Source organism: Sciurus vulgaris (genome assembly GCF_902686455.1).
Source record: "Sciurus vulgaris genome assembly, chromosome: 1".
NCBI classification, from domain to species: Eukaryota; Metazoa; Chordata; class Mammalia; order Rodentia; family Sciuridae; genus Sciurus; species Sciurus vulgaris.
Window position 1 is genome coordinate 98,497,663 of NC_136461.1, and position 54,245 is coordinate 98,551,907.

The window sequence follows — 54,245 nt, forward strand, 5'->3', positions numbered from 1 at the left end:
AAACTGTGTAGGCAAATGACAAACCTCAAAAAGGCAGAGATTTTTATAGAGATGAAGGGAGCAATGAAGAGGAACAACCTAAATTTCCTCCTTAAGTAGGTTTTCTCTTTCAGATAATGAGCATCTTCAAAAATATCATTGGGTCTTACAGGTTAAATAGACTCAATGAAATTCCACTCTGTATTTTTCAGACTAGCCTAGGCTCTTAGGGCTTTGTAAGGCAGCAAAAGGGTAGAACGAATCCAAATCATGAAAGCCTGGCATGGATAAGAGAGAGAAAGAAGAAGAAATGAAGGATGGACTAAAGCAGAGGAGAGGGGACAAAGGAAAGAGAGCATGAGGAAATATCTCTGACATAGCCGGAGACTGAGTTCTGTCACATAACTAATGATTCAATCAATCATTCCAACATAATTGAAATCCCAATAAAAACTCTTAATAGGGCTGGGGTTGTGGTTCAGTGGTAGAGCACTCACCTAACATGCGTGAGGCCCTGAGTTTGATCCTCAACACCACATAAAAATAAATAAAGGTATTGTGTCCACCTACAACTAAAACAAAATATTAAAAACAAACAAACAAAAAGCTCTTTTAACACTGAGATTGAGAGGAGCTTCCTGGCTGGTGAACAAATGAGTGTGCGGGGAAAGTGCTGCATTTTGACACCACAGGGAGAGGGCATGAGCACTCTGCAGGACCCTCCAGACCTCACCTTATATGTCTCTTTTATTTCACTGGTTCTAATTTGTACCCTTTATAATAAAACTAATCATAAATGTACAGCAACTGAGTACAGTGGCATACACTTGTAATTAATCCTAGTGACCTGGGAGGCTGAGCAAGAGGATCACAAGTTCCAGGCCAGCCTCAGCAACTTAGCAAGACCCTGTCTCAAAATAAAAAATAAAAAGAACAGGAAAAATAATAGCCCAGGGATTAAATCACCCTTGGGTTCAATTCCCAATACCAAAAAAAAAAAAAAAATTAATAATAAATATAAATATAAGCCTGTCTTTCTTGTGGACTGTGTCTTTAAACTTGTGGAGTCCGACACATCAGAATAGTATTGCAGTTGGGGCTGGTGTCAGAATAACAGGTAGCATAGAATCCTACTCAAACTGATGTAATAGTAAAGAATTTATTGGCACACATTACTGAAAAGTTAAAAAATACATGACTTCAGGCATTGTTTTAGTCAGCCTTTTGTTGCTGTGACTAAATGACCCGATCAGCACAACTATAGAGAAGGAAGAGTTTATTAGAGGGCTTATGGTTTCAGAGTTCTCAATCCATAACTTTCCTTGGAACTTGAGGTGAGGCCAGAAATTATGGCAGAAGAGTGTGGCAGGGGGAAGCAGAGAGAGAAAGAGAGTCTCCACTCTCCAGATACAAAATATATACCCCAAAGCCACGCCCCAATTCCAATCTCCTCCCGCCACACCCTACCACTTTAGTTACCACTCAGTTAATCCCTATCAGGGTATTAAATTACTGATTGGGTTAAAACTCTTACAATTGTTTCTCTGAACCTTCTTGCATTGTCTCACAGTGAGCTTTTGGGGGACACCTCACGTACAAACTGTAACAGTCATAGTAGCTCACACAATGTTACCAAGACTTGGTTTTTCCATGTCAGTTTATCTATTCTTCCTTGAGACTGGCTTCATTCCTAGCAAACTCTCCATCCAGGGTGCAGATTGCTGCTGAGAGTTCTCATGCTTGTAGATTTACATTCAGTTGAGGTGAGCAGGAGGAAAAGCTCTTGTTCACTTAATATGTCCAAGAATTGAATATAATTGACCTAAATTGGTTCCTGTGATCATCCTTGAACAAATCATAATAAGCATTGCCATAGGCCATTCAGAGTCTACCTGTAAAAACAGATGTAGGTCAATCTTACCCAAACCTTTTTGTAAAAGATGACTTGCCTATTCAAAATCTGGGTACTATTGTTGGAGAAATGGGGAAATTAATATCGTGGAAACAATCAGTACACCCACTACCATGTTCTATTGATATTTATTGAATTGACTCCCCATTTTGAAAACTAACTGCATTTTAGAAAGCAACCCCAAACACCTTTAATTCTTAATACTACACTTAGTTTTCTATCTGAACTCTGGTTGGCTCACATGAGATGTTCTTTACAATCTAGTGATTTACTAGTTCAACTCAAAAAGAGAGAAATACTTCTTGTTAGATTATGGTACTACCCTCCCTCTCTGGAGATCATTTATGTGGGAATTAAATTATTTAGAGAATAAAACCCTAAAGAAATAACAATACAAAGGACATACAGAAGAAGATGATTCTGCCAAAAGACATCTCTATGCCTTTTGGAACTACCAAAATAGATATCACAAAGTATATACACCAAGTTTTATGAATTTTATTTATAAGAAATAATCTGATCCTCATTGGAGTACATTTACCATGACTCTGATGCAGCGTTGAGAGATCTAGTTGTCTAGCACAGTGAACTCACATAATTTTTGTTTATTCACGATCTATTCTTTCTCTTTTAGGTTAGAACCCAATTCTGATATTATAATCTAAGCCCCTGGAGCCAGGGGAGCCAGCCACGACTAAAATTCAGGATTTCTTAGTTATGGAAGGCAATAAATCACCATTTTGCTAACGGCTACTTTAGTCAGTTGTCTGTACTGAAACAGTCCTAACTGATTCATCTGGTTTTCTGGTTCAAGCACATTAGAAAGGCTAGAAGAAGGATTTTGCTTGGAAGCATGTGAAATAGCAGCAGTTTCACTGATTCTGAACACTTAATGAAATAAAATGAAATGTTTTGGCATTTGGTGCTAATGCCAAAAGAAAGTTCCCCCCCAAAAACCCTACAAAATCAACCTCTATTTTTTTAAAAAACTTGATATGTTAGTACATGATATATCTTATAGTGTACAGATGTTTGATCACACTAATAACATTCCCCGTTCTTTTAACTTTCCCAATGTTATTTCACACTGAAAATCATCTTTGATTCCTTCCTCAGTGAATAGTCACATATCACTAATGTTTCTGTTTTGATTTTCTGCAAAACCAAACTACTGGATTTTATTTATTATTTTATTTTTTTACACATTCAGAGTTTATAAAGCTTGTTGGATTAATAAAATATTAAAATATTTTAAAAAACATTATATGTACATTACAAAATGTCCTTGTGACCACTCCTGGTTCTGCTACGTTCTATAACTTCACTGTTTCCCAGAAAACCCCCCTACCAAACACACATACTCAAAACAGTCATCTCTGACATAGCTGGCCCACAAGAGCCTTAAGACCTTATGTTTTAGTCAGCTTTTTCACCTCAGTGACTAAAAGATCTGACAAGACAATTTTAGAGTAGGAAAAGTTTATTTGGGGGGTTCACAGTTTCAGAGGTCCCAGTGCATAGATAGCCAGCTCCATTCCTCAGGGCTCGAGATGAGGCAGAACATCATGGCAGAAGAGTGCAGTAGAGGGAAGTGGCTCAAGACATCACATCAAGAAGAAGAGACTCCACTGGCTGGATACAAAATATATGCCAAAAGTACACCTCCAATGCCCACCTCCTTCAGCCACGCCCTATGAGCCTTCAGTTACCATTCAGTTAATCCCTATGGGGAATCAATTCACTGATTGAATTAAGACTCTCATAACCCAATCATTTCTCCTCTAAATCTTCTTACATAAGGCAGAAACACACACACACACACACACACACACACACACACACACATACGTGCAAAAGTCTTCAACAGATATTGGAAAATTGAATTCAGTAATGTAGCATAATAATACAACTATATATAAATTATATGTTATAGAACACATATAAAGAAAAACATATAGGATCTAGGGGATGTAGCTTGGTCATAGAGTAAGTGTTTAGCATGCACAAAGACCTGGGTTTAATCCCTATCATGCACACACACACACACACACACACACACACAGACAAAAGAAAAAAAGGAAAAGAAAAATATATTAAGAGCAACAGACCATGACCAAATATTAAAGACAGGCTCCATATTAAAAAATCAATCACTATACCTACAAAAATATAGTTAACTGAACTTTGGCAAAGGAGCAAAGGATAAGATTTTCAGAGTATTGGAATAACTGGACATTTACATGCAAACCAAAGAAATCTAGAAACAGACCATATACCCTTCAGAAAAAATAACTCTAAATTATAGGGGCTGGGGTTTTAGCTCAGTGGTAGAGCACTTGCCTAGCATGTGAGGCACTGGGTTTAATTCTCAGTCCCACATATAAATAAAATAAAGGTCCACTGACAAATAAAAATATTTAAAAATAAATAAATTGTAGACCTAAATGTAAAATACAAAACTATAAATCTCCTAAAAGAAAACTAGGAGAAAATCTAGAAAATGTAGGGTTTGGTGATGACATTTCAGATACAACTCCAAAGGCATGATGCACAATAGAAAAAATTGGTAAGTTAGATTTTATTAAAATTAAAAACTTCTGCTATGAAAAAGTCACTGTTAAGAGAATATTACAACCCACAGACTAGGCAAAAATATTTGTAAAAGGCATATCTGATAAAGGAGTGTTATCTAAAATATACAAGGAACTGTGAAAATCCAACAATAAAAAAACAACTAACCTGACTTTAAAATGGGAAAAATATCTAGACAGATACTTTACCAAAGATGACAAATAAGCATATGAACAAACATTTAACATATGTCATTAGGGAATTGCAAATTAAAACGATGTGGTACCACTATATACCTTTTACAATGATTAAAATCCAAAACATTGATAATGCCAAATGCTGATAGAGATGTGGAGCAATGGAAACTCTCATCCATTGTGAGTGGAAAAGTAAGATAGTATAACCTTTTTTGGAAGACAATTTGGCAGTTTCTTGCAAAACTAAGTATGTTCTTACCAGATTACCCAGCAATATCATACCTTGGTAATTACCCAAATGTGTTGAAAGCTTATGGCTATGCAAAAACCTGCATATGGATAGTTATAAAAGTTTCATTCATAACCACCAAAATTTGGAATTAACCAATATATCCTTAAGAAGATAAATGGATGCATAAACTCTTGCATCCATACCATGGAATATTACTCAGCAAAAAGAAATGTATGATGAAGCCAGGAAAAGATAGGGAGCAACTTTGAAAGCTTATTACTAAGAGAAAGAAGTCATTATTCCAACTCTATGATATTTTGGATTAGGCAAGACTATGGAGGCAATCAAAAGAAAATGGTCTGCCAGGGATTGAAGGAAATGAGATATGAACAAATACATCTTTAAGGCAGAGAAATTATCTGGAATGATACTATAAGGGTGGATACATGTTATTATACATTTGTGAAAACACATAGAATATACAACACAGAGTGAATCCTAAAGTAAACTATGGATTTTAGTTAATAATGATGTGTCAATGTGTTGTAACAAATAAATGTATCATACTGCTGTGAGATGTTGATGCAGGAAAGCCTGTGTGGAGATGGGATGGGGAAGAGGTATACTTTCTGTGCTTTCCACCCCATTTTGCTGTAAACTTAAAAGTGCTCTAAAAAGTAACATCTATTAATTTAAATACTATGTATATACATATACATAATATTTAATACATATACATAATATTTAAATTCTTTTAAAATCAAGGTACACTACCATATTAATATCCCAAAGAAGAAAGGACTCATGATCATTATCAACTGATACAGAAAAGGCATTTGACAAAATTTAACACCCATCCATGATTTAAAAAAATCTCTCAGCAAACAAGAAATACAGAGTAGCTTTTTCAACCTGATAAAGAACATCCAGGAAAAAAAAAGTAGAACTAATTCCATACTAAATGGTGAAATTCTAGTGTGCAAAAAAAAATTTTTTTTTCAGTGCTAGGGTTTGAACCCACAGCCTTGTGCTTGCAAGGTAAGCACTCTACCAACTGAGCTATATCCCCTAAGTGGTAAAATTCTAAATATTTTCCCCTAAGATCAGAAACAAGACAAGTGTGTTGTCACCATTCTATTCAACATTGTATTAGAAATCCTAGCCAGCAAACAAGGCAAGGAAAATAAAGGCATACAGGGTTGTATAGGAAGAAATAAATCTGTTTTTTTATTTGCAAATGATATAATTAAAGGCTGGGGATATAGCTCAGTTGGTAGAGTGTTTGCCTCACAAGCACCAGGCCCTGGGTTCAATCCCCAGTACCGCAAAAAAGAAAAAAAAAAAAAAAAAAAAAAAAAAGAAGAAGGTATAATTATCTACATAGAAAATCACAAGAAAATACTTCATAGCCTCATAGGACTAATACATGAGTTTATAAAGATCACAGCAATGTCAATATAAAAATCATGTTTCTATATACTAGAAATTGTGCATTGGAAATGTAAGTTAAAAATACCATTTATAATGGCTTTCAGAAAATTAAGCACTAAGGTATAAATCTACTAAAACATAATGCATGATCTTTATGCTTAAAACTAAAAATGTTGGGCTGGGATATAGCTCAGTAGTAGAGCACTTACTTACCATCCTAAATTTGATTCTCCAGCATTGGAGAATTGGAGGGGGGGGGGCGGACAACAAAATGTTGATGAAAGAAATAAAAGAAAACATAAAAAAATGGAGAAGCATATGTTCATGGATTGGAAGACTGACCATAGTAAATGATGTAAGTTTTCCCTAACTGATCTACAGATTTAATGCAGTTTAAGGCAATTCCAGTAAAATTCCAAGAAAAAATTTTTATATAAACAGGTAAATATTGTCTTATTTTGAAAGGTAAAGGAACTAGCATAGGTAGAACAATTTTGAAGAACAAAGTTGGAGAAATCATATTACTTTAAGATTTACTATACATTACTGTATCCAGTACAGTGCTGTTTTGGTAAAGGTAGAGACAGTAAAGTTAATGAAATAGGATAAAGAGTCCAGAACTAGACTCACACAAATATGGACAATTGGTTTAAAAAAAAAAAAAAAAAAAAAAAAAAGGTGTAAGAGCATTCAATGTCAAAATATAGTCTTTTAAAAAAAATGGTCTTGGAGTTTGGGGTGTCTGCCTACAACTAAATATATATATATATATATATATATATATATATATATATATATGTTTTAAATGGTCTTGGACGGTCACATTAAAAAAAAAACCTGACCTAAATCCCATACCTTATAAAAATAACAAAGTATCTAAATGTAAAGCATAAAATTATAAACATTCAGAAGAAAGTGTATGCAAAGAGATTGCCAAGAGTATACATCATTAAACATTAATAAATTAGACTTCACCAAAATTTAAAACATTATTCTCCAAAGACAATATTAGGAGAATGAGAAGACAAACTACAGGCTGGAAGGAAATATATGTAAAGCACATTTAAAGCAAAGGACTTGCATCCAGGGCTAAGGAAGTGGTACAGTGATTGCCTAGCATGTGCAAGGCCCTTGGTTCCATCCCCAGCACCACCACTAAAAAAAAAAAAAAAAAAAAAAAAAGAAGAAGAAGAAGAAGAAAGAAAAGAAAAGAAAAAGACTTTTACTTTTTTGAGAATTTTCAAAATTCAATAGTAAGAAACACACAACCCAATTTTTAAAAGGGCAAAATCTGGGACTGGGGAGATAGCTCAGTTGGTAAAGTGCTTGCCTTGTAAGCACTAGGCCCCTGGGTTTGATCCCCAGCACCCAAAAAAAAAAAAAAAAAAAAAACATTACAAGGCCCCTGGGTTCGATCCCCAGCACCCCCCCCCCCAAAAAAAAGGGCGAAAGCCTTGAACAGAAGACTTCACAAAAGATATTCAAATGGCAAAATAAATGTATTAATAGAGTTTTATTATTGTTAGCCACTGGGAAAATGCAAATTAAAGCCACCATGAGTTGCCACTAACTACATTTTAGAATTGCTAAAAACTAATCTAAACTATTAACACCACAATGTTCTGGAGAAGATGCAAAGCAACTGGAATACTTTATTGGTGGGAGTGAAAAATGGTAGAGCCACTCTGAAGAACAGTAGTTTCATACAAAGTTAAACATACATCTAGAAATCCCATTTCTGGGTATTTACTTAAGAATAAAATGTACATCCACACAAAAACCTGTGCAAGAATGTTTATGGTGGCTCTGCTCATATGAGCAAAAGAAATGGAAATGATCCAAATGTATTTTGGCAGGTGAATAGATAAAAAAACTATGAAGGGTCATATTTCATATTATGGAATACTACTCAGCAAGGGATTAAACTAGTGATATGTGCAACAATACTGTCAAATATCAAAAACATGCTGAGTGCAAGCCAGATGCAAAATAGTATATAGTACATTATTTCATTTGGAATTCATTTCAATGAATTATTTATTTCAATAAGAGTACCTACTATAATATTTATTTGAAATTCTAGAAAAAGTAAAACTCATTTATAATGACAAAAAGCAGATCAGTGGTTGGGTGGATATTGATCGGAAAATGGCAGGAGGGAGCTCTTTGGAACCATGCAGATGTTACATATCTTGATTGTGGTTGTGGTTATTTGTGGATATACATTTGTTAAAACTCAAAGTTGAAAATGTTTACATCTTATGACCTAGCCAGCTGACTTTTAGGTATGGTACAATCTCATCAAACCACTGGTAGAGACCCATTATAAGAGAATTAACAAATCAATTCAGTGTGTCTGAACTACAATCTTTACAATCTTTGCACCCACAGTTCCTCAGATTTTCCTTTCACTCATTTAAAGGGTATAAGCTATTTTAAAGGAGATTGAATTTATATTTTTAAATATTAACTACTTTTAAATCACTATCATACAGATGCATTTTGTTAAAAATAAGAAAACAATACCAACTGAGAATAAAATATCCAGAGGGCTATTGAGTCTGAAAGTAGTGAGATTCAAGCTTCATGCCCCTCACTTCTGAGTCATGGTTACTAATTTTGTATTAAGAATTTTGTATACTTTTTATGATAGAGGTCCTCAAATGGTATTAACTTTAGGCTAGAATTTTTAATGAATGGAACAGAAAATATGTTTTTCAAAACTTTTGTTTCAGTTTTTATAATGGGTCAGTATAAGAAAATATTTCCTATTAGGGTTTTTATTTAAAGACCCCAAACCCCTCCATACACACATTAGAAATTCAGTGCTGGGTAGAAACTCATTGACATGTGCCCAAGAAGATGTGTACATATTGAATGCAATACTGTTTATCAGAGTGGATATTTGGAAATGATTCAAATGGCCATCAATATGATAGTAAGTAAATACACTGCAGTATATGTGTAGTTACTTTGTACCAGGGATTAAACCCAGGGGCTCTTAACCACTGAGCCGAAACCCCGGCCCTTTTGTTTGTTTGTTTGTTTGTTTTATTTTTAAATAGAGTTTTGCTAAGTTGCTTAGTGCCTTGCTGAATTGCTTAAGGCTTTGAACTTGTGATCCTCCTGCCTCAGCCCCCTGAGTCTCTGTGGTTACATGCTCTGGCCACCATCCCTAGCGTATGTAGTTGAATTTATATAGCTGAAACAAATGAACTAAAGCTACAAGTGTCAGGCTAGATGACTCTCAACACAATATGAAGTAAACAGTTGAAGAACATTACCTAAAGCATGATATTATTTAGATAAAGTTTAAAACAATTATAAAAACTTTACTATGTCTGAAAACTCTGTGTAGTCTCTAGGTAGTCATATGCAGCAAGAAAAAGCATTAAAACATGCAAGGAACTGACAAAAAAACAAATTAAGGATAGAATAGTGGTTGTTTCTGGGGAGGAAGAAGGAAAGGAGGGAATGATGTGAGGGTACACACAGGACTTTGATTTTGTATGTAATATTTATTTCTTTTTTAAGAATGAATTTGAGGCAATGGAAAGGTAACTTTAACATACCCACCTACTAATTTTATTAAGCTTTAATAAGGTTGCTTAATATAAAGCTTAATAAGGTTGGTAGGTGGGTATGTTGATTTTTGCTGCATTATTATGATTCTTTTCTGATTGTGCTGTATTGTATATGCATATTTTGCAGACCTCGGCAATACATATTTATATTTGTGTAGTGTGGGTATTTACATACATCACTTAATCTTCAAGATAGTCTTATGAAGTAAACGAGACATCCCGTTTACTAGGGATACTAGGAAGTATCCCTAGTCCACAGAACAGAAACATAAGACAACAGAAAAATTTATTAAGAACTTGACAGGGGGTTCAGCCATTTGTTTTTTATCGTAGATTTGCAAGGAAATCCACAGAAGTTTCCTTTAAGCCCAGGTGGTGTGATCCCATTCTGAGCTGCCTGCTTCTCCTACTCATTCCCAACTTTGGTAAAGCACTTACTCAATGGGGAATGATTTGTACAAATGATAGACAAAAAGTTCAAAAAGCATTCATTCTAAAGCGATGGAGGTGGGCGTGGGGGTCCTCCAAGAATGGATACATATTTACAAGTCAGTTACTAAGAAGCGCAGGCAAGTTCTAGTCTCTGGCCACCGCCCACTGACCCGCGTCCTCAGACGAACCACTTAATCTTTTACTACTTACATTTACACTCCCGTAAACTGAACGTGTAATATTCACAACTGCTCGCACAGGGCTCCTGTTGAACGCTTTCCGAAAATGAGACCTATTTAAAAACAATCAAAATGCAACTCTATTAACTTTTCAATAAAACTGCAATCTTTAAGCCCACCTCAAAGACTCTCTTTTCACTCTCATTTAAGTAGTGTTTACATTTTTAAGGTAAATGGCTTTTAAATCACTAACATACAAATGCTTTTTGTTGTTAAAAATAATAAAACAACGTCAACCTAGAATAAAAAGTTAACAGTTTAAATTCTAGTGCTTTTTTTTTTTTTTTTTTTTTTTTTTTTTTTTTTTGTCTGCACTGACTCGTGAAAATTTTGGAAGCATGTTAACAATAAGCACTGAAAATGCCTACTGAGAATCCTACAAGTTCTAGATAGTAGGAGAAAAACCAGGGCAAAGCAATTCTCAAACCAGGAAAACCCGGAAAGATAAACTAGGAGCCCGCTCGTCCCAGCGGGATCCAGATTTTCATAGTGGTGTTGCATTTGACCGTAGTGTTTCGGTGGGGACCTGCCCTGGAGGCTTCTGGCAAAGAACCCCAGCCCTTTCGAGGTCGAACTATCCACAGAGGCCACAGGTCCCTTTAAGGAGTCTGGTCAACCGAGAAAGGGGATCGAAGTGGGCGGGAGCAGGGCTCGGGAGTGCACGCCACGTGACTCCGCTGCCAAGTTCGCCAGCAAGTTTGACAGAAGTTTGAATCGGACTCGGGGGCTTTCTGCACCGGCCGGGCAGAGCAGCGGCCACAGTCTAGACCAGCGCGAGAAGCAGCGCCCCCGCGACCCACCCCGCCAGCCTGGATCCCGGTCCGCCGACGGCCGCAAGTCAGCAGCCCCCAACTCCACCGCTGTCCCCGCAGCCTCCCTGCGAGGGAGCCGAGCTCCCGCTCTGCGCTCCGGTCCTGCTGCGCCAGCATGTCCTCGGCGGAGAGCCCCGGCCGCACAGCGGACAAGTCGCCGCGCCAGCAGGTATTCCCCGGGTGGCTCTGCCACCGATGCCCTCCACCTAAATGTCGGTCCCGACTCTGATCCCACCCTTTGCCCCTGTGTAAATAGGAGGAGCGGGACTGGGGCCTTCCCAAGTCCCCGCACCGCCTTGACAGATAGCTGGCTCTGTTTTCGCAGGTGGACCGCCTGCTGGTGGGGTTGCGCTGGCGACGACTGGAGGAGCCGCTGGGCTTCATCAAAGTTCTGCAGTGGGTGAGTCTCTGCCCCAGCCCTGGGCTATTTCGGGAGCCTGGGCTGTGACGACGACCCAGAGCAATGTGGCCCGGGTGGGGGCGGGGGAGGTGAGGCAGCCGGGCCACTGCGGAAGGGTGGGGGGCGGTGACAGGTGGGCGGGGGAGGGGCGGACTAGGGATGCTTGTCCAGCATTCAGTGGTAGGAGGGTGAGGAGCGAGGTATGCGCAGTCCCGGATTCGGTCCTTCTATGTGCAAGGAACCTTTGCCCAGGGCGCTCACATTTCACTCGGGCGACAGGACCCGGGTGTAACCTTTCCAGAACTCTGATCCTGCACATACCACTCCTTGGTGGTGGGCGGGAGGAGGAGGACAAGGGGGATGAGATCCGCTCTTCACCACCACGGAAACTGCAGAGGGCAAAGGAGGGAAAGAGAGGCGCTGTGGAAACCTGCCCCAAACCCACCAGGACCTGGAGGATCCTTGGAGTGGACTCAAGGACAGGCTCCCAGCTCGGGATTCCCTGTTGAGGTCACAAGAGTAATCTGGGTTTTTGTAATAGAGTGAGGAAGTGAATGAATGAATGAATGGACGATGGAACTCACCAGCCCTGAGAATAAACAAATGTACAAAATTAAGACAGAATAAAAATGACAACATAACCAAAATGTAGTGTGTACAATAAGAACACGGATCTGAACTGGAACCCTGGAATCTGGGTTCCAGGCCTGGTCCTGTGTTTCCAGCTGCACAACCTTAGGCAAGTCATTTCTCTGGACTTCAGAACCCAAGGTTGGTCAAATGTCGATCAGACCATTCTCAGGATCATCTTAAGCTTTAAATTGTTTGGCGTGCTGTGTTAGATTTACCCTGTGACCTTGAAAAACTCATTTGCCCAGGTCCTCAATTTCCTCTGGTTTGATCTAGTGGAAATACCATCTCACTTCTTCACTGGTACTTAAAGATATTGGTAGGCTCTCTGTTCTTCCCAGTGCCCCATGCCTCCTGGATGTAAATTAGGAATGTGGACAGGTGCAGACACTTTTTCAAATCATAAAGACTTGTTGGGGGGCATTTAGTGCACTACTGCAGAAGAAGTTTAAGTTAAACAATCCATACATCAAATGGTATATGAATAACTTAGTTAATGTGCTCTCAGCACAGCATTTAGCTAGGGAATAAGTTACCATTAATACTCAGGATTGTGTTCTAAAGGGCTTTAAATTCTCTGGAGGCAGGAGTTAGCACTGTATCACCAGCTACTAAATCATGGTTTGGATGCGAATAATCAAATATGAAATTTAGAGGCAATAGTGAATTTGGGATTATCTCTGGATATCTGAGACCCTGATTTGGGGAGTTCCCAAGGGCAGACTCTGGAACTTGGTGGGGACTTCCCACTTTCCTTACTGCCTCAAGAGCAGTGAGACCAACTGCTGATTGAGTTCTTCCACCTCCTGCCACTTGGACCCACCACTTGAACACTAGAGGGGCCCATATAAGAATATTAAGGCTCTGAGTGACTGGCATTCAGAAGTCAGAGAGCCATTAGAAGCCATCCAGAGGAGCAGAATGTAAGAGTGCAATTTTATCATTAAACTTGACAAAATGGAGCTAATGGAAATTCGAAGACAGACTATCAAGGGATGAAGGAATAATGAAGTTACTGAACTATGGACTTGCCTTCCCTGGGAGCATTCTGAAAAGTATCCTCTTCACTCCTGCCTGCCCCTAAGTACTTACCACATTTCTATAAAGGCTGCACAAAGCAATTCCTAAGGAAAGAATCCAGTTTCCTCCCAGAGTCAGTGCTGATTCCCTACTAAGTAATACCTGTTTGACTTTTATAATGTTCAATTTCAAAGAGAGTGAGTTCTACAAAACAGAGACCCCTTTCTCTCACATTGCTAAACCCAAGGCCCTGGGTGAGTAACAAACTCTAAACTAGTCTTTGTTCATAAGTGTAGCCTCATAAGGAGACATGATTTGGTCTTAATGTCATCCAGGATAGCATAAATTCAGGGCACAAGTTTCACTTGCTTTGAATTTTTGCAGATGAGCTAACATTAGAGTACACAGGAACCAGCACCAGAAAGGTCAGTGAAAATGTCATTTAGTTTTTTTCACCCATTTTTTTGCTTGGTGGGATAAAGTAGTCCTGACTAGAGGAGGAAAAAAATAAAACACAAATCTTGTCATTATGGTAAGGGTAATTGAAAACTTTTATAGTCATTATTATCAAAAAGCAAAGGTTTTACTGGAATCCTTGAGAGGAAAAAGTGATGTAATTTTTTTATGAGTCAGGAGCTTATGCTGGAGTGTCTTTAAAATTCAGAAATTAATCTCATCTCGATTCTAATTCTAGAATATCACTAAATCTACCTGGGCATAGACCAATTTTTGGAGAAGTAGGGTTTTTTTGTTTGTTTGTTTGTTTATTTGTTTGTTTTTAAGGCAGACTTAAAGGTCAGTTGGGTTTTGGTTTAAATCTAGTGTCCTGTGCTTTGTAGTCCTAGAAACTTGGGTAAGAGATGAAATCTTTATGGGCCTCATTTTTCTTATCTGTAAATGAGGTCAGACCTGTCTTATAGGATCATTGGGAGGATTATAAAAGGCAATTTCTGTAATGCATAGTAAACCCAGGAGGACCACAGTCAGCCTGGCACTCCAGGAGATATTTTATTCTCAAACCTCCCCTTTAGGGAATTAGGGAATTTTCTCCCCTTGTGTGGACTGTCCAACTAGTCTTGGCCTTTAGAGAGATTATTCAGATGTCACTGCCAAATCCTCAGTTTGATGGCAAGGTACAAAAGATCTCCGATGACTCAGTCATTATTCTCATTTGCTTACAAATAAGTTATATTACTTTTAAGTGTTTCCTCCTAATGAAAATTTCACCTTTGGGGTGCCAAAGTCATTTACTTGACCGCAAGTTCTCTGTAATGGAGTTATTTCAGTTACTGTGGAGGATTTGAAAGGACACCATCAGAGTTCATCAAACCAATAGGATGATTGTAGAAGAGGATCTGGGGAAAGAACTTGCCTTTAGTGCCCTGATCTAACTGATGATGTTGGTGTTCTCTGGACTGTTGGTGTTCTCTGACCAGTAAGGAAGTCAGCACCGAAGTGGAAACTCATCCTTTAACTGAGAAGGCTGGCTGGATGCAATGGTGCACACCTGCAATCCCAGTGACTCAGGAGGCTGAGGCAAGGGGATCACAAGTTCAAGGCCAGCTGGGTAACTCAGGGGGACCCTGTATCAAAATAAAAAATAAAAAAGGGCTGGGGATGTAGCATGGTGTTAAAGCACCTCTGGATCAAATCCCCAGTACAAAACAAACAAACAAAACACACACACACACACACACACACACACACACACACCTGGGAAAAGTTATTCCAACATCTTTATAAAGGAGACACGGAGGCAGGCAAGCACTCTACCACTGAGCCACAACCCCAGCCCTTGGCTGCTGTTCTTTGTGATCAGGCTGCTTTCAGAGCCTTGTGCTTGGTGACAGGGTCATTTCAGTTGTTACCCTTTCCTTCCTTGGGCCTAGTCCCCTGCACAATTAGGGAAGGAAGCAAATCTGAGGCAGAAAGATGGAGTATTAGTAGCCATGGAGAGCTGGGTGAAGGTGTTTTTCCATGCATCTGCAGCCCACGGCATAGAGCTCCTCTCTCACTCCTTGTAATCCTCACCACACACAGTAGAGACCTCTCTTTTAGCCTTCTTTTCTTTCCTTCTTTCTTTCTTTTCCTTTCCTTCCTCCCTCCCTCCCTCCCTCCCTCCCTCCCTCCCTTCCTTCCTTCCTTCCTTCCTTCCTTCCTTCCTTCCTTCCTTCCTTCCTTCCTTCCTACTAGGATTTAACCCAGGGGTACTTTTCCACTGAGCTATATCCTCAGCCTTTTTAATTTTTTATTTTGAGATAGGATCTCACTAAGTTGCTTAGGGTCCTGCTGATTTGCTGAATCCGGCCTCAAATTCATAATCCTCCTGCCTCAGTCTCCCTGAGATTACAGTCACTGGGGTTACAGTCATGCACCACTGTACCTGGCTTCTCCTTTAGCCTTAATAACTACAATGCTGGGTTTTGTTTGTTATAACATGACATTCCCTTCTAAGCGTGAATTATTTTTTTACATTTTTTTTATTGTAAACAAATGGGATACATGTTGTTTCTCTGTTTGTACATGGCGTAAAGCTAAGCATGAATTCTTGAGAACAGAAGCCAAGTCTTACTCATCTTTGTATCTCTAGAACCTGGCACAAGGTAGATAGATGCTCAATAAGTATTGAATGAATAAATGAATGAAGTACAAAGAGTACTGGAGAGGGAATCAGGAGATGTAAATTCATAACCTGGCTCTTAAATTAGCTAAATGTGACTCTGGGAAAATCATTTAATCTTTTGGGACTTCAGTATCCATCTTTGTGAAATGGAACTGTTGAGCTTCATGATCTCTGAGACCCTTTTTTGTTCTTCTGCTCTTTGAACCTATATGATCTATGATCATTCTTCTTAGATTTTCCCATTATTCACTCATATAGGAAAGTGTATCTATCATCATCTGACTGTATGTTCATATTTAAACATGTTCTTGGGGCTAGGGATATAGCTCTATAGCTAGCATGCACAAGGCCCTGGGGTAGGTCCCTTGCACCAAAAAACAAACAAATATTCTGGTAAGTAAAAATGTCATCATAGAAGGTGTTTACAGATTCCTGAATTTCAAAGAATCAGAAGAGCATAGCATTAATGGTAAAGTTCTTAGGGGCATATTTTGTCCTTTGAGGAATCAGAGATCAGGGCTTGGAATTTTCAGAACCTTGAGGTTATCATTTGGACATAGCAGAATTTTCAGTGATGATGGAAAAGTTCTATAATCTGTGCTGGTGACTACAGTGCCTGCTAGCCACATGTGGCTATTGAGTACTTGAAATATGACTGGTATGACCAAACAACTGAATTTAAAGTTTTGTTTTATGTTAATTAATGTAAATAGCCATACTTTGCTAGTGGCTACCATTTTGGATAGTACAATTCTAAGGCATGTACTCCAATGAGGACAGATTCTTTTCTTTTTTTCTTTTTTATCTTTTTTTTTTTTTCCTCCTCTCTTCTATTTACTAGTAGTATCTAAAACTGAGCCTGCCTGGTACATAGTAGATGCTCAAGAAATGTCATCTTCCTGTTGATGTTCAGCAGTGCCTGTCAAGAGAGGGCTGGTGAAGAGAAGGTTCCATAACTGACCACTCGCTCTCTCAAGTTAGGAATACCTGCACACTTTCTATGAGGAGCCATTCACTGACTAACTGCCAATGGGTAAAATTACAACCACTATGCTGCCCTTCCTAGAATATGACACCCTAATTGTGTCCATTTCTGGGCACCAGCAGCTAAGAGAGAGAAAACAAACAAACAAACAAACAAACAAACAAACAAAAAAACTTCCACAAGGAATCAGAAAGCCACAAAGTCCACAAAGATGTGCAAATTCCTCTGAGGAAGAACTAGGGACATTCCCTTGTTATGCTTGTGAAGCAACTCTGAGTATGTGAAGGACAATGGTACAGAGGGTTCCAGTGACTTCTCTCCTGCTCTGTCAGGGAGGTGAGCAAGTAGGGTTCTACTGAAGCCTGCATAGTTTAATTCAGAGGTGGGGTTATAGAGGCACTGCAGAGAGATTACACTATCTTCTTTCTTGGTTATCTTTACCGATGGAGACAATTCTCATTTGTCTGGAGCAGGTCTCCTGAAAACAGAGTTGCATGTTATGACCTTTAGAGAGAAGTCAATGGCTCCAGCATGGAGTTCTGCTGGGCTAGGCCATGCAAGGAGGGGCAGTGGCACCTGACACCACCCAGGGGCAGAGCACAGCTGTTGGCAAGTCCAGCCAAGAGCACACTGATAGCATTACCCTCAGAGAGTAAGAGAATTTCAGAGCTGGGAAGAGCTTCTATATTACCTTTAAATCCCTCATTTTACAGATGAAGAAACTGAGACTCAGACAGTGGAGTCGCTTGGCTAATTAGCAACAGAGCTACAACTAGAACCCAGATTTCCAGACTCCTAGTCCAGGAATCTTCTCATTTCACAAAATCGATAGGCATTAGCAAAGTAATGTGCAATTCTACTCTGGATGCAGGACTGAAGTGTAGATTAGCTGTCTTCTAGGGACTTTAATTACCAAGACACTGAGTCATAGAGAAACATACAGAAAATGAACAATTCACAGAATAAGTTCATTGCTTAATAAGAATGATTACACTGAACAAATCAAAGATAGAGGCATAGGAAACTGGGACTGAGCTGACGATGTGGGAGAATAAGAAATTCCACTCCTTTTCTAATCAAAGGGTGTTTCCTGGAAAGAAATTTGAGAATCACAGAATGGAAAAATTTCATTTTGCTCAATATAAGAGGTAGTTAAATGTGATGAAAGGTAGAGAAGAAAAGAGTTCAAGTGGTCTGGAACGCCTCTACTTTTTAACACCGAGAAATAATAGCATCAACAGGTTACAAAGAGAAACACCAGTGGGAAAATAGCAGAGGCTGATAAGGCAAGTGGAGGGTACTTTTCTCTGGTCTCTAGCCAAGACTGTCAGCACTGGCCCAGCCAGCACTGTTGCTGGAAGGAAATGTGCTTTCGGGGAAGAGAAGGTAGGCTGGCAGTACCAAGGGAAGGCTTGGTAGACGTTGTCGCCTCCAGCTACATGGTATCTCCTCTGGAGTAGGAAACCACTGGAAGTTAGCAACAAGGTGAGGGAAAGATTCTTTGGTTCAAAGGAGAAATGAAAAGCATTGCAGGCTTGCCTGATCTGGGTTGTGCAGAGGAATTCATTTCTGAGGGTGCCTCTCCCTTGGGAGAAAAATTAAATCTGGTTTTGAGATGAAGTTTCCAAAAGCTGGAATTACAGAGGTTTTGTGTTACTTGTCATCTTAAAGAGGCTGCTTATGGTCCCCAATGTCATGCCCAATGAGGAGACCTGGAGACCATCCATTTCCTCTCTCTTTATCTTCCCCTGAGTCACCACTCAAAGTCTACCTTATTTTTGGTCCAGCACCCTGTATGGTGAATATAATGCCCTGAACTGAAAAACAAATAGTAGCCATGAGTCCCTGCTCAAGAGGAACAAGATTAAAGGGACTCTCACTCCCAGTTCCCTCAGTATCTACAGCTACTGGAGACAGAGGGTGGTTCTTTACCTTGGTCAAATGAGGCCTTCCGTTCTCAAAGGGGCTTCACTCTCTCTCAGCTCTTTGCTATTTTCGCCTTCGGGTCCTGCGGCTCCTACAGCGGGGAGACAGGAGCAACAGTTCGCTGCAACAACGAAGCCAAGGATGTGAGCTCCATCATTGTTTTGTTCGGCTATCCCTTCAGGTAAGCACAGTCTCTCACTAGATTAGCAGGACCTGGTTGTTCTCTTCCTCCTCCAGAAATCTAAAGACCATTTGGTTGTGTGCTGCTCCAGATTCCAAAAGAATTATAAGACTTAGGTCCTTTCTGCCCTTCAATGATTTCAGACACACTGATCGGAGAAGAACATAAGGGAAACGCAAATAGGTCATCCTTACAATGTTCTAGTCCATAGCCAACCAATAGCAGGTCATATAGCTCAGGCAGAAAACCCCCAGGCATTTGGAATGGAGGCTTATAGGAGTCTGAGCAAGTTGAACAGCTTTCTTTGAGCCTCAGTAGCCCCCTCTCTTCTTTGAAGTAAGGAAGCTTGTTAGTACTTAGATCCTGAAGAGCTAATGTGAGATACTCACCTGGTACCCCACTACCCCCAGAAAACAAGGAGGCACACCTTAACCAGGAGGTAGAAGAGAGTATTCTTTCCTGGGTTATTTTTTTTATTTATTTTTTATTTATTTATTTTTTTTTTAATTTTTTTTTTTTTTTTGCGGTGCTGGGGATCGAACCCAGGGCCTTGTGCTCGCAAGGCAAGCACTCTACCGACTGAGCTATCTCCCCAGCCCTTTCCTGGGTTATTTGAGAGCTTAGACAAGGGAAGCCTGAGTGTTCAGAGGAGAATGGAGACAGGACTCACCTTTTCAGAAATGTCTCATTATCAGCACCTAACTTAAATTGTCTCTTGTATATAAAAGGCTGTGTTTTTCTCTTTGTTTTGTCTAAGATAGTAAAATTGGGAAACATAAGTAAGGCCTGAGAATGAGTGATTCAAATCTGAACTTTGTTGCCATGGTCCTGTGCTTTCCCAGGAGCAGAATGAAGCTGACTTGCCTAGTGGTTTGGCTACCAGAAATAGATGGGCTATATATTGTGGTTGTGACCTTAAAGTCCCTGACTGCATGAAATCATATGTTCAACATATATGGGCAGGTTGATGAGTGTAGGGTGGCAGCCTGTGGGGGTTTCTGTCACATCACGCGTGGACAAGAAAAGGGTTAACTGCCAGAGGACATTGTTGGCTATAAATCAATCAATTACCCATAAACTTATCTAATCAATAAACACAAAAGAGCCAAAATTCTTTTTAAATGAGAGGGGGCATGATGGGATCAGGCCGTACCAGATCTGCCCTCTAACAACATGGAATACAGACAATCTTTTCTTTATACACACACAGGTAAAGGGGCTGGAACGGGAGGGGCTTCTGTGATGAACAGGATGGGTGGAGTTAGAGCCATTTTCTCAGGGAAACTATCATAGAACCAGACAGGGAACCACTCCCACACAGTGCCACATACTTCCCAGCAATCTAGGATAGACTTCCATGGCTGCTAGTTCCTAGAAGTCAGGCCTCTGTGTCCCATGGCTCAACCTCGTCTGATTCTGCTAGATAAGGATGGCTCCCCATAGCAGCCCAGGGAGACTTGAATGAAACCATAGGGAAGTTCCTGCCTTGACTGTAAGTTCTCCTCCAGAAGCACTACTCCATACCTTTCTTCACTCTGTAATAGTCCCTGGGTGAGAACTAGTCCAGGATGAGTTCAGGATGCCTGCTGGGGCAGGGAAATATGGGGTTGCCTGAGCTCAGAATGGCCTCCCCTGCCACCTGCAGGTTGCACCGGGTCCAGTATGAGATGCCTCTTTGTGATGATGACTCCACCTCCAAGACAATGCACCTCATGGGTGACTTCTCTGCCCCTGCTGAGTTCTTTGTGACCCTTGGCATTTTTTCCTTCTTCTATACCATGGCTGCCCTAGTCCTCTATCTGCGCTTCCACAACCTCTACACAGAGAACAGGCGCTTTCCGCTGGTGGTGAGTGAGCATGGGCCAGAGGGATGGAGGTGAGGGGAGGACAAACATAGTAGCTTCTTTGGGCCCAAATGTGGAACCTCTGCTTCTACCAACCTCTCATTGCATCCTTCCACTGACAGGAAGCACAAGAGCAGTATAAATAAGCAGGCTTTGGAGTTAGGCCACCTAGGGTCAAATCCCAGCACTGTTTTTTAGTGGCTTCAGTCACTGTGTGGCCTTAGATAAGTTACTCGGCCTCTCAAAATCTCAGTTTCCTCATCTATAAATGGGGATGAAATAATATCTGCCTTTTAGTGGGTTTTTTTCTGGGGGTGGGGGAATGAGAATGTATGTAAAGTATCTGGTACATAGTTTGCCACAGTAAGTGTTAGCTGTTATTAGTGTTAATTATTCCCTTTACTTTCTCCTTATTTAAGTTATGAAAGTAGAAGGCATACCTTAGATAACCCCATTTGTTTCCCAAGTCTGCCTTCTGCCACTACTTTTTAATGAATAAGGGTAATCAAAGGAAAAGTTGGGGATAAAGAATAGGGAGCTTAGATCACTTGGGCTTTGGGGTGAGACTGGTCAGCAGGTGCCTTGGCATCTTGTTACCTGACCTTAGTTTTGAGGACGTGGGTAAGGCAGCCTGAGAGGAATGATTACTTTGGTGGCAGTGAACAGCTTTCTTAGGACTATCTGGGTCCCCTGGGGATCTAGGTGTCAGGTAGGAGAGGAAGAGGTAGATGTCCCGAGATCCCAGGATTCTAGAGTATCATAGCAAGAGGAAAAAAAAAAAAAAAAACTAGGGAATCATGGGGACTTTCTGAGTATATTCCCCATCCCTCTGCTCCTCCCAGGACTTCTGTGTGACCGTCTCCTTCACCTTCTTCTGGCTGGTAGCTGCAGCTGCCTGGGGCAAGGGCCTGACTGATGTCAAAGGTGCCACACGGCCATCCAGCCTGACTGCAGCTATGTCCGTGTGCCATGGAGAGGAAGCAGTGTGCAGTGCTGGGGCCACACCCTCCATGGGACTGGCCAACATCTCTGTGGTGAGACCTGTGGTCACTGAAGGGGCCTAAGGGAAGCAGCACTATCCCAGCTGCCCAGGCCTGTTCCGGCTATCATATTCTAAAAGGAACAGAGAGGGTTTCTTCAGGGCTGGTATCCCCTGCACCTAGAATTAGTGCCCACCTGCACCTGATGCTGATCCTGAGAAGGCATGTTGGGATGGGGGAAACCCAAGAGCCACTCCCACTCCCCAGCTCCAGGCATATCCTCATGACTGCCTCCCATCCCTTTCTGCCTGTTTCATGCTGTGTATGGGAACACATGTGAAGAGGGAGCTTCAGGCTGTGGCTGGGCTCAGAGCTTGCAAGGAGACCCAGAGTGAGTGAGAAAGGGCTCTTGGTTGCTTGGACCCCCACATAGAAAAGGGCTTTGTGACAGGGATACATTCAGCCAATAGGCATGCATTTGGTCATCCTACTTGTTAAAACATTGAAATATCCTCACGTCAGCGGGCAAGTGCCTAAGCCATCATCTCAGCTATCTCAGACCCTCTCTGAAAATGCCTCTGACCTCCCGAGGTCCATAACTGAAATGTTTCATGTCTGGAACATCAGGGAGCTTCTGGAACATACTGGAACTCCACTCACAGGTCCCCCCAACACTTTATTGCAAAATACATATACAGCAAAGTTGAAGGAATTTTATGGTGAACACCCACATGCTCACCCTCTAAGCTCTACCATTAACGTTTTATTAGACTTGCTTTATTACTTATCTATCCACCTCTTTCACCCACCAATCCATTTTTAATGCATTTCAAAGTCAATTGCAAACATCAGTACACTTTCTCCTAAATATTTCCTGCTGTTAGGTTTTTTAAACATTTTAAATAAATATTTGAATATAGCCCTGGCTCAGTCCCTGGTCCTAGGGAAGGAGCACCTTGGACAGCTCCAGTCAAACCCACCCAACAGATGTTCCAAGCAGGTCCCTCCTATTGCTGTGGGATGCTCTGCTGGACCCTGACTCCTGTATCCTTGCTATGCTTTGCATGATAACCATTTCAGCAGTGAGACTGGGCTAGTGATCAAGCTACATCTTGGGTGCATGCTGTGGACAGAGTTAGACACTTTTGCCAGGGAACTCCTTAATGTGAGATGACCTTGAATTCTACCTCTATATCCAGCTTTCTTAGTCTTTCTAGTCTTCTGTGCTTCTTCCCCCAACACAGGAACTCCCCACCCCCTGTTCTCATAGTGTCCCTCCCCTACTATTCTCACATACTCCCCTAATGTCCTTTGCAGCTCTTCGGCTTTATCAACTTCTTCCTGTGGGCCGGGAACTGTTGGTTTGTGTTCAAGGAGACCCCGTGGCACGGGCAGGGCCAGGACCAGGGCCAGGGCCCCAGCCAGGAGAGTGCAGCTGAGCAGGGAGCAGTGGAGAAGCAGTAAACAGCTCCTGCCTGGTTACTCCTGAACTGGACAGCACCTCTTCAACACCTACGGCTCCCAGGACCTCCCTCTTCCTTCTCCAACTCCCTTCTCCCATCATTCTGGGCTTTGAACTTTGGGACTACAGATGGGCAGGTGTCAGTTATCGGAAACTTGGGCAGCCCACCCAGTGGCTTCCTATCCCTTCTCTTGCTGGAGCCCCAGATGGCAGGAGTTCAGTGCTTCTTGTGTACTGCCTGGACCCAGGCATCTTGCTTGGGGTCTCATTTGTACTCTCCACATCTCTGAGAACCAGACTGTGCTACAGAGAAGGGCTGAGAGCAAGAGATCAGAGTCCCGAGACTGGTCTCTAGCAGCCACCTTTCTAGCCTCAATATAGTATGTGTGGGGGGAAGATGGCTGGCAGCCTTGCCCCTGGTCCCTGAATGGAGGACTCAGCAGTGGTTTGGTGACACCTCTCAATGGCTGTCATTTAGACCCTGTGACTAATCTCCAGACTTCCCAGAGCCCAATGTGCTTCCCACTCTTCTCTGGCTTCTGTTTGCCCACAGAGCTCCCTGCGTGTGAACCAGGGAGGCCCACTAGCCTTTAAAAGGGCCCTTAGAAGGTCTAGATGAAGCCTGGACTCAATGGGAGCAGATAAACTGCAACTGAGTTGCAACTTGAGGAAAAAACTTGCCAGGAAACTTGCTGTCAGAATCAGTTTCTTTTATCCCCTTGGTCCTCACACCCCCAGGGTGGGGCACTATCCACCAGCACCCTAAACTATACTTACCTTAGAAAATACTTACCTTCCTCCCTGTGCTTCTTGGGCTTGGTCTCATCTCACACGTGGGACACAAGATGAGGGGCTTAGGAGCATCTCCATTTCAGGCCCCCTCACCTACCCACCTCCCCCAGCTCACCTCCCTTCCCCAGCCTCTTGGGTCTGAGGCATTCGAGATTCTTTTTCAAGTATGTCCAGGCCTTCCTTTCATTCCTGTGGGGCCAGATAGGGGCTTTGGAAGGGCCTGAAGGACCATCATGAGGCTGAGTTGCCCCAGAACCCCAGGACATGGATGGATGGGCCCATTTTCCCCTTACTCTTTGCTTGTTTTCCCCATGCTCCTTATATAGTCCTTCTTTCATACTTTCCCTTCTTATCTTTACAAAAGGATGTACCCTCTCCTTTGTCTTCCCATTCTCCCCTGCTTCCTCATTTTTGCCAGGGTCTATCCCCTCCCCAGTCCAGGGCAGCCTGATGCTATTGGTGCTTCTTCACTTTGGGACCCAGTTCCATATTTGTCTTTGGTGTGTCTCCTCTTCCTGACACTTCCTCAGTCCCTCTCTGGACTCCAAGGCCAGAGAGTGCTAACTGGGCAAGGGCCATCTGCCTCCTACCAACTCAAAACACTTCAGTCTGCCCTAGTCATAGGACTGCTCAGGGAAGGATGAAGAGGGAAGAATCCAACCATTTTCCAATCCAGTGCCAACTGGCCCACTTAGCATCCCAAAGGTGAATGTGTCCTGTGCCAATCTGTCCCCAGGACTGAGCTTACCCCCTTCAACCTTCTCACCTTCCTTAATGCCACCCATAGTGGCATGTGCATTACTGCAGTACCTGGGGGTCAGTACCTTTGACTTAGGGCCAATTATTTCCTCTTGGAGTCAGAGTTTCCCCACTTGACAGGGAAAGTGTGAGATTTACATCCCTCAAAGCTCCTGAGTCCTTCAGTAATTTATTTTCTTTTTTAGATTTTGGGAAAGGGATTTGAGGAGAAAGAAAGAAGATGGTGATGAGAATGTTCCTAAATATGAAATTCTCTGTCCTGAGTTGTGCCCATAGTTACTTAAGGACAAGGGGGTGGGGGGATAACAGTTTTGCCTACATGGTCAGAGACATGGAGAATAAGGGGGTGACCTTCATTTTTCTTCAGGCTGGCCCCTGTGGGGGGGTCTTTGAGCAGCTTTGACTACTTCTATTATTTGGATTGTGTCCTTATTTCCAATTTATTTGAAATGTGATGGATAAAGTGCTCTCATTTGGGGACTGAAGTTAGCAATGCCCTTCAGCTGGGGAAAGGGGGTAGGTATTCACTCCCTAGGAGGAATCCCAGAACTCTCCTTGGGGAAGAGAAGACTATTCCTTCTCCTGAAGTGGCTGGCTCTTCTCAGTCAGAAGAGACTATGGCCTCTCTCCCCATGGTTGCCCTAAAAGGCCAGTTCACCTCATTACCTCCAGAGGGCTACCTGGGCCAAGTGCCAAGGACAGGGCTGTCCTTATAGGACTCATGTGCCCTCCAACCAGGGCTGGCATCAATGTTTTGCCTATTGGGGCCTGAGGTAAGAGAGAGTGTCTGATTTCTCCAGCTGCTGCAGGAGGCCAAAAGGCAGGGCACTTGCCCTTTGCCCTGGTAGAATCTGGCCCTGTCTGAGTGCCTACCTTGGATCTTTCCTGAACATGAGTTCCCCTCAACATTGTGGTCATAGGTCTCCTACTTCTGGGGTTGCAGGTCAGGGGTGTGGGGAGAATGTTGCATGTTGTTTTCTGGTGCTTGTTATTACACATTTGAATAAACAGTGCTGCAAGCATTTGCCATGAAGGAGCCAAGACTGGAACCCTTCTGGGGATTTTTCCTCTCTTCCTCTCCCCTGCTTTAAGTTCTTGGACAGGTATCAGCATTTCTACCAAGATAACATTCCATTCCTCTCCACTTTGCACCCCAAGCAATGGAGTCTGCTGGCTGAGCAGTTGTTCCTGGCAGGCCCCAGTCTGGTGACACCGCCTCTTCTGGTGGCATCCAATTAGTCCAAAGCAACTGAGACTCGTTAGCAAATCTGGAGCAAGCACAAAAGGAGAGAGATAGTGGCTTCCACAGTGCTGTTTCCATTTGCTTTCCTACCATCTGTGACCCAAACAAGCTTCCTGTCAGGAGTTGAGGGCCATATGCTTTGCTCTTTACTATAAAGTTCTTGCCGAACAAACTTGCACCTCTATCCCCCCTCAGTCGCATTCTACATTTACATTCCCTAGAAAAATGCACTTGAGTACAATTTTACATTCAATTTCACCAGGTTACTGGACCCCCTAGGCATCATCCATGGGCTCTGGTTAAGACCCTCAAATGTTATCTTCAAAGTACTTAAAACCTTCCCTGGATGAAAGTCTGAGTTTTTGAATTCATAGACCTTGACTTATTTGTTCTCACACCTGGTTTCCTCTTAGCTATATGGATGCGATATGGGTTAAAGTGTGAGGAGGTGGGGAGAAGGGAAAAAGAGATTAGTATTTCTTTTTAATGAGATGGAAGACTCGTCTCTTGTGTGAGAATGGGAAGAAAATGTTATCTGCTGCGGAGAAGAAAGAGGTGGATGATTAAGGTACTTTCCAGGCCTTAGCAAGGAAAATGACAAATCTGACGAGAAATCTCCCTTTGCCAAGGCTTCAGTAGCAGCCCTTGTAGCAGAGAAGATATTCATTAGAAAAAGAAGCTAAAATGATGGATGGAGTCAGGGTCCAGCCAGGGTTTGGGAAGAGGCGGTGCAGGGTATCGATCGCAGTTCTCAGGAGGAGACGGATCAGCAAAGACGCCGCAAACACCAGCAGCCTCGGGGCCACCCTAGATCCGGGGCTGGCTCAGACTCGGAGATAGCCTTCTGTCATCCTGACAGGTGATCTTGATCAGCTCAGCCAGGTCCTCCCAAACCCTGACAACGGTACTCCAATCCTCTGCTCTGCATCAGGGCAACGGGGGTTTCCCACAGAGGAGGAACTACACAGGGGCCGAGGCCCTCCCCCACACCAACCCCTGTGTCCTTCAGCACATCCTACAGACTCCCTCCCCTTGCCCTTCTGATTCACAGTGCCCACCTCCCTGCACCTACCCTATTCGATCTACGGGGGAGCGGAGTCGCTTCGTAGTCGCCCGCCGGGGAAGGGGCGCCTACCAGCCGGCGGACGCACTGCTTAGAGGGGCTTCTTGGGCAGAGAGAGGTTTGGGGTTGGGTGTGCGTGTAGTGAGCTTGGGACAGTGGCTCGTGGTACAGAGAATGTGTGCACAAGATTTAGGAGAGGAGATCCTGGGGCTTTGGTCTTTTCTATTCCGCCTGCAATCGTGCATTTCGGAAGGGCTCTTGCGGCAAGCTCGGTAGGCAACAGCACCCCGCCGGAACTACATTTCCCAGAAGGCTATGCGGGAAGGAGGAGGAGGAGGGGGCAGGCGACCTGAGCTGTGCTTGCGCAGAGAGTGAACTGGAAAGGTAGGGGGAGAGGGGAGGCGTGCCCGCGGCGGGGCAGCGGGGAGGGGGCCGCGCGGCGGCGGCGCCGGGCGGGCGCGCGTCCGCGGCGGTGATGGCGGTGCGTGAACGCGCGGCGGCAGCAATGGCCGCTCTGGAGCGGCGGGTGCCGAGTCTCGATGACTTCGCGGGACAGAGTTGGAGCTCGTGGGTGGAGCGGGCCGACCTGCCTGCGGCTGATGGTGAGTACAGCCACCCTAGAGTCCGGGGACCCCATCACCATCTCCCCTCCCCCCCTCCGGGCCCCCGCCAGCAGAGGGGAGCCGCCGACTGGAGCCGCCGTCCGGCTCCACGGCCCCCCAAACAAAGGACCCGCCGGGTCCTAGTGCCCGCCCGCTCTGCTACCTTCGCGCCTCCGGGTCCTAGCGCCGGCTCACCGCTCTCAGCCCACCCTGCCCACCTCTGTCTCTGCCGGTGCCACTACCTGCCTCCAGATTTACTTGCCTTTTTCTTTCTTCTTGCCTGCTGGCCTCCAGCTTCCGCTCCTCGTGCACCTGCTCCAGCTGTCTCCATCCGCAACAGTCCTCTCCACGTGTTTCCCACGCACCCCACTTCTGTGCCCCCCTCCCCATGCTCTTGTTCTATTGCCTTTTGCCCTACATCTCCTGCTCCTTTTTGGCGTTTGCCTGACGGCTGTAGTCCTCCTGGACCCCCGCCCCCTCCGCATAGTTCGTCCATCCATCCATCTATTCTCCCTCACACCCTCCCTTTCAGTTCATCCATCCCTGCCTTCAGCCCTCTGTCCTTTCCCAGGTCTCTTGCCCTACCTCTTGGCTCTTTCCCCTGACCCCCCACCCCCACCTTCTCTAGGCCCTTGAGTGCCTTTGGTGAGTGGGCCTACACCCCCTTCTTCTGATCTTTGTCTTCTGAGCCCCAGAGAACACCTGGCCTCGTGGCCTTTGGAGGTGACAGCAGGCATCACACCCCTGAAGAAGTTTGCAAGTGAGAAGGGGTGGAGGAGGAAACCTCATGGAGCGGTCTCTAATGACACTTGTTCTCCACTGAGACATCTGACTCCAGTTCCCTTCCATCCATCATTCCCTACACTTGGATTTAACTGATTTAAAAGAGTGGGAGCTGCCCCTTGTCTCTTGAATGCCTAACTCACGACCCCTTTGACTAGACATTATTATATAAGATTGTCAACATTCTTCGCATCTTAGAAAGGGGCAAATCTGTTCATGGATATCAGAGAGCAGACCTAAGTGGGAGCACAGGCCACCCTGGAAGTGGCCCATGCTGGGTGGGCAAGGATGGGGCCATTGTCAGGGTCTGGGTGCATTGAGAACCGGAAATGGAGTCAGATGGGTTTGGTGACTCAGAATTGATTTTTTTTTTTCCAAGGGACAGGGAGGGGATGTAGAAGAGGGAGGGGGGAGGAGAAAGGTAGGGGGATGGGGAAAGAGCTGCTTTGCACAGCTAAGATGTTTTTGTCATTAACCCAGAAACTGAGGTACAAGGACAGCCCTGAGCAAAGCCCCTCTAAGAAGGGGAGGGGCTTGGTAACTGACCAAGGAGACTTTGAAGATGCCAAAGGATCTACTGAAAGATTCTCCTAGTGGTTTCTCTGGTCTTTGACCGTTTTCTCAGGGCAGGACCTGAGAAGCTGGGTATAATGTTGATAATGCTGTGGTAACTCAGGTGGAGCAAAATTGAGTTTATGGAGGTGGGTGCCTGGGAGAGTATCTGGGATGCCACAGAGTTACAGAAAGGACCCATGTGAGAAATCTCAAGGAGGGACTCAGATTTCCAGAAGAAAATTTAGGATCATTTCTGTTTTAAGTGAGGAAGTGAACCCCAGAAAGAGATATTTACCCACAATCACCTGACTAGTCAGCAGTAGAATCCTGAACCATGCCTTGGAGTGAAGGGTCCATAAGAGAGGTGGTTGGATTCTTCTTAGTGGGGCTAGCTCATTTCAAAGCTAGCAGGTGAAGAAAAAAAATGGGCATTTGAAAAGGATCTACTAAAAGATTCTCCTAGTGGTTCTGAGTATCTGGAGCTCTTTAGGGAGAGTGGGCTTCTCAGTGCTGGACTGCAGGTCCTGCTTGGGTAGGAGATAGAGATCTGGGAAGGGGTGAACTTCTGAGCTGTGTTTTTCCTCCAGGGGCTGAGCTGGAGGAGAGTAGCAAAAACATGAAGAAGTTGGATGCTATGACCCTCATTAAAGAAGGTAGGAGTCAGCACACATTAAGGCTGCAACTCAGGGCAGACAGGACCACCCTCCCCTCTTCCACCATACCCAGGAGGAAGCTGCTTGAAGCAGCAAGTCTGGGGATCCTCATTTTTTAGATCTGAGTCAGTCAGTTGCCCTGGCTCCTGTGACCTGTCATTGAATATACTGGTTATAGGTGATTGGTGCCCATATACTTTGGGATTGGTTAGATTGAAATCTAGAAGTGGGAGCATCTAACAAAAAGCTTGTCACATCAGTTGGGAGGCGAAGTGCCTTCACAGTGGTGGGGTGGGAATGCTTTCAGATCCTACAGGAGAACCCTGGGTTCCCCAGCCCCAGTGACAAGGGCTTCTGTCATTGCAGACATGTCCATCTTCGGGCACTGCCCTGCCCATGATGACTTCTATCTGGTTGTGTGTAACCACTGTAGCCAGGTGGTGAAGCCTCAAGCTTTCCAGAAGCACTGCGGTGAGAGGAGCCCCAGGGAGGAGCTAAGGGGAAGGTGGAACAGGGAACTCTTAACAGGGAACAGGGTCAGTTGGGAGGTCGTATGGGGTAATGGAGGACAGTTCTGGAATACGAAGGACCTGGGGACAGCTCCAGAGCATTGTGAAGGATGAGGGGGGCGGCTTGTAGGGTTCATTGTTCAAACAATAGTTAGCATTCAGTGGAGTTAAGAGGTTCAGAAAGCTGGATCTAAAATACTGAGTTTGATGGCTCAAGGTGAAAAAGGGAAGGAGGCAAATTCACAGTCTAAGCTATGGAAACTCAGATTCTCTAATGAGAGTCTGTGGGGAGGTTAGGGTGCTGGGGAAGGAGGCAGTTGATACCACTTACCTTGATTACTCTCTCCACCTCCTGGTGACAGAAAGAAGACATGGGCCCCTCAGCAAGCTTTATACCCGGGCCCCACCCCCACCTCCAGCCCCTGCCAGCTCTCAGAAATGCCATGTAGTGAATGGTCAGGGCCCAGCTTGTAGGGCCCCAGGTTCTACCAAAACCTCCTCCAGGGAGAAGGGCCAGGGGTCCCGGAGCCGCAGCCACCAGCCTCCTGAGAAGACCCAGAAGGACAACCTCTGGTAAGAAGAGGTTGGAGACTACCCAAGACCAGTCCTGACCCAGGGAGGGGTTGACACCAGTGGAGGCAGCTACCCTATCTGCAGCTCCCTCCCATATATTCCAGGCAATGTGGGCTTCCCTTTTCCCATGTGAAGCACCTCCTGGAGCCCACCCAAGTTCCAGGGCCAGGAAGGAGATGGCTCTGGGCTAGGGTCCAGGCCCCAGGCCTAGCCTCCCCACCCCCCAGCCCATACCCTCTCTCCACGTGTAGCCTTTTCGTGCCTGTGGTGAATCTGGAGAAGATGTCCAGTCTCCCGAAGCCCGATGGACATGGAATCAGGGTGGCCCCACCCTCTGCTTTCCTCAGCCAGCCAGGCAGCCTCCCCAAGGACTCCCCTGGAAAAACCCCTATGGCTCTCCCTTCTAAAGAACCTCCTGGCAGAGAGAGCATCGAGATAATCCCTGGTGAGGGTTCCAGTCACCGGGCCGAAGGCAATCCCCCAGAGAAGGAGCCTGGTGGGGCCAGACTGCCCCCCAAAACCCACCGCAAGATGGCTCGTGAGTAGTTGTGGTCTTGTGGGGCTCCTTTGGGCTGCTTTGTCCCTGGGCCAGATGGGTTGGAAGTTAGGAATGCCTGGACCTGATCATCATAGCTTATAGAGTACAGGAGCCCTGTTACCTCTTGACCTCCTGATCCAAGTAAAGTTTCTATAGCCCAGGTCTCCTAATCTAGGACACTTGCCTATATCCAAGCAGGTGAAGTTACTCTCCTCTCCTTTGACAGCTGATCGTTACCTCCTTTCTTACATCTAGATTCTTGTGGCTGCTTTTGCTTCTTAATATGTGCTGCCCTGCCTTGGGCTTGAAATCTCCAAAAGGAGTGCCTAGGCTGGGGGCAGGGATGGGTCCCACACCCTGCAGAGATCTGAATACCCTGAAGGGTTTCCCTGCATGGGGGGATCCCCACACCTGAGGGCTGGAGGCTCTTCTGCCTTAGAGTCATATCTTTCCCAGGCCCCTGGCAGGAAGAGGACAGATTCTCCCATGGGCTTCCGAGAAATGCCCTTTATGCTCACTGGAACCACTTTTCCCACAGGGAAGGAGTGCGACCTCAACAGGCAGTGTGGGGTCATAAATCCAGAGACCAAAAAGATCTGTACCCGCCTGCTGACCTGCAAGGTAATCCCCATTTCCATTGCATGGAGAGGGAGGCTAGCACAGACACAGGGCCTGGGTGAGGAGAGGAGTTTAGATGTTATCTAGGGATGAGGCTGGGAAGGGGAAAGGAACCCCCCCAACCCCCAGTGGGTACAGGTGGGAGCAGCAGGCAGGAAGTGGCTTCCAGGTTCCCTGACCCCAAAGGAGGGTTTTGACCCCATAGGGGAATGAGACAAGGACACACAAACACACCTAAAACACACTCATACTCCTCTTTCTCTGCTTGCCCAGGCCAGAGCACACTGCTGCCCTTCACTCTTGCTCAGCTCACACCCCTTTCCCACCCTCCACCCTGCTGTATTCTAGATCCACTCTGTACACCAGCGCCGGGAGGTCCAGGGCCGGGCCAAGGACTTTGATGTGCTAGTGGCAGAGCTGAAGGCCAACTCCCGCAAAGGAGAATCTCCCAAGGAGAAGAGCCCAGGGCGCAAGGAGCCAGCACTTGAGCGCCCCTCCCAGGAGTCTTCGTCCTCAATCCAGGCTGTGGCAGCTGTGGCTGCTGCCAGCAGCACCTTCTCTGCTCGAACCAAGCAGACCTACCCATACTGTGCACTGCCCAGGTATGTCCAGGATCCAGCCCCCACCTCACCTGGGGATACTTGGCCCCTAAGGCACCAGGGACCCCTGAAGACAGGTGCAGGAAGTATCCTGCAAGATGTGCTCACTCCACCCTGATTGTGGGGAGGATACGTAAGCCCCTGGCAATGATGTGGAAGTAGGCGACTCCCCTTTTCCTGCCCAGGCTACCACAATACCCCAGCCTCTCTGTGGTGTGCTACATCCAATACCAGGATAGGAACATTTTCCCAGCTATTTCTAGTGGGCCAAAACTTTCATTGGGGAGCTGAAAGGGTCAGGGTCCTGAGTGAAATAGTCCTATCATGTATTCATTCACTGGCCCCTTCATGTGCAGAGGCTGTGCTGGATCCCGGGGAGAGCCTGCCTCACCAAAGGAGACACACATGCCTCTTTGCCTGTAACATGAGGGGCAGACATGAAACACAGGCTCAGCTCCCAGACAGGCTCACAGGAATATGTGATGCAAGAAGGGGGTTGAGAGAGTTGACTGGGCTGACCAGAGCTGGGTGCAGTTAAGCTCAGAAGATTTTCTGGAGGAAGCAAATCTGGAGCAGATTTTCCCCCTGAGGAGGCAGGGCCTGGGAAGTGAAGGGGCTAGGAAGAGAATCCCCTGGGAGCTGTGGCCCTGGGCTCTTGTCTCTTACTCTGTGAGCTCTTATACTCCCTTCTTATACTCCTCCCTCTTCCTCTGGTTGCCCAGCAGGGTGTCTGTCCTGGCTTTTTGAATTTGGTGGGTTCAGGGACACCCCCACCCTGACCCCACACCAGTCACATTGCCCTCACATCCCCTTTGGCCCTTCCAGGTCCCGGGCCTCCTCTGAAAGTGAGTTGGATGATGAAGGTCCCTGTGGTGGTGATGGGGACCCAGGCCTGTTCCCCTTCCCCATGCCCCGGGGTGGGGCCCAGGCCTCCAGCGAGGAGAGTGAGGAGGAGGGGACATCTGAGGACCTCCACCTCCCCCCTGACTGCCATTATGCAACCCGGCCCCCGCGGCCACAGGCGGTAAGGACCTGGGGCAGGGCCTGGGGTAGGGCCTGGGGTGGGGATGGCCAGTCCTTCTGGCCCACAGTATGGGGAGGAGGTCAGATCTTATGTACAAATGCCCTCCCTGTATCTCAGGCCCCACCAACCACGATATTTCTTCTGTCTCTAGTTCTGCACCTTTGGGAGTCGGCTGGTGAGCCCAGGATGCTACGTGTTTAGCCGCCGGCTGGACCGGTTCTGCTCAGCACTCAGCTCCATGCTGGAAAGGCACCTCAGCTCACACATGTGGAAGTGAGTTTCTTGGGTCTGGAATATCCTGTCTTAGGCCCTGGTGTGCAAAACTTCAGAAACCCAGATCTTTAACACATGCCCTTTAGTGTGCCTTGGCTGTTTGCCAGGAAGACCCCAAATGGAGACTTGCATGAAGGGGATGGGGAATCTGGCAGCCTGGAGCAGGGCATGAATGGGTGGGTGATCTGGGGTTGAATCTAGACCCTTAGCCATGACTTACAGTACCTTTTGGGTAACTTAGGATAGGGGATGCCCAAGTAAACTCTTAAAATGCAGTTGTTCATGGGTCTGCACACTAGTTCACATATTATGTACAGTTTGAGTACTTATTTCCCTGAGCCTTCTTCCTAACGCTCAATTCCAGTGTCTCCCAGCAGATGGCAGCAACTCTGGGGCTCTGCTGACCATTTCTAGGTGGGGCAGAGAAACTGGTGTGTGTTGGGGAGGCCCTCGTTTGCTTGGCAGTCACAATGGGGCTCTCTTTTTACTGCAGGAAGATCCCACCGGCAGTTGAACCTCCATCCCACCTTGTCACCTCCCCCTTATCTGCTCCCCTGAGCCCATCCTCTATGGGCAACTGCCCCCGACTTCCAGGCCCACCCCCCAGACCCGCCTGCCCAGTTTCCACGCCCCCCACCAAGGACAGCCTTGTCCCCAGCTACACTGCAGGCTCCCCCAGTGTGGCAGCCGCTTGCAGCCAGGCGGAGTGCATGGGCGGCAGCCAGGCCATCACCTCACCACTGCCTGCCAACACACCATCCCCATCCTTCAGCAAGCTGCCGCCTTCCAAGGCCAGCAAGTCATCCAAAGGCAAGGATGGGGCAGAGGTGGAGGCCCCTTCTCGAAAACGGAAGTTATCCCCTGGCCCCACCACTTTCAAACGGACATGTATCCTGGAGCCCACTGGAAAAGGCAAACCCTCTGGCTGCCGGGGCCTCTCAGCCAAGACTAAAACAGCCCTAGGCATGGGGCTTAATGGGACTGTGGGGCCAAGAGTAAAGCGGGCAGGGCCCCTGGACTGTCGGGGTTCCCCTCATCAACTTCCCACACCAGTCAAGGCTTCTCAGCTGGAGAACCGGGGAGCAGCTGGACACCCAGCCAAGGCCCTGCCAACCAGCTGCCTCTCTGAGGAAGAGGTAGCCAAGAAGCGGAAAAACCTGGCCACTTACTGCCGGCCAGTGAAGGCCAAGCACTGTCAGGCTGGTGCCCCTTCTGAAGGGGCCTGCTCTGTGCGCCGCAAGAAGCCAGGCCCGGCCCTGGCCTTTGAGGAGAAGTGCTCTACACTGAAGGTACCAGCTCAGTTCCCTAGAGAGTATGGCAGAGAGGGGTCAGGAGGGCTGAGGTGGGGAACACAATGGGTACCTGACATGGAGAAGGTGCCAGGCAGATGACCATGCAGGGATGCGAAGAAAGGGGAAGAGTTCCTAAGCCATCTACTTTACAATGAGGTAGGTTAGCCCTTAGCAAGCAACCCTCACTTTTGCTGGATTGTTTCCCTATCCTTAGTCCTCTCCCTTATTCTCAGGACGTGCTGCGCACCTCCTCTTGTTTTTGCTGTAATCAAAGGGCTATTTCTTTCTGAATTGCCTGTGGCCCTCATTCCAGAGCCTGGAAGTACTTCTGTCCTCTGAGGGAAAAGGAGTTTGGGTCCCTGAGCTGTGGCCCAACATGCTGAGCCGCCAGGTGGGTGGGCAGGTCTTCCTTGGTTCTTCCTTTAGGTGTTAGGGCATTGAAGGGCAAGGACACAACTGAAGGTCCACAGAGGCATAAGTGCCCACCTCGTACATGTGCCCACCTCCAGATTCTATAGTGACAGGCAGGTTCTCCAGGGTTTCTAGGAAAGCCTGCAGCTAGGTTTCTTTGTCTTTTCTAATGAAAGCTCTGGAATAATCTGTTTTGGTCTATCCATGGATCTCTGCCAGGAGGGTCCCATGGGAGGTGGGACAGGGAGATGCTATCCCTGTTTAGCATGGGCCAGATGCATACTAACTTCCCTAACACCCATAGGAGAGCACATTTGACAGCTCTTGTGGTCCTAATGTGAGTGTGTGTGTGTGTGTGTGTGTGTGTGTGTGTGTGTGCTTGTGCGCGCACACATGTCCATATGTGTTCTCCAGCCTCACTTCCAGGCCACCCTTGTTGAACTGGCATTCGCATTGCCCTTGCTCTGTTTGACTTACCAGACCAGCAGAAGGAAATGAAGAGTTAGCCCTTTGGTAGTCCCAGTTCACTGGGTAGGACAACTGGTAGGCCCCCACCCTGATCCTGTCTCTTGCCTCTTGTCTTCCTACAGTCAAAAGCCCATTAACAAGAAAGTGCCTGCCCACTGCAATGGAGCCGCCAGCACCTCCTCCCTTCCAGATCCGGGCCCCAGGCTGCTGCCGCTTTTTATAACTTTATATTATTTTTTTTTAAGAAAAAAAAAAAAAAAAACCTCTTTAAAATACCTCAAGACTGACTCCCTGTTCTGTTGCTGCTAAGAAAATATAAAAACAGAAACATAGAAAAGGAAGAAAAACAATGTAGCAAATGAGTATCCTTATTGTCCCCAACCACACCCCAGGAGGCTGAGATGATAGGTAACCAGAATCCACCTCCAGGTATTTGCCTGCAAAAAAGTGTATTTTATACACACACACACACGCGCGTGCACGCGCACACACGATGTCTGGAGTTTCTATCACTGGGGAGTCTTTTCCAGATAGGATGATGGGCATGTGTCTGAGTGAGCAGGCTCCCCTGAATCGACCAGAGACTTCTCCGGTCCCACTGGAAAGAAAAACTGGAGCCACTCCTCTGGCTCTAGTCTTGGATCTTTGCCCTGAGTCTGTGGGAGCTGGGTTATGGTGTTTTTCTGGACTTTCAGCAGCTGTAGGTCTCCATCCCTTTTCAAATAATTCCTGTTTCATCAGCTATTCCTTCCCTTCCCACCTCCTACCAGCAGCCTCTTTTCCTTTCCTTTTCTTTCTTTCATACTGGGGATTGAACCCAAGGTTTCATGCATGCTAGGCTCTACCCCAGACCTACATCCCCAGCTCTTTTTATTTTTTACTTTTGAGATATGGTCTTGCTAAATTGCTGAGACTGACCTCAGAGTCACAATCCTCCTACCTCAGCCTCCTGAGTAGATGGGATTAAAGGTGTGTACCATTGTGTCTGACAGCAACCTTATTTTCTCAACCATTTAGGGAACTTCACCTGAGTTAGGAATTGCTCTCAGGATGTCCTCGATTTATACTGGACAGCCTGTTTTTGTTTCTTCCTGGCCTGTGCGTGTTCTCATAAGGACTTGGTAAAGCCTCTCTTAGGTAGGCCTCCTTGGGCTGGACCACATCTTTTAGAGACAGGAGGGGGAAAAGGGAGATCACTTGCAAAACTTGAGGTGTGGGAGGCCTGGTTGCTCAGGATCACCTTTTCCTCAGGGCTGAGCAGCTGTTGTGGGGGCGGCAAGGACTGGGAGTGCCCTAGTTCTTCCGTGTATCTCTGGGGACAGCTACTGTGCAAATGGGGGATGAGACTTGCATCTCCTGCCTTTGCTCTTCAAATTCACAACATACAGGCACTATTTTTTGCCCTTGTCCTTTCCTTTCTTTTTATTTCTCCTTGCTTTTAGGCAGGGGGGGAGGTGGGGGGGGAATCTTGTTCCTTTAACAAACCAGAAGAGGAGATGGTAAGAGAGTGAGAAGCCAGGGCAATCCAGTACTTCTGGAAACCTGCTCAAAACACGGGTTTCACACTCTTGGGTGACCATACCAAGTGGTTTCACTGGAAATTAGTTGCCACACAAGTAATTTCCATGGGCTGCTTGCGATACAGGCCCTTGTAGACACAGCTACAAAGAAGCTGGGCTGCGAGCTGTCCTGTCTCTGGGGAGCGGACCCTCTGAGCAGACACGCTTCCCCCCCAACCCCCAGAGGGCGCTGTGCGCCCCTCTGCCGCACTGCTGGCGGCGTCCCGGGGGAGGAGCCTCTCCTGCAGCCGCCACCGCCTCCGCGATTGCAAACCCGGAAGAAGCCTCTGGCAGCTGGACTGTGCAGGCCGGCCCAGCACGGCCATGCAGCCCTTTGAGGTAGGTCTGGTTCCAGCTCCAGCGAGGGAGCCGAGACTGACCCGCTGGCTACGGAGAGGCAGTGGGATCTTGGCGCACCTGGTAGCTTTGGGCTTCACCATCTTTCTGATTGCACTGTCCCGGCCAGGAACCAGTGAGTGTGTGGGGCGGGGCCACGGAAGGGGGCGGAGCCGAGATGCTGGAGGGGCAGCGCTGCACCCCGCTGGTAGATTTGGAGTGGGGTACCCCACGAGCAGTGGAAGGGCGAGCCGCTGTGGGATTTTAAGATCCTGGTGGGCGGGGCCTGGGGAATCCTGGAAAGGTGGTACTTTGGGTGCTCTGGGGGAAAAGGCCGACGATTGAACAGATGCATCCTGATGAAGGATGCAGTGAAGGAGGGAGGCTGAGGACTGGACTGACAACTGAGAGGTGCCGAATGAGGAACCCAGGCCAAGTTTTGTGTTTTCAGGGTGGCTCTTTTGGCCTCTTCACTTTGCCCTGAGTTCCTGATTCTTGATTAGGCTTGGAAATGGGTATGCTGACCTTTGCACTGAGGCCAGATTCTTTGGGGTCCACCTATCCACAGGGGCAGGAACAATGGGGCCCAACCATCAGCCTTTTCTCTTTGATTCTTAGGTCTTTTCTCCTGGCACCCTGTATTCATGGCCTTGGCGGTGAGTTTGGGCACTTCTATCTGCAGCTGATTTGTTTGGATAAGCTTAGCTTCACCTCTGGAGAAAGATCCAGGTTTCAGAAGGCTTAGCCTTTTCTAAGACACGGAGAGGTGGAGGAGACAGCTAGAGCCTCATCTTTCCCTGCAACCTATGGGATTGGGAAATATGGAGGGTTGGGCCATAGGTTAAGTGTCAGGTGGTTGAGAAGGATGGGTGGATGTGGAACATATTTCTCCAATGAGGCCTGAAAGGAGGAACTTGAATGGGCATTATCCAGTTATTGTCCCCCTTATCTCCAAAGGTCAGAAGGAAGTTTAACATCTTGACTGTTCCACTGGTCAAGATATGGGAGAGGGTTATCAGCCTGAATGATGACATGTGCACTCAAATGCTGATTCTTAGTTATTCCAAGGCTGACCTTATGAGGCAGAAGGTCTTGGTGAAGTTCTTTAGCCTCTACTTTCTGTCCTTTTTGCATGGGCACATGAAAGCACCTCCTTTTTCTCAGGCCTCCAAGCCAGACCTGAGGCTCACTGGCCCTCTCCTATGTTCACAGTTCTGCCTCTTCATGACTGAGGCCATCCTCCTCTTCTCACCTGAGCATTCTCTGTTCCTCTTCTGTTCCCGAAAGGCCTGGATCTGGCTCCACTGGGCAGAGCAGACCCTAGCCATCCTCTGCGCTGCCCTGGGCCTGGGCTTCATCATCTCCAGCAAGATCCGCAGTGAGCTGCCTCATCTGGTATCCTGGCACAGCTGGGTAGGAGCGCTGACACTATTTGCCACCGGCGGCCAGGCACTATGTGGGCTCTGCCTACTTTTTCCCCGGGCAGCCAGGGTCTCCAGGGTGGCTCGCCTCAAGCTCTACCATTTGACATGTGGACTGGTGGTCTACCTTATGGCTACAGTTACAGTGCTCCTGGGCATGTACTCAGTGTGGTTCCAGGCCCAGATCAAAGGTGCAGCCTGGTACCTGTGCCTGGCACTGTCCCTCTACCCAGCCCTGGTGATCATGCACCAGATCTCCAGCTCCTACTTGCCAAGGAAGAAAATGGAAATGTGAGTGCCTCCGGACTCTGAATCTGGTTGGAATACTTGCCTTGGATTTCAGTCATTCCTTGGTGACCTTCAAAGGACCCCCTTCAGAAGTGGTTGGGGTTTTACACTTCATGACTGGGCCAGGGGCTGCAGAAACCCAAGTGGCTGCTATTGAGGGATGACTCAGTGAGCCAAAATGGGGAAGTATAATGGAGAACTTGAGCCTGAAGCCTTCACTCTTGATGGGAAACAGAAGATTAGGTGGTGGCGGTGATGGTGGTGGTGATTTCTTGCTTGTGTGCCTGATGAAGAGTTGGGTTCCTGTAAGTTATGAATGGTAGCCATGAATATTTAGGCCCCTTTTAAGAAAGCAATGTGATATAGTGAAGAGAGCCCATGGGTCTTGGTTATTGTCCTCTGGCTCTGTTGTACACCCGTGGGTAAGTTCCATATCTCAGGACCTCATCTATGAAGTGAATGTTTCTGAACAATCTCTAAGTTTCTTTCATCTCTTTATATTTAGTGTCTGTCAGATTGATGTCACTGGACCCCCTCCCAGCTCTGGACCATGTAGACCACTTAGCAGACTCAGGATATAATTCTTACATTAATTCTCCCTTTACTATCCTGAAGGGGCAGGTCAGCCCTTGCAGCCCTTCAGAAATCTATGCTGATTTGTCCCCTGGATCAGGGAACAGAGGTTGGGCACTGTAGTGAGAAGGGGCCCGAGTGAGGACTCCAAAATGGCAAAGGCACTAGAGTCACTTTAAAGTTTTTGGAGTAGCAGAAGTGCATTGGCTTAACCATGCCTGGTTGGGCACCTTAGCTCAGCTGAGAACTTCCTTCAGCCCACCTCAGGATCTAGGCTGCAAAACCTGGGTGTACTCCTTCCCCTGACATCTACTCTCAGGGCAAAGTAGTCCTGAGCATCTTGTGTTCCTAAGACTCAGGGTTTTGCCTTAGCACATAGCTTTTAGAACAAAATAAGGGCCAAGGAAATGTGATCTGAGGAAAATGAAGTCTTACTGGTTTCGCCTCTCCCCTTGTCAGTCATCTAAGTTTTCTTTAATTGTCTTTGGCCCAAAAGGGGGCTGAATTTGGTGTCAGTTGGGCTAGACTCTCTTCTCTGTAGAGACCCCTCCTTGTTCCTTTTGCACGTTGTTCCCCAGGCTGCCCTTGGTGGTAAGGGCTAAAAGCCAGACTGGTTAGCTGTGGTCTGGCTCAGTCAGAGATGGGACCTCCCTAGATTATGGCAAGAATGGAATACAGCTGAGCCAGGAAAGCTGCTATGCAGCCTATTATGCAGGGAGATACAGCCCACAGGAAACTGGTTGGCCTGAGTTATAGGGACTGAATCTTCAATTTCCAGGACCAGGGAGAGGCCTGGTCCTTGATGTCAGTATCTTGGATGCTCCAGCCTCCTATCCAGGTGGCTCAGAAACAAGAAGCTGGTATGATTCAATAGCAAAGGAATGGTGACTGCAAGGGCAAAAGTCTCCTCTCAGTGGTCCTCATTATACTTCTCCTGGGTGAGATGGCATCTCCTAGGAGCTCTCTAGACACTGAGCATCTAAGAGAGGCCCATGCTGTACAAAGGGTGATTTGTCCTGTCTCTTTGATTACCCTCTTTCCTCTCTCAAACTATTCAACATGATATGAACTTGGAAGAAATCCTGGGCTGTATGAAATGAGATTCTCAACTAGGGTCATTTTGATCCAGGGATTCTTTTTTCTTCATCATGACCAGTGCTGAGGGCCTCACCCTATCTATGGGAGGGCCAGGTAAGGTTCACCAGCTTGCTCTGAGAGCAAGCAGGCAAAGCTGGAAAGCCCAATCCTGCTTGAGGTGTTGCCTCCTCCCAGGTGGTGCGGGGGCTGGTGGGCGGGCGGGCAGGCGTGCTGACAGCCGGCAGTTTGCGTGGGCTGTGCCATCTGATGTCTATTCCCAGCCCTGGGAGGAAAGGAGTCATATATATTCTGCAGAAGGACGGGACCCAGCTGTTGTCTCTCTGACCAGTGGGCCTGGAGGGCAGGGGCAGGGCAAAGAAGATGAGGACACAGGTCATTTCCTCCTGCTTAGCTGGCCTGACTACAGTATAGGGAAAAGGTCACCAGGAGGAGTCCTTCTCTCTGTTAGGCTAGATTGGGGCGGGGGGGACTTCCCTCCCATCTTCCCATTTCTCCCTTCATCACCACCTGCCCTCACATCCTGGGGCAGCAGCTGGACAGCCATGAGAACTCAGTGCCAGGGCACTTGTCCTCCAGCTGGGATCTCAGTGGCTGCCGGCTGCCTGTGTCTCCTGGCAGTGTGCTCCCTCCTCCCTGCACCCTCTGTTCCCCTGCCTTTCTGTATCTTGCCTTTCTTGCTCTTGTCTGGGGCACTAGCTGTGCTCCTCAGCAGCAGGCAGAGGGCTCAGGGGAGAAGCAAACGGTTGCCCTTTTGCCCTTGTTCCTTGACTAGGGAAAGCTGCTAGTAGTCAGCCTATTTTGCTTTTTTAAAGAAAAGCCAGGGTGCTCAGATTAAAATTTTTTAAATTATCATTTGCACAAATTTCCATATTGGGTTCACTAAGTCCTGATTCCATGTTTGATAGTGTTCCAAGTTTGATTATATTCAGACTCAACCTTGAGGACATTAGAAATATAGATGGTTTTGTATACAAATGCAAACGGTAATGGGATTACTGTTCTGGGTTTGCATACCCCTCCTAAGTCCCCATCATTCCTATAACCACCACTTCCCATGAGCTCCACCGGGACTGGGGGTGGTATTGAATGGCAGGAGTTCTGCGTTTAAGGCAGTCTTCCAGCCTCACCTTGGCTGTCAGCTCCATCCAAGACAGACTGCTATCACCTGCCAGTCTGTGCCTTCTCCTTACCCCCTCACAAGGCAGATCACCCTTCCCCACTCCCTGACACTGACCTGCTGGGCCTTTCTCATTGTCCCACCCTGCTGCCCTGATCCATGGCTGCCGTAGGTCTTGTTTTCTAGACCTAACTGTGGGAAATCCAGGCATCCTCCCAGAGCCAGCTGGCTGCTGTGCCAAGGCCTGTTCAGAGTTAATAATAATCATTAGCTGAATGGTGCTGGGGCCTTTCAGCTCCAGATCTCTAAGCACTTGCAGGCTGAGTCAGCCAGCCCTCACCTTCCCCCTCTTCTTGGGCTACAGGATGTAACAGAATGGGAAGGCACTGTGGGAGAGGAGGGAGTTAGGCGTCTTGCCTCCTAGCTGTACCTTGAGGCTTCTCTTCTCTGGAGCAGCACTGAGTCTGCTCAGTAAACTAGGAAGGCCCAAGCTCCTGAGAAAGGTCAGTATATGTCATAAGCAGTGTATGCTTAGCTGAGACTGGTGGTGGCAGTGCTGAGGACCCTGAACCTCTAGTACTCCTGCCCTTCTGTTTTCCCTGCTTGGCCTCCATGGGACCCTGGATCTGGATACCCCAACTGCAGCTTTTCTGGTGCCCCTCTGCAAGCTTAGGGAGTAGGGAGGCTTCTGGTTCAGTGCCCCTGATGCTCCTGTGTCTGGCTGGCATAAAGAGTCTGTGTGTCATGAAACAAAAGGTGCATTGGCCTAGGAGCTGGGAAAGCTGCTGTATGATTAACTCAGCCCCTAATACTGGTGTGGCTGTGGGTAAATCGCTGGCTACTTGACCTGCCTCACAAGGATGTTGTGGGGTTAGATGAGAAAATGAATGTTAACAGTCATTGGAAAGTTCAAAGTGTTAAACAAAATGTAAATAGGTGGTATTACTATGTTCTTGTCCTTTTCTCTTTTCACTAAGCCTGGCTCTGGTCCTTATCGCTTCCTAGGGAGGCTGTTAACAGTTGGAGATAATGATGCTTGGGGGACCCAAGTCTCAGAGAGGTTGTGCTGACCACTGTAAGAGCACACAGACACATTTCTTCCTTCTAGCTCTTACCCACTACTGCCAGAAATGCCTTCAAGGCCATGACTTGTGAGCTTTGCCCTAAGTGGGGCTGACTGCAAATCTGTGTGTCAGTATAATTGCCCCCTGGGTTTAACTAGAAGTGCCTAGAGCTGGTCTTACTCAGGAGTTGCTGGTCACAAGTCTATCTAAATCTTTCCTTCCTATTTCTGCCCTTCAGAGGGAAAAGTGGGCACACAAGCCAGTAAGAGGAGGAGCAGTAGTAGTGAACACCATGCTGCTACCCCAACACTCTGTAGCCTCAGGCCCTCAGGCTAGACACTGAGGATATAGAACTGTAAGGGACATGGCTTCAGGGGCCGGTGGTTTGGTTTCCCTTCCGTTTCAGGTTCTACAAGCAGGATCATGGTATCCTCCTCCTCAGAATGCTTTATTGGAATCAACACACACACGCAGCATGAAAGCAGTTCTGTTTAAATTTTAAATTAGAGGAAGGATACTTTTCCATTTCATTTGTCTGAGAACAGCAGCAATCTGCCTGGAGTGGATACAGAGACACAGGAGCAACAGCATCATGAAGGCTCGAATATTTGGTTTTTATCTGGATTGTTTTTTCTGTCTTGGGATCCAAGAATGAAATACTAGTCAGGCATTAAGGGCATTAGCCTCAGCCATTCTCTCCAGCATAGGCATAAAGAAGACAGAAGCTGAAGAGTGGGAAGGTTATGCCCCAGAATTGCCCCTGAGGGTGATTGAAGAAGTTTCAGCACTGAACTATGCTAAAGCAGACACAAATTACCTCCAGTGGGACAACTCCCCACCACCATCCAGAAGGCTTGACTAATCACCAAGGTGGTCAGAGAATAACAGTCCATTTCTAATCTACCTGCTGTTGTTAGGATTTCCCAGATGAGTTGTTTTCAGTTTTTTTGCAGTGCTGGGGATTGAACACAGGGCCACATACATGCTATATGAGCATGCTACCACTAGTCTACACCCATGCCCCCCAGATGAGTTTCTAACCTCTCTTAGAAGGAGATTAAGGAACCACTTCAGGCTATTCTGTGTTATCAGAGGAGTCAACCATTGTCTCATGGAGTATACATGTATGGCCCCCTAATGCTCCTATCTTGAAAGTAGATTCCCAGTTTCCTCACAGTGTTTTTTGTTTGTTTGTTTGTTTGTTTGGTACTAGGGATTGAACCCAGGGCCACTTAACCCCTGAGTCATACCCCCATCCCTTTTTTTTAATATTTAGAGACAGGGTCTCACTGAGTTGCTTAGGGCCTTGCTAAGTTGCTGAGGCTGGCTTTGAACTTGCAATCCTCCTGCCTCAGCCTCCTGGGCAGCTAGAATTACAGGTGTGTGCACCATCACGCCTGGCTTTTACAGTGAATCCTAAGGATGCTTGTTTCTGCTTAGGCCCATACCAAAAGCAAACTAGGACCAAGAGAGGGAGTGGAGGGAGGTGAGGAAAAAGCAGCAGAGATACTTGTCAAATTCCAGTCCCCACAACTGTGGGCACATGTACACATACACATACCCACCCCCAGATTTGGGGGCAGTGATTTTTTGCCTATGTGTGATAGTGCCAGAAGGCATCTGGAAGTCCCACCACAGGGCTCCATGTCCTGGCTCGCTGAATATAGTTCTCTCAGACCATGGTTCCATGCCCTCTGGTCTCCAAGGACAATAACCATGACGGAGACTGGAAGACCTCAGGGTAGGTCTCAGTGTCTTTACCATTTGATATCTTCTGCCATTCAGTGGATAAGCCTAATGAAGGAGCTTGATTGGCAGCTGCTTTATCTTTCTCTTAAGCCATAGGAGAGAACACACCCAGCATAGAATCACTGCAGCATGACCAGAAAAGCCAGCAGTCCTACCACAGGGGCCTGAGCCCTTTCTGCCAGGTGGATAGGGAAAGAGAAGCGGCACCACTGGTTTCCTGGGAGACAAGTGATAACAAATACAAAAAGGGGAGGAGTTGAGAGACCAGGTGGAGGAAAGACTAAGCTGGCCCATACTTTGAACTCTCATTTTCTGTTCTAAAAGGCAGCTGTTACTAATTAGCTTCCCCTAGGCTCCAGAAGTGCTACTCAAGAGGAACAGGGGAAAGTGCTGCAAGGCAAGGCAGACAAAATCACACCTATGGCCAGGATCTAGGGAACTTCTTGTGGCTTGGAGGTGGGGCCCGCAAGAAGGGTTGAAAAGATAAATAGATTTCCTTCAAGTAATGGAGAGAGGTGTCAAAACTCAGGTTCAGAGACCAGGCTTGGCACAGGCCAGCAGTAGAGGGAAGAACTCTTAGTGTCTTCCAGCCTGTTCTCTTTACTAGCTTCATCCTCTTGGCCACCTGTCAGCCAGAGCAAAGACTGCTTTGCAAAGATGAAACACTATATATGTGTGGACTATGGGAGAGCTCTGATGCCAACAACTGTCATTTCACTCACTGATAAGGCTGATGTGTCTGATGTGGCTGGTTGGGAGAGGCATCTCAGGTCGGTCTCTCTCTCTCTCTCTCTCTCTCTCTCTCTCTCTCTCTCACTGGCTTTTTTTTTTTTTTTTCTTTCTTTCTTGTACTGGGGATTCACCAGCTCTTACTGTTCCTTCTGAAGTAAAAAAGACAACTTTCCAGACAATGATTAGGATTTTATAAATATAAGAAAATGTGTAATTATACAAATTGATTTTTAAAATTTATTATTTCATCTTTTTGGTACCAGGGACTGAACCCAGGGGCACTTAACCACTAAGCCATATCCTCAGCTCTTTTTAATATTTTATTCAGAGAAGTTCTCACTGAGTTGCTTAGGGCCTAAGTTGTTGAGTCTTACTTTGAATTCACAAACCTCCTGCCTCAGCCTCCAGAGCTGCTGGGATTACAGGCGCTAATTCTTTTTTCCTTATAACATGTCTTCTCCCCCTTTGGACATGATAGTCCCCTTCCAGAAGCATTCAGAGACTAGCCAAAGAATTTGCCTGGTTAGAGTTTAGAATCCAGTCCAGTTTTGGATAGGCTATGTCTGTATCAATAAAGTGAGGACTGCATTCTTTCATCCATGCAATGCCCAGGACATACCAAACTGTCAATGAGTACTAACTAACCTGACCATTAGATGAATACACCTTTACTCTAATTAAGATGGCTACCAATTGCAACATGAAAATATGCTGATAATAAAAAAAAATTGTGAAAATGAGTTTTCTACCATTTAAAAAAACTCAATCCAAACATTTTCCTATGGTACTGATAGTAAGCTCATTCTAGACTGCAGAGACCCAGGAAATCTTCAATTAGATAATCTTAGTCCAGGTAATGGGATTTCTAAACTCTTGCCATCTGAAGCTTTAGTGACATTTCTTTTGAAAATCTCAGTTTGGCAAGCTATGGTCTGCTGGTCAAACCAGCCCACTGCCTAGTTTTGAGTGGTCTCTGAGCCACTGGATATAGTTTTTGCATTTTTAAATGGTTGAAAAACTAAAAAAAAAAAATTATAATTAAAATTTCAGTGTCCATAAAGTTTTATTGGATACCATGGTATGGTTATGGTTTGAGTATGTCCCCCAAACGTTCATGTGCTGGAAACTTGGTCCCAAGTGTGGTGTTGAGAGGTGGGGGAAACTTTAAAAGGTGGGACCTAGTGGGAATTAGATCATTGGGGGGGCATTGCCCTCAGAAGAGACCCCAGTTAGTTCCCACAAAAACAAGTTTTATAAAAAGAGCCAAGCCTGCCCCTGAATCTCTCTGGCTTTCTGTCTCATGACATGATCTCTTCTACCTATATTTGCACTACTGTGATGCTGTCTACCATGAGGACCTCGTCAGAGGACAAGATGATGGAGTCATCTGATCTTAGAGTTTCATCCTCCAATACTGTGAGCTAAATAAATCTCTTTTCTTTGTAAAATATTCAGCCTTGGGTATTTTATTATAGCAGCAGCAAATTGACTAATACATTGGAACAGAACCACACCATGCATTAGTGTCTGTAGATGCTTTCCCACTATAGTAGCATAACAGACTATGAGGTATATCAGAGTATGTGGCCTACAAAAAAATATTTACTATGTAACTTGTTACAGAAAGTTTGCTGACCCCTAGTCTTTTTGTTGTTGTTGTTACTGGGGATTGAATTCAGGGGGGCTTTACCACTGAGGTACAGCCCCAGTTCTTTTTATGCATTTATTTTTTTGAGACTGGGTCTTGCTATGTCCATTGGAAGCAATGACTGAGGATGGCCTCAAATTTGCAATCCTCCTTCCTCAGTCTCCGAAGTTACTGGGATTACAGGCATGTGCCATCATGTCTGGCTCCCCCTAGTCTTTCTTAATGCCTACAAGGTTTTACCTATGTCCTTACAACAGCATTTAAAGACTTTCCCCAAACAAGCCACATCCTTCTGAGGTACAGTGAATCTCATCCACAGGCTGAAAAGATAAATAAACCAGCCATAGACTATTCCAGAACAGAGACTCAAGCCAGGTTTAATCGTCATTGTCTAGTTTTCAGAGTCCAGAGGCTCTGAGGTTTGCCACCCTGGGTGTACACAAGTAGGAGCAACAGGGTCCTGAACATAAAAGAAGGAAGTACAGAGGTCAGAAGACACACAAAACTGGAATCAGTTGGCTTTGCTCTTCCCAGCTAGGGTGTACCTTCTCCAGGCCCCTCTGTGTGTGTGTGTGGGGGGGGGGGGGAGGTGCACAAATACAGGCAAAGAAAAAAGATCACAAATGATTACATAGACAGATTGTAGAGCCCTATCATATTCTGTCTCCAGGGACACCTGCTTCCTGGGAAGACATGTCTGGTTTATGGGTGCAGGAGAGGGTGAGGGGAGGAGGTAATCTCTCATCCTTTTCTTATAACCATACCTGGCAGTTTTCTACCCAGAGTTCTAGGAAACTTACCTATACTGAGTATTCAATTACCCAAGTAGACAGCTACCTTTGAGTTCTATCAACTGAAACCACTGCAAGAAGATAATCAATTAAACTTCTTGGTGATGCATACAGGTACATCTTCCAGGTGTCTCAAATTAGGAGTCAAACTAGTGGGTATAATAGGGAGACTCAGAGCTGCACAGTAGGGCTTAGGAAGAAAAGGGCCCTCCTAGTCCTCGGAAGCTCAGCTAAAATGCCCCAGAAGGCTTGCGTCATTTGACATTCACTTTAAAGAGTTAGAGCCCTAGAATATAACCAGACAGCTTTCCTTCTCTACTCTTGTCTTATCAGGGCAGTTAAAAGGAACAGCAAGTCACAGCTGCTTGGCCCTCTGCCAGTTTTCCTCCTGGGCCCTTCACTGTCCTGATTCTAGCTTAACACCTAATATGTTGTCTCTGTGGAAGCTTCTGAGGAGTCTGAAGAACCAGCTAGTGCCCCATCACCCTTTTCCCAAGGTCTTCAACCTTAGTCCCCCTAACTCCAGCCTTTGCAAGGAAGTGATTCAGAGCCATGGAGATATGAGTGAAGATACAGGGAGTCCAGAAATTAAAGTACAAGTTTGTGTATTTGAGGAGCCTGGCGTGGTCACCGTCTCTCCTACAGCACAAGAAAATTGTGTGCATGATGTTATGCACATAGGTGTAGACAATTAGTGGGGACTACAGGTTCACTGTCCTGGTGGAGGTCAAGGTGCTGGTGTGCATGCATACCTATGAGCATGCATACCTATGAGCATGCAACTACTTGAGGGAAATTGCTGCACCTCTCTCTTGACAAAACTAGGATATTACTAAAGGATGGACAGCAGCCTTGAGATCCCAGGAACAGACAAGATGATGTTGACTTCCAGTCCCCTTCCCCATCTTAATAGGCAGTGTATGAGTCAGGCCCTCCTAGCAAGCAGCCCTCACCCTCAGGTAAATAACACCTCTTGGAACCTAAAAAGCAGGTCAGAAAACTCGAAGACCTGGAGAACTTCCAATGGACAGGAAACACAGAAGAGAAGAGACACTGATAAAGACCAACGTTAGAGAACATTTTCACCTTTGCCTTGCTCATCCCCCTGCCAAAGCTCAGAACCACCACCTCCCGGACCTGCGATATGGTCAAAGGGAGAAGTTAAAGGAGCAGTCATCTCCATACCCAAAGTATTCTGCAACCCTGGATGGAACCTAATGGATTTGTTGTTTTATGTTCCTCTGGACTGACAACCACAACTGCAGAGACCACTGGCTGAGAGGAATGGGGTGGCAGAACTTCCCTTCTGGAAGTTTAGTACCACTGATTGCCTCTGCTGCAGGACTGCCTGCAGCCTTCTGGAGGGCAGACACCTGAGCTGCACTTCAAACTACATTCTGGGACAGAGACCACCCAATTCCAAACCCCTCAGATGACAAAACCTCATGCTTTGGTTTTGCAGCAGGAGATCTCTGAAAGGAGCGAGGTAGCCTTGTCAACATTTGAGGAGATACATACTGGGTCCCCTCTATCTCAAGCCCAGTCTCTCCTGGCTGGGGCCAGACTTTCCTAGACTCCTCCCTTTGCAGAGCAGCATTTTAGGGAAAACTCAGAATCCTGCCTGAGCTGGATAAGGAGACTGAATGAAGAGATGGCATACACAGAAAATCAGGTAGGTCCAGCTGGCTGCTACATTATAGAGGCTGGTTTACCCTCATTCTTCTAGTGAGAGTGGGCCCACAGATCACATCTGGGGCAGGCATCCATAAATGCTCTGCCTCCAGCAGCTCCCAACCTGGTCTGATACACACATGCTGGAAATCAAATATTAACTGAGGCTTTCCCCATCCAAGGAATTACCCTATCTGAAGCCCACCCCATCTACAAATTTTGTGCTGGCACCTATTTCTGTGACGGGGATCCGTTAGTTCATGCTGTACAGGTGTCTGTGCCACTAGTCTCTGGACAAGGCACAGATACCACAACCCACATTGCTACCATAACGAGCAGGTGACAGGCCAGGCTCCTGCAAAGATCCATCCACCCAGGGCTCAGGGGGAAAGAAGATGACTTCAGTGGGAAGTCTCACAGCGCTATGGGGAGTGCCACGGATCCAGGTCTCAGCCTTTTCCTGACTCATTTTCCAAAGGTTTTCAATTCCCCAGCTGTGAAGTGTGACTTCCTGACCAAAGAAGATACTGCAGCTTTCCCAGTATGGCTCCTGTGGAGGCTCCCCCAACACACACAACTTCATAGGTGTGGGTGGGAAGAGACAGAAAAAAATATTGTTTTTCAAATGTTTTTCTCTTAAGGAGCTAGGGATGACCTCAAAAAAGTTTAGGGAATGTGCTTTTCCCCTTACCCCTTCCTTATTCCCATCCAGCTCTGACACCCTCCTCTTCCTCTGCCACACTGAGAATTGCCAGGGCTTTGGGAAGGGGTGTAGCATTTGCCTGAGGATTAATATATCCATATTTGAAACTCGCGGCAGCCACACCCTCATTGGAATCTTGCCTGCTGTTGTACCCTTGACCAATTCCCTGGAGGTCAGGAGGAACCCACTCCCTTGGGCAGCCAGCCCTCTCTTCCATCCCCTCATATCCTTCAGGGGTGCATTACCTCTCCTGGGGCAGAATCTCCCCACAAACCTATCCTGCTCACACCACAATGGGTGTATCAGAGAAGACCGAGCTGACTGATTCTGGATCTGACATCCTTCGTTGGCCCTTGCCTGTTGCCTCGGGCACTGGCAGGGTGTTTCCTGGTTTGAGCTTGCCATTTTGACCCTGCCCAGGTCCAGCAGGTTCCAGGAAGGCTACCCGCCGGTCAAAACCATCATCTTTGTCCCCACCAGCCATAGGATCGTGGTTGGGTGTAGTACTGAGCATGGAAGAGCTGAGGCTGTCTCCTTGATGGCTGGAAGGCTTCTCTACACCCCGGCACCAGCAGCGGCAGGGAGTGAGGTACAGGTATATGAGGACCAGGACCACACTGAGAATACAACCCACTAGGGTGGTGTAGGCTGTGTTGAGGGTGTCATGGTGTCCGTGCAAGGTGAAGTTATACACTTTCAACTCCACAGACAGTGTCTCATTGAAAGTCTCCCCCATGGCATAGCAGGTATATACACCCCCATCCTCAACCTGCACTTGATGGAAATGAAGACTGCCATCCTTGGACACTGTCACTGTGCCATTGGCCATCTCATCTAGCACCCGTTCATTGCTTGGTGTCATCCACACCTTGGTCATCCCCTGCTGCTTGGTGTCACACTTGATGGTCAAGGTGTCACCCAGGTGAGCCTCCCAGGCACTCTCCTTGTACTCACTGCAGTTGAGGAAACTCAAGTTGAAGACATTGTGCAGCTTCTTGGAACTCATGCAGTATAGATCCTCCTGAAAGTCCATCACCGAACTCAGCTGCCGGTACTGCCAGTGTGAAAAGAGCTGGTAGAGCTCGCAGTCACATTGTAAGGGGTTGTTATGGAGGTACAGTCCATTCTTGATCCATGCTGGCAGCTTCTGCAAGTCAGTCAACGGCAAGTTCTTCAGCTTGTTGGAGGAGAGATCCAGGAGTGTTAGTTTGGGTAGCTTGGCTCCTTCCTTGACCAGTTCCAGAGGGAAACGGGAAATCTGGTTCTGGCTCAAGTAGAGTTTCTGCAGCTGGGCCATGTCATCAAAGGCATAGCGGTCCACTGCCACAATGTGGTTATTGTAGAGCAGCAGCACCTCCAGTGCTTGCAATTCGCTGAACAGAAACTCGTCCAGTGTTCGCAAATGGTTGGAGGAGAGGTCCAGGTAGCGCAAGTTGGGTACCGGGGAGAAGGCCTCAGAGGAGATGAAGTTCAGGTGATTGTGGCTCAGCAGCAGGGAGTGCAGGTGGGTCAGGGGTGTGGGGGTCCACTCCGCTCGCAGGCGACTCAGGTTGTTGTGGCTGAGGTCCAGGTGTGCAGTGTAGCTGGGCAAGGAGTGGGGCACATTGGGGAGCTGCTGCTTGGAGCAGCTGAGGATGTTGCTGGCACACAGGCAGGCAGTTGGACAGCTAACCACAGGTCGTCCAGCTCTGGCCACCTCAAAGAGGAGCAGGAACAAGGATAACAGCAGGAGCCAGAGGCCTCGCAGGTCAAGCTGGGGTTGCATAGCGTCACTAGAGAGGGCCGGGAAGGCCACAAAGAGGATCTGGGAGGGAGTCACCCCGGCATGTTCTGGTGGGGTACAGAAGGGTCACTTTCACTACAGGCTTTAGAGAAAGGGGACAGATTTTGTGGTCACCAGGGACTCTGGAGCCAAGAACCACCACTCCCACTTTTCCCACCCAGTTCTGCCCCCACCCGCATTGGGCTAGAAGAGAAAGGAAGAGATGTTGGGTTCCCAAGCACTGTATAGACAGGCAATGGGCTCAAAATACCAGGGTAAATGAAAAAGGGCCTGCTGGGCTGGGGTCACGGGTGTAGGGCAGGGGTATGCACAGGATGCCCTGGGCTGTTAGGGGTCACTGGGATTGCACTCGGTGGGGTTCGGAGGTGGAGTCAGCAGGGCCTTTGGGAGGAGCTGAAGGAAGGTCAACAGGGCATCCTACTGGGCAGGGCGCGTCCTGATGGGGTTGAGGGTCCCCGGGCGGTCTCCCCACAACCCCAGGACCTTTGGTTACTTCACCTGCTCAGCGAAGATGCGTCTCAGCCCATGGCCAGTCCGGGAGCTCCGTCGCGGCCTCCCCCGGCGGCGCCTCACTGGCCTGCCTGTCACCGCACCCGCTTTAGGCAGGGGCCCGCGCCTGGCAACATCGCCTCCAGGGGACTTGCCGGTCCCCGCTCTGCTCCCCTGCGCTGCCGCCTCGACCGCTGTGCCCGCCGGAGCCCACCAAGCACTGCCGCTGCCTCCGGGTCCCCGGGCCTGGCGTGGAGCGGTGAGGGAAGCGGGAGGCGCCGCGATCCGAGCCGAGGGAGCAGCGTGGGGGCAGCGAGCACCGCGCGCGCGCCCGTCGCCGCCGCCGGAGCCTCGGGGCGCGTGCGCGCGGCGGGGGCGGGGCGCACGTGCGTGTGTTTGTGTCGGAGCTGGCCTGGCGGACGCGCGCGGGGGCGTCGGCAGGTGTCAACCAGTTAAGTCATTCTCTCCGTGAACCTGTCCCGGGTGTTCAGCTGGTGGCACAATGGGAGACACTGGCCGTCTCCTACTCCCTCCTCTCCACCTTCCTCCATCCCCTTCGTTCCCATCCAACTCTTCTCCCTACCCAAACCCGAAAGTAAGTCTAACTGGAGTGAATTCGCTGCAGCTGACTCCGGGGCATGAAGCGTCGCATGTCTTTTAATTTTCCAAATTAAAGAAATCTGGCTCAGCTCCCGCCTGTCAATGTTGGCGGGAAATTCATTAGTTACGTTTTGAAATTCCTCCTCCTTTCTCTCTGGGGCTATGAAGTCCCAACAACTTGGGGAGAGTTTTTTTGTTTTGTTTTGTTTTCCCCCCCACCCCACCCCCGCGCTAGTCTCAATACCACTAGCCCATAACCCTTGAGGTACCACGAAAGGCACAGCTCTGTAGCCAGCAAGCCAGCTGGGCAGGAGTGGGGAAAGGGAGGAGTGTCCCTGGTGTCTCCAGGCCCAGGCCGTGGAATCCCCTGCCCCAGACAACCCTCGTAGATTTCCCTATTCTACCCGCTAAACACAGCGTGGACTGCA

The 54,245-nt window shown here is 46.8% G+C and overlaps 4 protein-coding genes and 1 long non-coding RNA gene across 10 annotated transcripts; 3 read left to right on the forward strand and 2 right to left on the reverse strand.

The window, feature by feature from the left end:
• Positions 1-3,369: 3,369 nt before the first annotated feature.
• Positions 3,370-11,778, reverse strand: LOC306643391. The gene is made up of 3 exons (XR_013758926.1): positions 11,682-11,778; positions 10,549-10,630; positions 3,370-3,523 (listed from the first exon to the last, which is right to left on the reverse strand). It is a non-coding gene; the product is annotated as an uncharacterized lncRNA (long non-coding RNA).
• Positions 11,252-26,027, forward strand: SYPL2 (synaptophysin like 2). Its single transcript, XM_079109456.1, has 6 exons — positions 11,252-11,558; positions 11,715-11,789; positions 19,030-19,154; positions 20,800-21,001; positions 21,841-22,032; positions 23,296-26,027. The coding sequence occupies exons 1-6, from the start codon at positions 11,505-11,507 to the stop codon at positions 23,440-23,442; spliced, it is 795 nt and encodes a 264-aa protein (XP_078965582.1). The 5' UTR covers positions 11,252-11,504; the 3' UTR covers positions 23,443-26,027.
• A 1,698-nt stretch (positions 26,028-27,725) lies between these two features.
• On the forward strand, positions 27,726-36,470 carry ATXN7L2 (ataxin 7 like 2). Of its 3 annotated transcripts, XM_079125560.1 has the most exons (11): positions 27,726-27,899; positions 29,825-29,890; positions 30,257-30,361; positions 30,762-30,972; positions 31,224-31,510; positions 32,049-32,131; positions 32,477-32,730; positions 33,553-33,751; positions 33,903-34,024; positions 34,518-35,313; positions 36,318-36,470. In XM_079125560.1, the coding sequence occupies exons 1-11, from the start codon at positions 27,773-27,775 to the stop codon at positions 36,330-36,332; spliced, it is 2,265 nt and encodes a 754-aa protein (XP_078981686.1). In that variant the 5' UTR covers positions 27,726-27,772; the 3' UTR covers positions 36,333-36,470. The 3 variants fall into 3 exon arrangements, with proteins under 3 accessions (XP_078981686.1, XP_078981685.1, XP_078981687.1); XM_079125559.1 differs by lacking the exon at positions 36,318-36,470 and having other exon boundaries at positions 34,518-36,307; XM_079125561.1 differs by lacking the exons at positions 30,257-30,361; positions 36,318-36,470 and having other exon boundaries at positions 34,518-36,307.
• Positions 36,471-37,874: 1,404 nt separating this feature from the next.
• Positions 37,875-39,990, forward strand: CYB561D1 (cytochrome b561 family member D1). Of its 3 annotated transcripts, none has more exons than XM_079109902.1 (3): positions 37,875-38,226; positions 38,709-38,746; positions 39,378-39,990. In XM_079109902.1, exons 1-3 carry the CDS (start codon positions 38,079-38,081, stop codon positions 39,804-39,806), a joined length of 615 nt encoding a protein of 204 aa, XP_078966028.1. In that variant the 5' UTR covers positions 37,875-38,078; the 3' UTR covers positions 39,807-39,990. The 3 variants fall into 3 exon arrangements, with proteins under 3 accessions (XP_078966028.1, XP_078966027.1, XP_078966029.1); XM_079109901.1 differs by having other exon boundaries at positions 37,877-38,226; positions 39,303-39,990; XM_079109903.1 differs by having other exon boundaries at positions 37,877-38,093; positions 39,303-39,990.
• Positions 39,991-46,441: 6,451 nt separating this feature from the next.
• Positions 46,442-53,601, reverse strand: AMIGO1 (adhesion molecule with Ig like domain 1). 2 transcript variants are annotated; one of them, XM_079109877.1, is made up of 2 exons: positions 53,227-53,601; positions 46,442-52,810 (listed from the first exon to the last, which is right to left on the reverse strand). In XM_079109877.1, exon 2 carries the CDS (start codon positions 52,708-52,710, stop codon positions 51,229-51,231), a length of 1,482 nt encoding a protein of 493 aa, XP_078966003.1. In that variant the 5' UTR covers positions 52,711-52,810; positions 53,227-53,601; the 3' UTR covers positions 46,442-51,228. The 2 variants fall into 2 exon arrangements, with proteins under 2 accessions (XP_078966003.1, XP_078966002.1); XM_079109876.1 differs by having other exon boundaries at positions 46,442-52,775; positions 53,227-53,595.
• Positions 53,602-54,245: the final 644 nt, after the last annotated feature.

Coding starts and splice junctions, on each gene's coding strand:
- SYPL2 (XM_079109456.1), top strand. CDS start 11,505: ATGTCCTCGGCGGAGAGCCCCGGCCGCACAGCGGACAAGTCGCCGCGC. Junction 11,790..19,029: donor TCATCAAAGTTCTGCAGTGG/GTGAGTCTCTGC, acceptor ACTCTCTCTCAG/CTCTTTGCTATTTTCGCCTT. Junction 19,155..20,799: donor TTGTTCGGCTATCCCTTCAG/GTAAGCACAGTC, acceptor TGCCACCTGCAG/GTTGCACCGGGTCCAGTATG.
- ATXN7L2 (XM_079125559.1), top strand. CDS start 27,773: ATGGCGGTGCGTGAACGCGCGGCGGCAGCAATGGCCGCTCTGGAGCGG. Junction 30,362..30,761: donor AGCTTTCCAGAAGCACTGCG/GTGAGAGGAGCC, acceptor TCCTGGTGACAG/AAAGAAGACATGGGCCCCTC. Junction 32,132..32,476: donor CCCGCCTGCTGACCTGCAAG/GTAATCCCCATT, acceptor GCTGTATTCTAG/ATCCACTCTGTACACCAGCG.
- CYB561D1 (XM_079109901.1), top strand. CDS start 38,079: ATGCAGCCCTTTGAGGTAGGTCTGGTTCCAGCTCCAGCGAGGGAGCCG. Junction 38,227..38,708: donor ACTGTCCCGGCCAGGAACCA/GTGAGTGTGTGG, acceptor TTTGATTCTTAG/GTCTTTTCTCCTGGCACCCT. Junction 38,747..39,302: donor CTGTATTCATGGCCTTGGCG/GTGAGTTTGGGC, acceptor CTATGTTCACAG/TTCTGCCTCTTCATGACTGA.
- AMIGO1 (XM_079109877.1), bottom strand. CDS start 52,710: ATGCAACCCCAGCTTGACCTGCGAGGCCTCTGGCTCCTGCTGTTATCC.